The sequence below is a fragment of the Lissotriton vulgaris genome, chromosome 1_1, assembly GCF_964263255.1.
Source record: "Lissotriton vulgaris chromosome 1_1, aLisVul1.2, whole genome shotgun sequence".
NCBI lineage: Eukaryota > Metazoa > Chordata > Amphibia > Caudata > Salamandridae > Lissotriton > Lissotriton vulgaris.
In genome coordinates, this window is record NC_141685.1 from 1,540,063,384 (window position 1) to 1,540,135,472 (window position 72,089).

Consider the following 72,089-nt stretch of genomic DNA (forward strand, 5'->3'; position numbering starts at 1 on the left):
GAGGTAGATCAATATACCCACCGCGAACGTTTGGAAGACTAGATTCATGTGGTGGTAGTTTCTTATTTGCCAATTGATTAGACTGGTGTAAGACAGCTTGTGGCCTGGGTTTGGATGGTGCTACATTCTGGGGGGGACAAACACTGGGGGTCATAGGTTTTAAAATGGTAGCAGCGGTATCACCAACTTTGGTACAGGGTTTAGGTATAGGTTTCGGTCTTGGGGGTGTAAGGGCCGGGGGTTCTGACTCCTGCGCCTGAGGGGTAAAACCCTCACCCTGGGAAAACCTAGCTTCCATTTGTTTAAGACTAAAGCTAGCCAATGTCACTATAGTCCTATCCATTTCTAACAGGTGGTTTTCCATCCGGGAGAGTCTGAGTTCCAGGGGGGTAAGTAACTGTTTTAGTGTGTCCCAGACAGTTTTAAGGAATTCCTCGCCCCCCCTCCTATCCCCCTCCACTACACTCAGCCCACCCTCTATTGACCCTTCCTTACTCTTGTCTGGGAAAGTTACCACCGGGGGATCAAGCACAACACAGCTTAAATCATCGGCGATGTCCTTGCCCAGTGTGATAGTGTTGATTTTGGATATTTCTTCCCCTACCCCAAATGTGCCCAGTGGTCGTCTACTCTTAAAAAACTGAGATCTCGAACTTTTTGCGAGCATAAGTAGATCTAGCGAGACATTTCTTCTTTTGTAAGGCAACTTTTTTGGCATTTACTGCAGTATTGGGCAAGACAATTTTAGAGGGGCAGCCTATACCGGCCACAGGAGTGGGGGGTACAAGCACCTCCAAGGGCTTTAGAGGTGGTAATATTGATTTCAAAGTAGGCTCGGGTAGGGATGTGGTTGGTGGGTTGTGGATATCTGCCAATGTTAGCAAGGGGCGGGGGCCTGACGTACGCTCAGGGGTTAGAGCTAGGGCAAGGTTACCTAAAGATGATTTCTTAGAGGAAGCTAAATTGAGGGAAAGTTTTCTCGCAGCTTCTAATTCTAAGGAAACCCTATGTTGCATTTTACTGATTTCCACATCAATGGCCAGATTGGTCTTTGTGAGGAAATCATCTAGGGTCCCGCTGGGTTTATTAAGCCCCTTAGCAGTTTTGCTGCAACTACCCTGTGTACACATAATGGATATTTAACAAAATAATGTGACACAAGTGAGATTTATCGCAGTACTCAACGGTCCAACCAAGGGGAATGGCCCAGCCCAGACCTCTTAGACCTCGAACGGCCTCAAACGGCCCGCTCTTTGCCCGGTCTTCGCCCCGGTCGCTCCCGCGCGCTTCCGCGCAGCGGATACTCCGCCCAGTAATATAGGTCCTGGACAGAGCAGGGGGCGTGGCCGGCAGGGAGAGCGGCCACAGGTGTAGAACGCAGGGACTCCTGGGCAATGGAGTCCCTGCTAGGCTGCTCGCAGCCCTGCCGATACACGAAGGTGCCCCAAGATGCACAACACTCCTCCCAGCGCCTCACAGGGTCCTCAGGCACAGCGGGACCTGCTCAGCGGGTCCGGCAAGCTGTGGGGTTGTTCCTCCAAAATCCTTCGGTGTCAGGCAGCAAAGAGAGCTTCCCAGCAACGCTCAGTCTAATCCGGTAACAAGGTGTCCCGCTGGGTGGAAAAAGCGAAGCACTTTTCAATGATAGTCAGGGGGCGTGGCCGGCAGGGAGAGCGGCCACCGGTGTAGAACGCAGGGACTCCTGGGCAATGGAGTCCCTGCTAGGCTGCTCGCAGCCCTGACGATACACGAAGGTGCCCCAAGATGCACAACACCCCTCCCAGCGCCTCACAGGGTCCTCAGGCGCAGCGGGACCTGCGCAGCGGGTCCGGCAAGCTGTGGGGTTGTTCCTCCAAAATCCTTCGGTGTCAGGCAGCAAAGAGAGCTTCCCAGCAACGCTCAGTCTAATCCGGTAACAAGGTGTCCCCTTGCATATGATGAGTGAGTACATGTATGAGTGTCTATATAGAACTATTGGTGAATGAGTGGATATGTATTCAGATGTTGGAATTACTGAATAGGTTGTTGTAACTGGTATTGGTATCTCCATTTTTTTGAAAATTGTAGTTTCTATTTTTGAATGTGTATATCAAAGGTTATATTATGGTGAGAGGAGGTCTGCCACTCTTTCACAAGGATGATGTCATCAGTGATTTCATTTAAGATGTCATCAGTGATGTCATGAGTGATGTCACTGACCATGTCATGAGTGAAGTAATATGTGACGTCATCAGCCGTGCATTGCGGGCGCGCAAGTTGTAGTTAGCTGAACTAACTATAACGGGGGAATTTCAATTGTTTTGTATGAGTGAAATGTCCAGCTAACTCTAACATGTGTGAAGCCTATGTTTTTTTCAGTGAATATATATATATATAGCTATGCAATACAAACATTCAAATATTAGTTTTACATTAAGTTATTATTTTTGATATTCTAAATTATTATAAACAATATATTTATATTTGTAGTAATACATTTAAATATTACAAAGTGTTATATACTGTAAAATAAATAGATAGATAGATTGATAGATAGATGGATAGATAGATAGATACATAGATAGATATTATCATCCTAAAAAATACAAACAATTGAATAAGAATAAAAATGTAAATTATTGTAGACAATAAATAAAATATTCTAAATTTTAAAATCCAAACACATTAACATAAATACTATAAACATTAAAATACATTTAAAAATAATATAAAATGTAAAAATGAAAATACTGGCATAAGAACTATGTGACCAATATAATGAAAACTATTGGAGACTAAAAATAATAAATATACTATTACCACTCTAGTTTTTAATACAACAATATGGACTTCAGAGTGGTTACATTTCTACTCCAGTCACCACAATAGTAGGGAAAGCGTTGGACTTCAGAGGGTGACATTTACTATTCCCACCCCAGTTTAAGCAACAGTAGGGAAAGTGTTGGACTTGTGAGGGATAACATTTACTATTCCCACTCCAAACAGTGCAGCAGTAGGGAAATTGTTAACTGTGAAAAGTTTAATTTTGCTATTCCTCCTTCAGTCAAGGTAAGAGTTTAGAAAATACTTCACTTGAAACACATTACATATATGAGTAACCCTATGAATGTAGACAACATCTTAAAATGTTAATAAAACAATATAAAATTACGTATTACATAATATATAAATATATATCTATTAAAAAATCTGAAAACGATCAATCCTTTTAAGTAATTACTATTCTATAAAGACATTCTCAATTAATAAATAATTGTTATTCAATTATTAAGTATTTACTTTCCACCCTCTAGCCTACAAACCCAGCAGCCCACACCTAAAATACAACAGAAAAAATTATTCCATACCTTACATAATTAAAATAAATTAAATAGTTAACTAACAATTAATAATTTATTTTTGAATACTTATTATGGAACTATCTTCCCACCCAAGACCCCAACAAACTTAGCATACCACAAATAAAATAAAATGAAACTACGTAAGCAAATATAAGTATTCCACAATTTGCATATTCATAAACAATTCATTCATTAACAAATATTAACTAATAGTTAATTGTAATGTAATTAACTTCCCACCCTATAGCCCTAAAACCTAGCCTTCTGCTGTTGAAATATGAGTAAAATGAATCAGTATTCCATAATCTACATAGTTAAAAATTGATTGAATAAATTAAAATTCATAATTGTTAATTAATTATTACTTTGCTTCCCACCCTACCCCCCTACAAACCTAGAAGAACACAACTAAAATATAGGTACAACAAATATTACATGAATTGCATAATTAAAAATCTAAAATATAATTAATTAATTATTAATCAATTGTTAATTACTACTTAACATACCACCCTATAGAGCTGAAAACCTAACAGCTCATAAATACCATAGAACGGAAAAAATCAGAGTTACATCAATTGCATATTAAATATCAATCATATAAATAAATATAATGTAATAAATAATTCTAAATCATGTATTACCTAATAAACTTTCCACCCTGTCCCCCTACAAACCCAACAACCTGTTACAACACTTTTAGTTACTATTCGCAAATCAACTTAAAATTACAATCTATATTTTAGAAAACAATTTATATAAAACAATAGTAACATAGAAAATTAATGTCAACTAAACCACATTAAAATAATTTATAAACAATATTTTTAACCACCATATTAGTGAAAATGATATTAAAAATATCAATAATGTTTACAACATTACTTACCTCTAAGATCAATACTCTTGTCAGTACTGTTTTTGCATCACAATATTTGTGTGTAGCGAAATGTTTTAAATTATATTTTATGCAAATACCTCCCTGCGGTGTATCGGTTTGTTTGGATTCCTGAAGTAACAAGGTCATAGGGCATGGACACGGCCAGTGGATTCCCAAGATCCATTTCCAGAGAGTTGTTTGTTCTAATCTAGAAGATAATATTTCTTTTCTGGCTGGGAGCTGCCCTGTTTCTCCCTAAATTCACCCTGGTGGGACTCTCTGTCTCGGGTGCACTGTGACCACAACTGCTCACAGGGGAAGGCGTGGTCATTGTGCTTATAGCGCTGCCTCTCTGCTCACAGCACGGATCACGCACAGGCCAAGGGCAGGCCCGTCCTGCACAAATCAGCGACAGGACAAGGTGGGGCTATTCCCCATGGCGTGTCCTTTGGGAGAAGGGTGTTTTGCTTTCCTAGCACTGTTCTGCCTATCTCAAAATTCATCAGGTTGTCCTGATTCTGATGGATGCTGCTCCTCCTCTGTCACGGACCTGGCTTGTGGCTTACTGAGTAAGTAATTATGTATGGCCTGTGCATTCAGACTCTTTTCAAGCCTGTTATATTTGGCCCACTGGTCCACCATGAGGGATTTGTTTTGGAAAATATTGTTGCAGGGGCATTTAAACTTGTTGCTTGTCCTTGTGGGATTGCTATTCTCTGGGGAGCAGAAAAGAGGGAGGTACTGAGGAGCTATGTTCTTTTTCATAAAGACCTTTCTTTTGTGGTCATATTTCCAAACCACAAAGGGATTCAGTATCTTGCGTGACATCAATAAGGCAGTCCATGCATCTCGTCCCAAACGCCGTTCTCCGTGAAGCTCGAGTACGAGAACATTTTGGAACGAGACCATGAGACTCACGAGCTCAAGATTTGTGGACAAAATAGGATCCTTCTGATGCATGGACTGCCTTGTTGGGGCCACACAAGATACTGAATCCCTTTGGGGGTTGGAAATATCACCACAAAAGAAAGGTCTTTATCAAAAAAGACATAGCCTTGAGAAAGTCATGGGTCGATTTCACTTTGTTAGCGACAAAACACGTGTTGGCTGTCTGATAAAGAAAGAAAATAAGAATTGAAATAACTTGTGCATAATTTGTGCTTACATCTTGCACTTAATGTATTGTTGATATACCTATGACGTGTGCTGAAGATTTCTTTGTATATTTTGTTGGCTTTGGCCGCTATTTTGGGGAGGTTGGTGGTTCGCCTCACCTTACAGAACCATCTTCCAAATAAGTGGTTTTATGTACAAATACATGTGTTATTCTCGTCAATATACCTAAGCATTGTACCACTGTTCATTAGTAGTTGAGGTACTGAGGGGGCCACCAAAAAGTTCATAAACAAGAGAAAGAGAAAGGTACTTCCCGCCAAGGCACCTTCCCCCCCATTGCCACTTGTGCTTTCTCCATTGAAGGATTTATAAATTGGGCAGTGGTGGTGGCTTTGAAAGAAATAGAGCTGGCGGAAAGAAGGCTCTTCAAATCGAGGAATAGATCCCTTTACCCGCCCTCATTCACTCCTTTGCAGCATGGCCTTTTCTGTGTCCATTATGCTGAATGAACCAGGTGATTTGACAAGTAAGAGTGAGGGTCAGCGGGGAGCATGAGGGGGACCATACCGAGGAACCCACCTCTTTCTCTTCCTTGGCGAGCCCCAGATGAAAGCGGAAGAGGCTGGTGCCTGCTGCCTCTCAGGGTAGCTACCAGGGTAGTTCCCATGTTAATGTGGCTGTCCAAACTAATTTTAATCCATCTTGCTCGGGTGGGGACCACCTACTCCCCAAGAAACTTTATCTGAGTTCAAGGCTATATTAAATGCCAAGTTGGACCCACTCATTTCTAGGCTCATCCACACTGAGTTTTAGGTTTCTGAAAACCTGGCCCTCACCAACCCTGTGAGGGTATCACAGCAAGGGCAGAACCTCCAAACTGCTTTGGTGAATTCTGTTAACCTGGCTCATCTTCCCAGTCCCTTGGACTGGTAGGACTCCTCCTGTAACAAGTACCTCCTTGAGTGTTCCCAAACCCTCGAGCTCCAAAGAGAAACCCCTGTGGCTCCCCTATCTCAAGCAAGAGGGTCAGCCACATGCTCCTGTGTCATCTTCTCCTTTCAACGCTGGGGCCGTAGTTAACTTTCCTCGGGTGGCAACTCACAGTGTAGTGGGTCAAGGGAATGTCCCAAATCGCACCACCCCAGAATTCTCTCAGGAGCTAAAGAACAAGGTGGTACATTGGTTCAACTTGCATTCCCATATTGTTTGAGGGATATCTGAGTAATGGCCCGGAGAGTCCGTTGGGTGGGCAAGGACATTAGGAGGTGGGTTTGGGATTGCAGTGGTACATTTTGTGGAGATGCCCTGCTTACAGCAATGCCACCATTTTAGCCAACAGACATCGACATGAATGCATCTCTGGCATCACATGGAAGGGCCAAAATAGGTTATCCACACAGGATCAAGTAAAAAAACAGAGGTAGCGATTCCAAATCCAACTAGGACTATAGTTGCTACTATGCTTTCTTTTCCTCAGAGTGTGACTATAGGCACAGACCCTGCATAGTGACGATAGTAAGTTAAATACTTTATCACCCCCAACCATCATTTTTTAAGGGACATGCAAATATGGCATTGTATTTCACTTCAAGAGTCTGGTGCATTCACCTAATGGGACATCCTACCAAACTCACAACATAACCCCTTATGGTTCTCTGTCAAACACACAACTAATGAGTTTGTGATCACAGTTTGTTCACAATCACAGGAGAGGTCCCACCCTCTGATTGAGCTCTGACGACTCGGTCTCGAAGTATGCCTGTTGTTAAGAATTATGATAACAAGCAAACACGAATGATTGTTTTTCTAACACGCATTTGCAGAGCAAGGGGGGAAAATGAATGAGTGTGCACAAGTGAGGCATGCAAATGCGTCGCCTACATGTTCATTGACCGTGTTTAGTCGGATAGTCGTTAATGAATTACAAAAGCACTGACCATAAAAAATACCTCTTGTGGCATTCAAGAATGATTGTATTAAGTGTGCTGTGTGTGAGTAAATCCCTAGGCAATCAATAACAGTGGCAAAACAAGTAATATCAAATGACAGTAAACACTAAAGGTGAACAAAAGGAATTAAAATAATCAAAGTTTTAATATAACCAATTAAAAATACTACAAATACATACCATTTTCATGAACATATAAAGTGGACATAGTAATTAAATAACATACATTTCATTCCTAATAATACATTTTGAAAATACAATTCATTAAATTAATAAAAAATCACACTTTGGCAAGTGTAATTCGACGCGCGTTTCGGCGTGACAACGCCTTCTTCAGGAGCCACCGAAATGTGTTGATATTGTTATTAGAAGAATATCTTAAACACTATATGTTAGGGGGACGATCAATTTATTAGATGCTCAGCTGATAACTGGGTCATCACGTCATAGACATTCCATCCAGGAAGACATCAGAGGGCTATAGGACACTATCTAGATAGAGAGCCCGCACAAGTATATGGTATAGGACAAATAGAATCCCGGAGCCAGCTTCAATAGAGACAGGCTTGAGAATGAAAAGCACAACCCGTGATGGCCGGAAATTTTCTTTTTTACTTGAAAAGCCTGATAATTGGCAGTCGCAAAACAGATGCCTTTCAGAGCGCAATGTGAAAGGTGAGAATAATGGGGAAGGGTCCAAGTGTCTCTGATAAACACGCCGTCAGTCGATCGGACACTTAAAGTATCGTAGATAGTAAGAGCAGGATAATGCCCTAGAGAAAACGGCGGGATAGCGTCCGGGGGGATAGCGTCCGTGTCCGCCGTGCAGTCAGGATGACGAAAAAAAGGTCTTAAGTGTGCTACCATTTGAGGTATATGTGACACTGCATGTGTGTACCATACCCAGAGCTGCATCATCCAAAAACAGAAATTGTGACAAACAATTATGATGTCTTGTCCAACTTCTTTCTGGTACATCGCTTTGGGTGAGACACAGTATCAGCCCCAAATTTCTTTGCACACCTTAGCGCAGGTGCACATTCCCCTCTGTGCCCCCCTTTATTCAGGCCCATCACTTTTTGGTCCTGAAGAAAGCTGTCTAAACTAATCCAATTGGATGAAAAGTACATCTAATTCATGGTGTGCAATGCCATTTTCATCTCCCTCACATCTACATTTTGTTTCCAATCCTGCCCCAGGAACCCATTATTAAATTTCTCCTGGCTAGGAGGGGTACCCTGAAGCCAGATTTAACTCAATCATTTCACAAATTGAGACAAAAAGAAAAATCCTGCTCCGCGATATTCAGGCATCGAAGCACACCCTGGATGTACTCTCGCCGTAGGAGAGAACCTGATGATGAAGCATGCCACCAACTAGGTTGGTGGGTGATGGTTCTTAAAAAGAAAAATGAATGTTTCTTTCTCACGGATGATTATTAATTCAGTATTGATTTCTCATTGTGTTTGCTTAATAAAAATGTCAACAACAATTTGATCACTGCGTATATTTTGTCTGCTTTACCCTAGTGGTAGTTATCTGATTTATCTGGTAGAATCACCCTTTCTTTCGGTTACTTTTATAAGCCCAAGTAGGTTGATTGCCCCTCTTAACTCAATCAGCATGGTTGAGGGTTTTCCTGGCAGCCACCATTTGGATGGTCGGTAATCCCCCCTTGAGCACCTCAAACAGATTTACCCCATTGAGTAGTCGTTATTCATGTGACTGACCAGTTGCCCTGGGCTCTTCTCCCCACCTCCTGTTTTGCTACACTCTCAGAGGTCACCCCAGAGCTCTGCAATGGTTTGATCTTTTTATCTTGGAACTTCATGGGACTTTCTCCTACGTTTACTGATCCTTTTTGGCAGCAATTTTTCCCATCAGATAATATGCCTTCATGAAACGTGGGAGGTAAAGAACACCTTCTTCCTGGAAGGCTATAGAACCTATTTTATCTCTGCAGTGCCTGCGGTGGCATGGAGGGCCTGTGGGGGGTTGATTACTTTTCTAACAGTACAACTGAGCGGGTATATGCATGACATACTTTGGGAAGGTCAGATGTTGCAGGGGTTCTAGATCTCAGTAGTGGGTACCCCCAATAGACCAAGTCAATTTGTATAATGCCAGGTGCCAGGTTGTAGCAGGATGGGGTCTCCAGTCTTTCACTTCTTAACCCTGTCCTGTACGGCCAGTGGTAGACCAGTACAAGTACAGACGTTTTGTGCATGTGAGGGATTTTAATTATCACCTATTTGATTGCCCCCTAGCATGTGTTGCCCCAAAGCCAAAATGCACACATTTAGAGGGCCTCCCTTTCGTCCATTCAAAGGAGGGGATTGAGTTTGGTGCTAGTTTGGCTTCCCAGATTCTTGTTTTTGCCTGGGACAAACTCATAAACTCTCTAAACCCCTGCATTTTTCCCCACTTTCAAGGGGATGGGTTGGATATTGAATATTAGGGACACCTTCTAACCACCTTGCAGCACAGCGCGCCGTGAGGGGAACGGCTTTGAGCCCTCACACCAGTGGCCAAGGGGCATCTCGGTCGGCACGGGAGCAGCGGGAACCACATCCCCCAGCTGCCCCGGCCGGCGCAGGACCAGTGACGCCACAACAGCGCCCGGAGACGCTACAAAGTGTGAGGGGAGCCTCCCGCCCGCGGGACGCGCGCGGGCGGCGCCGGGCTGAGCCCGGGCAGCGGGCGGGCCATCTGTGGTCTTCCGTGGATGATAGGGGACGGGACGGGCTTCCCCCTAACATGCCGATATGGGTAAGCGAAAAAATCTGTGCCATGGGTCTATTCAATCACAGAAGGCCAAAATCCCACGCAAGTCAGACACTATTATTTCCTATCTGACTTCAGCTGTTGGAGCTATTACTAAAGAGATTGCCCAAGCGGAAAAAGAACTTGGATTTTCATCAACCCCCCTACAATAGCAAGCGCCTGGCATAATAGGAGATACACAAGAAAGTACGCCTGTAACATTGGAAACACAGCCTGACACCCCCCTCGTTTCCATCCCAGAGAATGATATAGGTGAAACCACTAACACAGGGCTATCTGGTAGGGGGCAGGGTATTGTGTTGGTACAGTCTATAACAGAGGCCCCTCCTAACAAACAAACCTATGGGCCCAAATCCCCCAAAAAGTGTCAACAAAAAACTAAACACCTAACTAATATTACAGCGACATTGGAGGAGGACTTGGTAGACAGACTAAGTAAAATAATTGAAGGACTTATAAACCTACATATGGAACCAATACTAACTAACATAGCCAAGGACATTGTCGACATCCTTAATACATGTGTGGCTGGTTTGTTAAAAAAATGTAATCTCATTGATTCTGTTATGCAGGAACAGCGGGCCCTTCTAAACCAAAACTTAGCTGTATTACCTCTCCCTGACGGGGGCCCTACCATAACCACTGCCATCACTGCTTTGAGCGAAAATTATTGCTCAACATCAGGCACAAGGGTGCTAGATGGGACACCATGTGTAAGGCCAGTTGGGGCAAACCCACCTGATATGACCGCCACCAAAAATGGATCCACATCGAGTGGGGATAGAAAGAGGAATACAGGGTTTATACAGTGTACAACCAAGTTACACCTCCCACCCCAAGCTGCCCATTTGTAGCAGTGTTGGTGGGGGTTCCGTCCTTGCAAACCAACACGAGAGAGAGACCAAGTGATTTGTTGGAAAGAACTAGAAATTGGTGCCAACAATATTGCAGTGGGGAGGAGGACATTGCTTCTGACATAATTACAGCAAGAAGAGTGGGCTGGGTTGGTACAAGGGAGAAAACAACAAAGGGAGATTGTGTAGTGATTAATTTTAAAACTCCAAGGGAGAAAAGGACAAAGGGAGATTGTGTAGTGATTAATTTTTAAAACTTACTCTGTAGCTGATCGGCTCTTCTGGGATGGGTCTGCTTTATTACATCCGGGTATCCGTCCTCTCCCCCCTGGATACTTTTATCCACCTTCTCATCATAGACCCAGAAGGCCTCAACCAACCGTGCCCCGACCAGAGAGAGGGTCAAAAACATCAAACACACAAACCTCACTGAATATCCACCACGACCCAAGTGAAAGAACACTATCGAAGGAATGCACCCACAGTATGGAGACATCTAACCCCTTGGGTTGTACCTTGACTAATCGTTTTGCTCCACTATCGAATCTTTCAGAAATCGATTGACTGGATAATTCAGGCACACTGCTGACTGAGCCCGTAACACGTCATCCCACATGCAAGATGTTAAGTTGGAACATTGCTGGCCTAAAGGCCAAAATGGGGGATCAGATATGGAGGGAATATATTTCAGGTTTTGACATCATATCCCTACAAGAAACCTGGGATCCTGATAATTCTTTCTCAATGGACGGTTTCTGCCATTTTTTCGTTCCTGCCAGGAAAGGCAATGCAGGTAGAGCCAAGGGTGGACTACTGTTATTTTTCTCATTGGACCTTAAAGGCTCTTTTAAACAGCTCGATACAGGTAGCCAGAACTCTTTAGCAGTAGAACTCGCTGTGTCCGACGCACTCAAGTTGTTATTTATAAACTTTTATAATACTGCTGAAACTGAAAATAATTTTGATTTGTTAGATCAATTTATTAATAGTTATAGTGGGAAGTCAAATTCTTTTGAGATACTGTTTATGGGGGACCTACATATCCACCCCTGTATGAACCAGTGTGGGAGTGAGGATTATGAGGGCCCTCAGTTTTCTGCATTATCCCACTTTGAACACACTAAAGAGGGGGAAAATCTGGAATGTTTCCTAGCTAACTGGAACCTTTACGAATCAAGTTGCGGGCTGGGAGAAATTAGGAACCCCACTTTTAAGGGGAAGGACAGGGGTACAACTATTGATTATGCTTTTGTTACATCTTATTTGTTACGTTTTGTTTTACATTATAATATGGAGGTCTCAACCTTTAGCGACCACAATCCTGTGCTATTGGAGCTGGCAACGGGAGAATCCCTGTCATTTAGGGTCTCACAATCTAGAGTCCAAAATTATATTGCCCTTAAAGATCAGGGAGAAGATTAAAATGGACGAAAGTGGTACCTGATACCTTTTTAGCGGACCTGTTGGATGCAACCAGGGCAGAGATAACAATATGTTTAAATAATGAGGCAAATGGTAGTGATATTGTTAATGCCTATAATGTTATCTGCTTGCATGTAAAAGACAATCTAACTGCCAAGGGGAAATTAAAAACTGGGCCAGGTGAGAGGTGGTTCGATAAAATTGCTCAGATGCCCATGCTGCTCTACTTAAAGCACTCAAAGCTATTCTTAGGGATAAGGGTTTAGTAACCAAGGGCCAGATGTAGGTAGGCCGTTACCGATCGGTAAAGGCCGAAATTCCCGGTTTTGGGCCCTTACCGATCGGTAAACAGCCATCGAGATGTAGGGCAATGAAAAAACTCAAAATCGGAGCGAAAACCGATTCGGAATGAGTACCGAATGGGAAAGAATCCGATACGTACATACCGAAAATCGGATATGTAACGAATCGGTAATACACCGAATCGGATGCAAATACCGATTCGGTCCACGTTCCGAATCGGTAGTGACACCGAATCGGAAATTATCCGAATCGGTCCTCGTACCGAATCGGTAGTGACACCGAATCGGAAATTATCCGATTCGGTCCACGTACCGAATCGGTAGTGACACCGAATCGGAAATTATCCGATTCGGTCCTCGTACCGAATCGGTACTGACACCGAATCGGAAATTAACCGATTCGGTCCATGTACCGAATCGGTAGATGAACCTAATCGGACATAAGCCGAATCGGAGAACCTACCGATTCGGTAGAATCACCGATCGGGAAATTCCCCGATTCGGACAGATGGGGAGATGTAGGGAGGCACAGAAACACCGATTTCGGCTCAAAATCGGTAGAAATCACTCGGTATTTACCATGGATTACAATCAGGTGGTAACCAACTCCAACCCATAAAAACAGCCCCAAAATGCATTGCAACTTGCAGGATGGCAGCTTTTTATGTCATTGCGAGGCGGCTACGGCTACAGCAGGAAGGACAGAGGGAATGGCTAAGAAATGAACAGGTCTACAGACAGAGGATAACCCTGTTCATGCTCACTGAGGCTGAGATCCTACAGAGATACAGGCTGGACTCTGACACCATACTTGAGCTCATCAGGGACCTCAAACCATTGTTGGACCACCCCACCCCAAGGGCACACGCCATCCCAGCACACGTCCAGGTGCTATGCAGCCTACACCTGCTGGCTTCTGGCAGCTATCAAAGTGGAGTTGCAGCGGCAGGAGGAGTGACCCAGAGCAGCCTGTCAAGGTTCTTCCACACATTCCTTGACGCCATGATAGACAGGATGGACCAATACATCTCGTTCCCTGCAACCCACGCAGAACTGCTACAAACCAAAGCTGACTTCTACCAGATGGCACAATTTCCCCAAATCATTGGCTGCATAGATGGCACGCACATTCCGATATGCCCACCAGCGGACACAGAATACATATACCGCAATCGGAAATCTACACACACCATCAACGTGCAGGTGATCTGCAATGCGAAGTGCACCATCACAGACCTGGTAGCAAAATTTCCAGGGAGTACCCATGACTCCTATATTTTCCAACAGAGCGGCATCTATGCACGGCTGATGGCTGGCGAATTTGGTGAAGGATACCTCCTAGGTGAGACACATCATCAGACCCCCATAACACACAGTAGCTAGGTGGAATACATGTATGCATGTGTGTAATGTTACCCCTTTCTCTTCCAGGCGACAGTGCATATGCCCTCCGCTCATTCATACTCACCCGCTACCTCAACCCCTCCACACCCAGCCAAAGGAGGTATAACCGGGCCCACATACGCACAAGGAATGTTGTCGAACGGACCTTTGGCATCTGGAAAAGTAGATTCAGATGCCTGCACAAGAGTGGAGGTGCAAGGCAGTATACCCCCATCACCTGCTGCAAGATCATAGCTGTATGTGCAATGTTACACAACCTTGCGGTGAAGAAGGGCACTGAGGTGGAGTTGTCTGACTACGAGGACCATGACGACGACGAAGCTGTGCCACTGACACAGCCATCTGGGGTGTGTACGCCAAGTGATGGCAGATACAGACGTGAGGAGATTACAGAAAACTATTTCTGAGTGAGTACAGATGCAAAGACAGCTAAATGGTTGTTGTGAAAAAACAATTTTTAATACTGTTGCAACACAGTTACTGCACTGATGTGCAACAACAAAAAAGGTGTAATGGCAAAGAAAACAAAAGTCCAAGGTCCAGGTTGCCTCACCCGCCCTTGCAAGGCTATTTCTTTGACCGCGTGGCAGCCCCACTGGGGTGTCCCTCAGCCCCCTCAGAATGACCAGCGGCATCTGCGGAGCGCCTGGTGCTCCTGCGTGGCTCTGACGCAGCGCTGGCCGGGCTGCTGCGGCTGCTGCTGTCCCCAGCATCCCCCAGGTCCAGGGCAGGATTTGCGGCAGTGTTAGAGATGATCATGGCCTCCATTGCCGTGGTGATGCGGGCCATTCCCCTTGTTAACTCCGCCGTATTTTGTGTGAGGCTAGACTCCATGTTGGCACTGCGCTGGCAGAGTTGTGCCGTTGCAGCTGCAAGGCGGCTCATGGAGCGGTTCAGCACCCGGGCATCCCGCCTGCGCACCAGCTCATGCTCCTCCTGTCTGCCACATAATTGGGTTATGGCAGTGGTTAGCCTGCCTAAACCTGCTGCTACCTCCTTGTTTGAATCCACGAAGGCCTGAAATCCTTTTACCATTTCCCCCATCTGCAGGTTGTGCTGCAGGAGCTGGCGTTGGCATGCCATCATGGATTTCGCCTGCAGCCTTTGTATCTTTACCATCTTTCCTTCGAGGCCCAGGAAGACACTGCCCTCCGGTGCTGGTGCTGCAGTGGTGGGGATGGCACGGCGCCGGGCACTGCTGCTGCCGGCCTGCTGAGTGGGCTGGGGTGCCACTGGTGGGGGTGTGGTGCTGGCCGGGGCCTGAGCCCCTGCTCCCAGGACAGGTTGTACTGGTGCCACAGCCATGGTCGTGGCAGGAGCTGGTGTAGGTGGAAGGAGGTCCCTTGTCGGGGAGTTCTCTGGGGAGAACTGCAAGGGGGGTGTGCTCGGCATTTGTGGGGAGTGCAGTGCTTCAAAGTCTATCACCAGGTCTCCCTCCATACCAAGCCCTATGGTGTTTTCGTCCTCCTCCTCCTCGGCAGCCCTGGCTGGTGCTCGGCCCTGCGAGTGCAGTGTCAGATGGTGCTGCTGCCTCTGTTGACATTGTTTGTCCGCCTGATGGTGCCCCTAGGTACAAAGAAGCATTTGTAAATTGAGTGCCGATGTATTACAGTCAGTACAATTAAAGCATTCCACATGTCCTTGCATCTCCTTAGAATGTGTTCCACTGTTTCCTGTCTTGTGATTCTGCACTGCCATAGTTTGCTAACTTCTGCTGACTACATGTACCATGATGCTTGTCTCTTGTATGTTGGTTACAGTACTGTGCTGGGGTTTGCCTATGCATTGTGTCTAATGGGGAGGTGTCTGGTAGGGTGTGTCATGATGCGCATGCTTCTTACCTGTAGCTGTAGCTCTGGCTGAGCTGTCCAGGGTCCCAATTCCGGTTACACTCTCCCTCTCAATGGTGGTGGAGACCATTTCCTCGAGGTCTGTGAGGGGTGGCGCCGGGTTCCTGCCTCCACCAGTGCCTCCAGCCTGCCTCTGGATCTCTGCCATCTTCCGTTTTGTGAGGCTGCGGATGTCATAGAATCGCTTCTTCAGCTCATCCAGGGACCTGGGGGTGACACCCACAGCATTCACCTTTTGGGCGATTTCGCTCCAGATCCTTCTCTTGGTGCTGTCTGGCACATTGAGGGACAGCTTTCCAAATAGCTGCCGGTGCACCCTCACCACCTCCTCAACCAACACCTGCAGCTCGGTGGTGCTGAACTTAGGCTTCCTCTTCTGGGAGGACTTCTGGCTCTCACTCTGGTTTGCCATCTTGTTCAGAACAGTTCACAACCTCCTACTCCCACTGCTGCTAACTGTGAGTGTTCAGCTCAGGCTGGCCGGTACTTTCCGATTCGGTCCGTGCCGATTCGGAACGTACCGATTCACATTACCGATGCCGACCGAATCGGTATTATTTCGCAGTTTGTTTGCTACATCTCGTTTTCCGATTTCAGAATACCGATTCGGCCCGCCTCGGTATTTTGAAATCGGAAAATCCCTTTTACCTACATCGGGCCCCAAATGTAGACTGGCATATAAGTTGGCGATGAATGATAGAAAGCGGGAATTAAGGGATGAAGCAAGGCACAAATTGTTGACACCCGATGTTCTGAGAGACGGTAGTAAATTTTGGGCTACAGTCAACCAACCTCTCTTTGCAAATTCAGATAATGTTTCCATGGACTGTAACATCACAGATGAGGCCTGGATTACAAATTTTGTGGAGATTTATAGCCTGCCCCTCAACTGTCAAAATATTGAGGCCCAATTCCCTGAAAACACCTTTTCACCGTTGACTTTTGAAACCGCTGAGGTTGCGAAAGCCATCGAGGAAATGTCCAAAAACAAGGCGCCTGGACCAGACGGGGTCCCAGCCGATTTATTCAAAGCTGCCCCTAGCCTGTGGTCTAAAATTTTAGTAAAGATAGTATCCCACAATCATGGCTAACGTCAACCATCATCCCGATCTATAAAAAAGGATCTAGGCAGGACCCCTCCTGGTATAGACCAATTTCTTTGATAGATTCTTCTGTAAAGGTCCTGGGAAGGGTGGTCCTGCATAGATTAAGTGATTGGCTGATGGAGAAAGGGGTCCTTTCTAATATGCAATATGGTTTTAGGTCAAATAGAGGAACCATTGACCAATGTTTAAACCTGCATTTATTGATCAGCAAGTATACTGTGGCTAAGGAGGGCAACTTATATATGGGGTTCATGGACCTATCCTCAGCATTCGACCTAGTTAATAGGTCGAAGCTTTGGATGGGTCTCCTTGAGCTAGGTCTGGACCCTCCCCTAGTGTACTTTATGGCGAACCTCCATACAAACCTATCTGTAAAAGTAAGAGTGAGTATGGATGGGCGATGTACTAGGCCATTCAGATCTGAAAGAGGGGTAAGACAGGGGTGCATCTTGGCGCCTCTGTTGTTTACACTTTACATCAATGCCCTGGAGGCTGAGCTGGGGGGGGTCTCTCAGGATATTCCGCGTATAGGGGAGCAGGAAATACCTGTTCTCCTGTACGCGGATGATGCCGTACTTATGGCCCGCACTGGGGTGAGTCTCCAAAAACTGCTGAACGCCTTTGGCACCTTTATGAGTAACCTTGATCTTAAGGTTAATGCCAAAAAATCACAGGTTCTAATTGTAGGGAAGGGCAGAAATAAGGGGAAACTAAAAACTTTTTACTGTAATAACGAAGTGGTATGTAGGGTCCCTTCCTTTCCCTACTTGGGGGTATTGTTCGATGAAAAGGGTACCTGGGGTCCACAAAACACAAGTCGTAGTGTGGTTTTTAGTAGAAGTGTTTCGGGCCTTATGAGTTTTGCCAAAAAAATGGGAGGTAGACCGGTTGAAGCCATCATTAAGGTCTATAAAGCAAAATGCTTGGCAGTGGCCTCCTACGGATGCCAAATATGGGGTTATACCACACCCAAAAAAATCCAATTGGTAGAAAATAAATTTCTGAGGGGGCTCCTTTCAGTCCCACAGTCTACTCCCACTTTTACAACACATACTGAAGTGGGGATCGGATATATTTCAGACCATATCCAAATGGCACCCCTTCTGTATTGGCAAAAAATCTGGCTTAATAAAGAAATTACTCTAAACCACTCCATTATCAAAGACTGTTTGCACTTAGAGCGGGCTGATAAAATTGTATGGCTGAATTATATCAAAAACGGTCTGCAAAAAATAGGACCTTCAGCCATGTTTTATTCTCCCGAATTAATAACTAAAAAAGATATACTTCCAACAAAGAAGGCCCTAAGGGACCATTTCTCATTAGATCGGGAGGAGACGGAGCTAAGAAAACCCCTTGTAAGACTAAACTATGGGCTGGTTAGTTGCCCAGGACCGGAACCATATTTAATAGTGGTGAATAATCGACACCACAGATTTCTTCTGACAAGATTCCGCCTAAACCTGATCCATTACTCTTTAGGAGCTTTCCGTACCAGGTGCGCACCTGACAAGGCGGATCCCTGCCCTTGTGATTGCTTTTCATTACAAGATACACTCCATTTTGTTATGTTTTGCACTCATTATGATTCATGTAGACGGAAATATTTGTTACCACTCCTGAAGAAGGCGGGCTTCATTCAGGTGAGGCCCGCTCTAATATACCTAATGCAATTGAGTAACCCTTATACTATGTTCTGTGTGGCTAGTTTTCTGACGGCAGCCATTCGCATAAGGAAAAATACCACCAGTCTACCGCAGATCCAAAGTTGTTTTGAGTAAAGTTTCTCTTGAGTAAACATGTATCCTACTTGTGCAGTAAGGCTGTAGTATAAATAGTTTTTAAAAGGTATACATTTTGAAAAATTTTAATGTCGGAAATTTATTTATTTATTTATTTTTTTAAATATGTATTGTACTTTTAATAATGAAGGAAAAAATGTATTGTATTGTACCTCGTTAATTAGATTGAAACTTTTTTGTATAATTGTACCATGTCTTTTATGATATTAATTTTATCGAATAAAGAATTTTTGACTGACTGACTGACTGATTATTAGCTCTCCTCCACGGTTCCAACTCATTTCCAAATTATATATTATGTTTAGTTTGTTTAGTTATTATAATCCCCTGTTCCTGATCTTCTTACTGTCCCTAGCCAGCCACAGGGGGGATTGACATTTGTTTGAAAGAGGTTCTTCTTATCCTTTGTTTTTTAATCTTACATTCCGGACCCCTGAATAAAATTCACTTTCTGGGTACCATGGAGGTAATTTTAACTTACCATCACACTTTCTAAGCCCGCATGCACAACTGTGGTGTCCCTCCCAAAAGATTTTAGAGAAAGAGCCCTCTCACAGGGCCCTTGGAGGACAGAAGCACCACCCCACGAGGAGCAAATGCCCGATGATGTACCATGACACTTGCAAGGGTGTGTGAGGGCATTATTACTAAAAGGAGAAATTCTGCCACCTTCATCTAGATCCAACCGTAATTAAGAGAAAAAAATACCATACTTTAGTATCTTTAGTTATCCAACCAGAATACGTTGTCTTTTGTCTCATAGGAACAGTGACCCCTTAGTGGTAACTAAGTGATTCCTTGGGCACATCAGTCCTGGACCTCTCACTTCCAATTAGCTCCCTGTCCCCCCCTCTCTACATTGTGTTGTATCACTTTTATTTCCCAAGTCTACTCACTTTCCGCTGGCCTGCCCATTTTGATTTAATCCAGACTATTTTAGGTCCAATCTGCTTCTTGCCCAATTCAACCCTCTGATCTTGTCTGCTCACTTACTCATACCTCCTTTCCCCTCAGTTTGTGACCTTTAAGATTGAGAACCCTTGAAAAAGATAGGAGGAAACACATGTCCTGGCTGTCACATGACTTGATGGCCAAGTGCTTTATTCATAGTCAGGTAAACTGTGCATTATTCAGATCAGCTCTGCAAAGTACCATGCATCAGGTGTTAGACTAATACATTTCAGTGCTGGTGTGTGCATCAATGCACTAAAATGCATAAGTCACACAATTAGGACACTGTGGGGATCATATGCTGTTAAATAATACAACCCCAGGCGAGTTTTAGCACATGTTGTGCAGTGCTGCTCTGTTTGCCCTGAGCCAGTCAGCTTTTTAGCCTGCTGTTCTGGGCTCAGTGGTTGCTATGGTGACTGAGCCTCTTCTGGAGTCTTGATGTTGATACATTGTTTCTGGGAAGAAACAATAAATCTGTTCCCTGACAGCCTCTCACTCTAGGAGACAGCCGTAGATCTGGCACTGGGTGGGGTGGCTCATTCGGAATGAGAGAGAGAGAGAGAGAGAGAGAGAGAGAGAGAGAGAGAGAATGGGATTAACATAAACAACAGCAAGCACCAAACCCAGGCTCATGTGGATCTGGTGCCTTCTGTTGCTTTCCAACACGCCACTCTACGTCACTGGTGAAGGCTACAGCTTCAGTATGCTACTGTTAACATCTGAACCATGGACATTGACTCACTGGTCAGTGCTGGCAGCTGGCGGGCACAGTGCAGGAGGTTTATTGGCACCTGGGAGAGGAGTCCTTGGCTCTCCCTGCTCTTTAGTCTTCCGCCCTCCCCCTAGTTAGGTCTCACATAGGGCAGTGCATGCGCTGACTCTCCAAGGCCTCAAGTAATTATCATGCTGGGTGAAACTCCGCCCACTGCTGGGAAATTTCTGTTGCCGCTTGCCATTAGTTAAGCGCTGACATCAACAGCACTGCCACTGAGCCGCCCACGTTCAACTCGACCGGTCATTACACCGGCCTGTCCCATTGAGCGCTCTCTTATGCCTTATCCTGGCCTCAATGACGCTCTCTTCCAATCCATTCCATGTAGAACCCTGCATCGCTGTGGGTTCAAAGTGATCGGCAACGCTCCCCGCTTTAAGACCATCGCGCCTTTGGGTGCTTTCCTTATCGGGACGCTAACCTACTTACTGAGTCCGGACCCGAGGCCTACAGGCCATCTGATGGTAATTGAGGCTTATTTATGTTAGGCATGTATAAATATGTCCTGACGATGATTCGTGAATTCTAAATGCGAATCGAAACGCCGTCGACTATTATATGCACCTTATACTCTTTAAGAATCATTTTTTCTGTCTAAAAATGTAAAGGTGCCAATATTGTTCTGTCCTTCATTACAAACTGTGAATACAACAGTGTAACAGAACGTTTAGCTTTTGCCTAAAAGCCCTTTGTTTGTTTTCTTTGTCCATACTGTATGTCTGTATAGTTGGGTACAGGCTTGTGCCCCGTCTTGCATATTGTGAGTATTTCTTGTAATACATTCCTTATTAAGTAAATACTAGACCTCTGTCCGGCTGGACACGTCAAACTAATATAGTAACGATTTCGTCTATATTTATTGACCCTAATCCCATACTTGTAAGGGACCGCTGTTGTCCTAAAGTATTAGTTTAACGTTTGCATAGCTGTTGTTATATGGCATTTTAGTGGCTGTTGATGTGATACTGACTTCTGTTCAGTCCGGAAGCAGCAGCGCCAAACTACTGTTTAGGTCCGCTTGTATGTTTAATGTGTTGCTGAGGAGAACTTTTTTATACGATGCTTTCAGACCCCTCCCTCCTCCCAACAGCATGGTGAAGCGCCTTTATTTATTTACATCGCTGGCGTTGTCAGACCCCTCCCGCCTCCCAACACAGCATGCAGAAGCGCCTTTATTTATTTAAGATCAGCAGTGCCTTCAGATCCCCCCGTTCTGTGTGTCAGCCCTGGCTGAGACAGCTTCCCAGGCACACACACAGACAGTTTTTGAGCTCCCAGCCACATCCGAGTACTTCACAGGATCAGCAGTGCCTTCAGACCCCTTTTGCCTCCCAACACAGCATATCGAAGCGCATTTATTTATTTAAGATCAGTAGTGCCTTCAGACCCTTCCTGTCTCCTGCCTTTTCGGACTGGTTTGACCTACTAAATCGGTGATTAAGTATCCCCTCATGCTGAATTGTTTTTTATGTGGGTACAGGTTCACTATCTCGAGTATTTTGTTACTTGCCCTGGAATCCAGGGCCCTTATTTATGAGGCCTTGCGTCAGTTTTGCGCCGCCGGTGCGTCACAAAAAGTGACCCACCAGCGGCATACAAAATGCGCCTTGTTGCACCATATTTAAAAAGTGACGCATCTAGGTAGATGCGTCACTTTTTACACCCCTGCGCCACATTATACCTGCGTCAGGTATAATGTATGCAGGGGGGGCGTTCCCCCGCCAAAAGCCTCGTAATAGTGACGCAGTGAAATCTTTGAGATTTCACTGTGTCACTTTTAGGATGCTGTTGCGTCAAAATCTTGCGCCTGCCTCACAGCAGGCGTAAGACTGACGCAAGCCCTTTGACATGGGGCTTTCCCCATGTGAACGGACGCATTGCTGGAGTTGCGTCACTTTTGTGACACACTCCAGCAATGCGTCACTTTTGCGCTTACAGATGCATCAGTAATACTGACGTATCTGTAAGTCCTTGCGACATGATGCGTCATACATTAAATACGACGCATCATTGGTGTCGCAAGGAGTGCGCAGTGAAAAGTGACGCATCGCTGTTTTCACGCAGCGATGCGTCACTTTTCATAAATGAGACCCCAGAAATTTTGCAGCCTGTTTCGGGAAGTGCATGATCGCAGGGATACTGGGAGGATAAGAAGTGAGACCCTCCTGGGGATCTGCAAAGCCTTCTACAGTATGTTTACAAAGGTTTGCATAGCACTTCAGTGCCACGCGAAGGGCTTCCTGCAAGTTGTTGCGATATCGGCCGTTTGTGCTAGTAGCGTCTATTACACAGCCTTTAGTGTTGGTAGTGTGTTATAACCTGCCCCGAAAACTTTCAGAAACACACCCGTGTGTGAGCGCAACATACAAACTGGGCCTTATTTATGAAGGACTTGCGCCACTTTTACGTGACTTTTAAAATGGGAAAAAGACACGCACCGGTGGCGCAAGGCCTTCATAAATAAGGCCCAGTAGTTCTGTAGATGCGTCCTTTTTGTGCGTAATGCGGTCTCTGACATAGCCACTGAAGATTCGAACATGCATCTTGAAACACAGCTCACTGTATTCTCTACAAATTACATTTCTGAAAATCGGAGATGTCATAGTGCATTTACAGGCCTTTTAAGGTGTAATGTGCATTTTGGATTAAGATATTTACACCCAGCTGGATTATTTATTAAGACTTAGCATTCTCGCTTTAAAGATGGCATGTTACCTAAAATCCCGCCGACATTCAGAACCACATACGTATGTGAACAGAAGATACAAAAAAATTGTTCTGCAATCGCTCGCTTTTTTTGTGTGTCATGGTGTGTCTGACACTGCCGCTAAATATTTAAACACACATCTTAAAAACAGTTCACTGCAATTTCAATAAATCAGAAGTGGAAATTATGCAGCCCGATTTCTAAACGCAGGCGGTGCAACAGGAACCTACATGAAAGGCTTCCTCCATTAAAAAATCTTTCAGTGACTTTGTGCAATATGTGCAAAGTCGTCCATCATACAAGTAATGCATTACAACCATTTACTCGTGGCGCTTGTATAAAAACAAAAATAATCGTAAATATTAGTGATGTTTAGGATAAGTTTATTTGTTTACTATACTATCAGAACAACACCATGCACACACAGTCTTTACAAACTGGGCTGTGCTTGGCTTAGGCAGCGAGTGGTTACAAGAAATTATTATTTACAGCGCCTATAGTTCTAACTCCTGTGCATGCGAGACCTATTGTATTTCCAATGCTTGTTTTTACTGGCCTTAGCCCACCTCAACTGCGTAGCCTGCCTGCTGCCACTGAAGCCCAATGCCCCCTTGTCCAGCCAGCCCAAATTAATTGGAAGACAATCTCAAGACAAGTGCTCAGCCTGGCACATACACAATCCCCAGGCACTTCTGGACTGCAAGTCAAGTTAGGCAATTCACACACGCTCTCTCTCTCTCTGCACTGAATTGCTCTTGTCTGATCTATGCAGATATGAGCATTCACCTACTAGGCCCCCTTCCAATTAGTTACACTGATAACCAGAGGCATATTTTTAAAATATTTCAGATGCACAATTCCACACATGTGTGGTACATACAGCCAAGTTGCCAGGCTTGCAATCAGAAAGCTTCTGTTTTCTGATATGTAAAAAAAAGATATTTTAGAAATGCATTATGAAAACGGAAAGATGATTAAAGGACCACTTCTCTCTCCCTTGAATTAACATCCTACTTGTACCTTAGAGTTCATCTTCAATGTTTATAAAGGGTGTGCGCTTTTAATTGTGAGAAAATGTAACTCTTTAGTGTCACACATTTGGGCACTTAATGTCACTCATAACTGCCCTAAAATCATTGAAATGTCACACATAAGTGAGCTTAAAACTTGGGAGCTATTAGTGCCCTTCCATTTCTGGTGCTTTGCAGCAGTTTTAAGATCTTCTTAGAGTTTCCCCGTTCCTCAGATGGGTGTAATTTCTGATATTAAAATGCTTCCACAATCTTCATCGCTTGATTTTGCTTGCGAGACATTGTCGCTAAAAGTCGTTGAATGTCACTCATAATTACATTAAAATTAAGAAAATGTCACACTTAAGCAATCTGAAAATTTGACAGCTATGTCAGATGGCAATTGAGTGAATAAACATTCTTTGTCTCTTATTCACTTTCTAACACAGGTCTCTAATTCCGCTGTCCGTATGCACATTTACATTTCAGATACAGTCTTTTCTGTTTGATCAAAAAACAAACAAATAAACCCTACCGGCCTTCTCAAACAATGTACAATTATGTAACCTGTGCTAAGGTCAAAAGAGGTGGCTTACCTTTCTTGATTCTGCTCTGTTTGCTCACTTGTTGAACACAAAACGCCTTGTCAAATCGACAATGTTGAAGCACCTCAACACAGGAAGTAATTTAAATACGCGCCTAATTCAATTGAGCGCATTCGGTGTTCTTATGCTTGTTGTTGCTTTTGGGCGCGCCCGCCTCACTTTAACAAACACAGCATTTCCGGAAATCAATATGAACAAATTGTAAACTTCTATAAAGGAAGCTTCAGGTTATTTTGTTTTCTGCTCATATGTAATATGAATGGAGCTGGGAACGAGCATCCGTGTTCAGGCTGTACATCTTTCATTTTTCAAGGTGACTGTTCATGGACGGGAGCTATTGATAATAACACCAATTAGTTATCCCATTCTTCTGACACAACATTTACATATTTCCGGCAGAAACGTAATGAATATGACATTTTGAGTCTCAAAGTCCTCTCAAAAGTGCCACAATATTACAATTCGTGTCAAAATAAAGTGTGCAGTATGAGATGAAGTGACAGACTCCGTAGAAATTCTGCCGCTAATTAGAGGAGGAATGCTTTGAAGAACAAGGCATGTTCAGCATCACGTTTTTGATTAATTTGATTTTAGCTGCTAACAGTAAGCAAACTGTGAACAATTATTTAATTTTCTGTCCTTTTCCTACTTGTTCAAACAGTCACCGACCGTTCAAATGTATACATCCTTTTCATGGAATTAGGAAAATGGTGCCTTAAATGAGTAAGAGCCACCTGAAATGGCACTATGGGCAGCTAGCAGCTATGGGTAGGCTACCACAATTGGTAGATTGTCAAACATTTTGCGCTGGGTTAGTGTCCCAAAAGGGACGCTAACCAGCACAAAATGTTTTTTTTCCAATTTATTATCCAGTGCAAAACTTGCTTTGCATTGGAAAGCACCCTACAATTAATGGAAAGCAGCGCAGAGCATTGCTTTGAGCTACTTAACGCCAAGGGGGCGTTACGTGGGTGGTACCAGGGTGTTCCCATGCAACCACCCATGCCTTTTGATGCAAAACTCTATCTACAAACAAATGTAGACAGAGTTTAGCGTTAACAGGTAATTCCATTCTGAAAGGAGCCGTTAAGAGGAGAAATGTTTCCATTTCTCCTTTTTTTTCCTACTTTGCATTCATGCTGCACTGTGCAGCACACATTCAAAGTGGGACAAGTGTTTGAACTTGTCTAGGAATAGTATTTTCTTCAGGAAGGGTATCCTTTCTGTACAAAACCTATGCTAGACTCAGGCTCGCAACTGGTGTGTGTCTGGCGCACGGCAGCCAAAATCAGCACCAGCGCTAGGGAGAGGGAAGGAGAGAGCCATAGCTCTTTAGATATGGTGCTCTCCTCCCTCCCCGTTGTGCAATGCATCATTTTTGGCTGCTGTGCTGCGTTGTGTTACTTCTTTGAAAATCTGCCAAATGCATATATGTATAAGTTAACAATTCTGAGTTTTTGAATGGACTGAAATGTGATTTTGGATTTTCAGGACATTATAGTTGTAAATTTTGGAATTTCAACATACTGGTCACACTGCTCCTTATAGCACCAACTCCTAGCTAGTATAATGTTATTTTTTTAATAGAAAATATCACATTCAACAATACTGCAACGTCAATAGTACTCGTGTATGTTTTATGTATATCCTGCCTATGTAAAAAAAATACAATAAAAATATATATTAAAAAAAATCTGGTTATTGATTTGAGAGGAGGTGACACCTACCACTACTTAAACAAAATCTGGTTACGTCAAAAGCAGTTATGACAGAATCTCTGCTCGAACCCAGGTAGCTATAGCACGAGCAGCAGGCAATCTCCAGTGAAGTATGAATTCTGTTCAAGCACGGCCAACAATTTTATAGTTAAAAAACACAACACAAATACAATATAACATTCTCAAACCAGTTTAGACAAATATTTAAAACTGAATAAAAAACACCATCATCATTCAAACAAATTAAGCAGAAGATATGCTTGGACAAAGTTAGCGCTTTATACATTTTTTATTCATTCATTCATTCATTCATTCACATGAATTGTCGAAGTTTTAAGGCAACTGCACACAGAAAAAGATACACTCTGACTGAAAGACTGAGCAATGGAGTTGTAGTTGGAAAAACCAAGCGGATTGTCCTAGTAAAAGTTTTTACATTTGTACTTAGGTCCATCGAACCACCAAACTTGTGGTGAAGGTGAGGTGGCAGTTGGGAACCGCCTCACCAGCGGTCTGACCTCCATAGTACAGGGTCAGAGCCTTTTGGGACTGCCACAACTGCCAGGGATCGGCGATCCCTGGTGTTGGCACAATGGTCAGGGGAAGCAAAATGCACGGCGGTGCCGTTGTATCACCATCAGCGGTACAAAAGGGGGTGGTAATGGTAATGTACCGCTTTTGGCCGCCATAAGTGTATGGCTGGGTTGAATCACCATCATGCATATGATGAGTTTATCCACCACCAGCGTTTTCATGGAAATGAGCCTGCCTTGAAAAGGCTGGCAGTAGGGAACCGAAGGGGGCCCAACAGTTACATGTGAGTGCATGCAGGGGGGCACATGTTTTGCCCCCCTGTGTGCGAAACATGTTCGCCCTGCATGCATGCACCCCTGTTCCTGCATTCCATTAACTGCTCAATCCATGCCATGCAGGAACATGCATTGGCGGTTTCGCAGTGGTGCACTTGTAAGGCTCACTCATCAGCCTTTAAACTGTGTTGCAGCGGGACCATCACCCCTCCCCCCTGTCATACCACGAATTAACTCGCAATCTGGTGGGCGCGCGGTAATCATGTTTGGCAGTGTGCAAGCGTGGCTGTGGCATGATGGCCCACTCCCACATTGCCAAAATTGTGATCGGGACCTAAGTCACTAAAATGCAAGTCAAAATCTTCCTGAAGTCAAAGGCAAAAGCTGGTACTGTCAATTGTCCCTTGAAATCAGACTCAAGCTCCAAGTAGAGAAAAGTTTGATTTCATGGTCAACTTGAGTGCTTGGCTGCTCATAAATATTTGTCTCCTAACCCTGATGCTAGATTTTCCACTACGGTTTTCGTTACCTTTTAGGAATCTTCCAGCAGTTTAGCAGCGGTAAAGCATTAAGGGGCATAATCACAAGGAGCTATCGCCAAATTAACAACACTTTAGCGCAGCCAAAGTCATGATAAATTTACCCCACCATTCACAAGCTGGTGCCAACAGCCCACAGCACCAGTTTACCTGTGATAGCAGCCGCAAAAAAGATCACCAGAGAGGACCCCCGCAACTATCGCTAATGAGATGCAGAGTAGGCGTTCCCATGCCAAAACCTGTGACACCACCACACCTCAACATTCCCAACGACCAGACAGATCGGCGATAAGAACACAAAACACCCGATAAGGTGCATTAGCAGCAGGAATTTTACACCTGCTCTGACCTTGTGCAAAGTTGGACCACAGCCTGCAGCAGAAAAAGGAGCACAACTCACAGCCAAACCTGAAAACAGAAAGATGCCATGGAGCAACTGAACATGCAGTATGGACACCCAAGAGGGCCACAACACCCACCAACACCACACCCAGGCCCTCAAAAGCTCCCCGGGCCACCCCCAACCCCGGACCAAAGAACTGCACACCAACACCACGAATCCCAAACCAAATATTCTGCCTGATGTCGTACGAACAGGAACATCAACATACATGCACGGCCAGGAAATGGAGATTCAGTCACACAGCATTGCAATCACCAACAAAAAAAACACCATAGAAACAAATGCCAAAACAATCATTCGGATGAGAGCTAGCGGGTTCTAACTGGACAATCTATAGGACACAACCTGGATCACTAAACCCAGGAGAAGAAGGAGTGCCATGCTCCCAACAAAGGAAAGAGATGGCGAGGGAGAGAGACAGAGTGAAATTGCACAAGCAGTGCAATGCCTTTCACGGCACCTGGCTCCTCATGCTATCATGTGTGTATGCATCGCCACCTGTACACCATGAGCCCAAGGCCGTGTCCCAATCTCAGCACCAAAGACTCATCACATTCCGAAAAAGCAAGTAGAAGACAGACAAACATCAGGAATGAAAGCTCCATTGTCCCAATGGAGAATGTGGGAGGACACCTGCACCTCTGACCTTGGTCGAGAACGCGCCTTGAACACCATGAAAGATGCCATGGCAGATGTGGACGACTCCCACGCCACGCAAAGTGCAAATAAACTATCTGACACAGCCTCACCGCACACACAGAAACCCCTGTCGGAGCACATATCCCAACAACTTGTTGCATCATGGGGATTGCTCACATATCCCAACACAACAGAGGACACATCTGCTATCGTCCGCACTCTGGATGCATGTGCATTGCACAAGGCGTGTGTACACACACCTGTGCAAGGTGATGCAAGTCCATGGTCGGAGCAACACAGCTTCATTTGGCAATGTTGCTAATTCGGACACACTGCTGGGGGAGAGTACACACATTGCGATGTAGCATGACATGTGAACCTGTTGGACCCTTTCACCTGAATACTGTCAGCAGAGCAGACAATCGGAGCACTCCGGTGGCAGAGCACTATGCTGATCCCATGGGCAGTGAGTCATGCCCCCTCATACGGGGCAATGGTCAGGCCCCACACAACACCTGACTCAAGGTGGGCTGGGAGCGTTGCCATCCGTGATGATTGCTGTACATTTTTACACCACCTTTCCCTGAACCTCGATATGTACCAATGCTGCGTGTATGTGCCTTAAGCATGTCCCTGACTGTTGTGGCCGTTGCCTCGTCCACACTCACACGCACATCCCAATAAAGTATATGCCACCCAAATGGTGTCTAACTGTGAGGTGTGTTGATTTGAATGTTAGAACTGGGGGTCTCTAGTTGGCAGAGGTAGGCACCACTGTCCAAATAGGGACCCTTGCTTCTAGTCAGGGTAAGGAGGAAACACTCTTTAGATAACCCTTGCTCACCCCCAAGGTAGCTTGGCATGAGCAGTCAGGCTTAGCAAAGGTAATGTGTAAAGTATCTGTACCAACACTCACAGTAACACAGTGAAAACACCACAAACTGACTCCACAACAGTTTAGAAAAATGAAGGTATTTAATGTAAACTACACAAGACCAAAACAACAAAAATCCAACATACACAGTTCAAGAATATGGTTTCAAATGAGTTCTTAAGGTTGCGTTAAAATAATCTACAGTTGCGTCACGTTTTAGCCAACAGTACCTTTAGATGCAAAAAAAGTTCCCAGTGAAAGCTGTAGCGTTGAAAAACAAGCAATGCGTCACTCCCGAGACCCTGGGGAGGCGATGCAACAACTCCGCTGGATGTAGCGGGTGTGTTGCGGTGACTCCGGTCTGTAGGGGGAGGGATGCGGTACCTTGCGTGGATTCCGGTGCACAGGTTTTGGTGGAAGCGGCTCGCAAAAGGTACGATGCACCAATCTTCGGGGCGGCGACGATCTCCGGTGCGGCGACTATGCGCGGCTCAGCTGCGATCTTCTCCTCTCGCCGCCCCTCGATGCGATGGCTCTGTGACAACTCTTGCAGCAAGGTGATGCAGTCCACAAGCAGCGGTGCTACAATCTCACTCAGTGACTACATGCTCTGTGACGATACTCGCAGCAATGGCAATCTTCCCGCACCAAACTGGTGCGTCCAGCAAACGAAGGAGGCGACAACTCTGGCAGACCCTGTCATCAGGTAGCTCACCCCCCAGCCGCCACACGGTCCTCCAGTGACGCTGTCCTCGCTGTCGCCTGCCCCTGCCGCTGCCTCGTGAGTTACCCTGCTGCTCGCTGTTCTTTCCTGGTTACTGTTTGTTCTGTAAAACCCTTGATTGTCCTTGTACCCCCTTTTTTTGCCTCTGTGCCCCTGCTGCTCGGTTCTTTCCTGGTTACTGTTTGTTCCTGTGAGCCCTTGATTGTCCTTGTACCCCCTTTGCCTTCTGTGCCCCCTGTGCCCCTGCTGTTCGCTGTTCTCTCCTGGTTACTGTTTGTTCTGAAAAACCCTTGATTGTCCTTGTACCCCCTTTGGCCTTCTGTGCCCCCTTGTGCCCTGTTTTGCCTTCCGGGTCCAGTCCCCCTCTCCCTCGGTACCTTCCGTGCCTTCTCCCCGCGGCTGCATCCCTGCGGCCCGTCGTTCCCATGTGCTGCCCTACTCTTGCCTCCCAGCTGCCCCTCACTCCCACTGCCCCTCATATGGAGGTCGCGAGGCGGTGAAAAGAGCAACCTTTGACCCTGTCCTCAGGTAGGTCACCCCCCAGCCACCACACGGTCCTCCGGTGACGCTGCCCCGCTGTCGCCTGCCCCTGCCGCTGCAGCGTGAGTCACCCTTCTGCTCGCTGTTCTTTCCTGGTTACTGTTTGTTCTGTAAAACCCTTGATTTTCTTTGTACCCCCTTTTTTGCCTCTGTGCCCCTGCTGCTGGCTGTTCTTTCCTGGTTACTGTTTGCTCCTGTGAGCCCTTGATTGACCTTGTACCCCCGTTGCCTTCTGTGCCCCCTGTGCCTCTGCTGCTCGCTGTTCACTCCTGGTTACTGTTTGTTCTGAAAAACCCTTGTTTGTCCTTGTACCCCCTTTTGCCTTCTGTGCACCTTTTGCCCCGTTTCACCTCCCGTGTCCAGTCCCCCACTTCCCGGGCCCCTCCGTGCCTTCTCCCTGCTGCTGCGTCCCTGTGGCCCCACCCCTGCAATTCCCATTTGCCGCCCCACTCCCGCCTCACAGCTGCCCCTCCCTCTCACTGCCCCTCGTATGGAGGCCGCGCGGAGGTGAAGGGAGCGACCTTTGACCCTGTCCTCAGGTAGGTCACCCCCCAGCCGCCACATGGTACTCTGGTGATGCTGCCCCCACTGTCGCCTGCCCCAGACGCTGCCGCGTGAGTCACCCTGCTGCTCGCTGTTCTTTCATGGTTACTGTTTGTTCTGTAAAACCCTTGATTGTCCTTGTACCCCCTTTTTTGCATCTGTGCCCTTGCTGCTCGCTGTTCTTTCCTGGTCACTGTTTGTTCCTATGAGCCCTTGATTGTCCTTGTACCCCCGTTGCCTTCTGTGCCCCCTGTGCCCCTGCTGCTCGCTGTTCTCTCCTGGTTACTGTTTGTTCTGAAAAACCCTTGATTGTCCTTGTACCCCCTTTTTTCTTCTGTGCCACCTTTTGCCTCGTTTCGCCTCCCATGTCCAGTCCCCCACTTCCCGGGCCCCTCCGTGCCTTTTCCTCGCTGCTGCGTCCCTGCGACCCCGTCCCTGCCATTCCCATTTGCCGCCCCACTCCCGCCTCCCAGCTGCCCCTCCCTCTCACTGCCCCTCATATGGAGGCCGCGTGGCGGTAAAGGGAGCGACCTTTGACCCTGTCCTCAGGTAGGTCGCCCCCCAGCCGCCACACGGTCCTCTGGTGACGCTGCCCCCTCTGTCGCCTGCCCCTGACGCTGCCGCGTGAGTCACCCTGCTGCTCGCTGTTCTTTCCTGGTTACTGTTTGCTCTGTAAAACCCTTGATTGTCCTTGTTTGCCTCTGTGCCCCTGCTGCTCGCTGTTATTTCCTGGTTACTGTTTGTTCCTGTGAGCCCTTGATTGTCCTTGTACCCCCTTTGCCTTCTGTGCCCCCTGTGCCCCTGCTGCTCGCTGTTCTCTCTGTGGTTACTGTTTGTTCTGAAAAACCCTTGATTGTCCTTGTACCCCCTTTGCCTTCTGTGCTCCCTTGTGCCCCCTTTCGCCTCCCGTGTCCAGTCCCCCGCTCCTCCAGTCCCCTCCATGCCTTCTCCCTGCTGCTGCGTCCCTGTGGCCCTGCCTCCTGCTGTTCCCATTTGCCGCCCCACTCCTGCCTCCCAGCTGCCCCTCCCTCCCACTGCCCCTCATATGGAGGCGGCGCAGCGGACGCGCGCCGCTGGCGTGCCAAAGGCAAGCCCGTCTGCGCCCATCTGGAGTCAGGGAACCCGACTGAGATACGACTTCTCTGCCCTCAACGCACTCAACACCGGACGTCAACCCACCTGCTACAGATCAACCCCGAAGCGAATCCAAGAACCCTTCACCTACCCCGCCTGCAAATTCATCTGCCTCCGAACCTGCAGACCTCCCACCAGACCTAACATCAACATCAACCACCTCAAGTGCATCCTCCTCAACACCCACTCCATCCACAAGCACGCCATCGAACTCTGGGACCTCCTCGACACAACAGCACCAGACGTCGCATTCCTCACCGAGACCTGGATGAACGCCTCCTTGGCCCCAGACATCGCCATAGCCATCCCAGACGGCTACAAGATCACCCGGAAGGACCGCGTCAACCAAACCGGAGGAGGAATTGCCATCATCGACAGGAACACCATCAACATCACGACCAACGCCGAAGACACACTCTCTGCAGCCGAACACCTTTACTTCTAGATTCACACCGACCCCAAGACCACCCTTAGAGGAGCGCTCATCTACAGACCCCCGGGCCCGCGCACACAATTCAGCGAAACCATCGCCGACTTCATCAGCCCGCATGCCCTAGCCTCACCAGAATACATCCTCCTAAGGGACCTGAACTTCCACCTGGAGAAAAACAACGACACCAACACCACCACCCCGCTCGACAACCTCGCCAATCTCGGACTTGAGCAACTGGTGAACACCCCCACCCACCTAGCTGGCCACACACTTGACCCATTCTTCTCCGCCAGCAAACACGTCTCCTTCAGCCACTCCACAGGGCTACACTGGACCGACCACAGATGCATCCACTTCACCTTCAAAAAGACTAAATCCCACCTACGCACACAACAAATCCCCCGCAGATGCTGGAGCAAAATCACCACAGACCAGTTCGTCTCATCACTAAGCCAGAACCCGCCAGCCGACACCGCGGACACCAAAAACGCAGCCTGCAACCTCACACAATGGATCACCAAATGCGCAGACGACCTCGCTCCACTGAAGAACCCCCCAGGGGAGTCCCGCAACAGGAAATCCTCATGGTTCACCAACGCTCTCAAAAACTCAAAGAAATCCTGCCGAACCCTCGAAAAAAACTGGCGCCACGATCAGACTACCGAAAACATGACTGCCCTCAAGAACGCCACTCGCGAACACCACCAGCTGATCCGCACCACCAAAAGGGCATCGTTCAAAGAGCGGCTAGACAGCAACACCCACAACAGAAAGGAACTCTTCAGCATCGTCAAAGAGCTCTCCAATCCAAGCGCCAGCAACAACGACATCACACCATCACAAGACCTCTGCAACTCCCTTGCCTCGTTCTTCCACCGCAAAATCACAGACATACACGACAGCTTCGGACCCCAGACTCCGCCTCCAGCCACCAAACCACCGACCCCCACCACTACCCTCAGTGCCTGTACCTCCATCAGCAGCGTAGACACCACCTTCGCCATAAGCACCATCCACTCTGGCTCCCTCTCTGACCCTTGCCCCCACCACATCTTCAACAAAGCCGACATCATCATCGCACCCCACTTCCGGAACATCATAAACAACTCCTTCACGTCAGCCACCTTCCCTGAGAGGTGGAAGAACGCAGAAATAAATGCCCTTCTGAAGAAACCCACAGCGGACCCAAAGACCTCAAGAACTTCCGCCCCATCTCTCTCCTTCCATTCCCAGCTAAAGTCATCGAGAAAACTGTCATTAAACAGCTGACTGCTTTTCTCGAGGCAAACAACTCGCTTGACCCATCCCAGTCCAGATTTCGAGCCAACCACTGCACCGAGACCGCTCTCATCGCAGCCACCAACGACATCCGGACCCTGATGGACAAAGGAGAAACAACCGCTCTCATCCTCCTAGACCTCTCGGTGGCCTTCGACACCGTATGCCACCGCACCCTGATAACCCGCCTCCTCAACACAGGGATCCAAAGAAAGGCCCTGGACTGGATCACCAATTTTCTCTCCGACAGAACCCAGATGGTCTGCCTACCTCTTTTCCGCTCAATGGCCACCGAGATCATCTGCGGCATACCCCAAGGCTCCTCGCTCAGCCCAACCCTCTTCAATATATACATGAGCCCCCTCGCCGCCATCGCACGCAAACACTACATCAACATCATCTCCTACGCCGACAACACCCAACTGATACTCTCCCTCAAAAAAGACCCAGCCACCGCCAAAACCAACCTCCAGGAAGAAATGAAAGACGTCGAAGAATGGATGAAACTCAGTCACCTGAAGTTGAACTCAGACAAGACGGAGGTCCTCATCCTCGGACAATCCCCTTCCGCCTGGGACGACTCCTGGTGGCCCACAGTGCTGGGTTCCACACCAAAACCCACGGACCACGCACGCAAACTGGGATTCATCCTGGACTCCTCCCTCACAATGACCAAGCAAGTAAACGCCGTCTCATCATCTTGCTTCAACACCCTGCGCATCTTTCGGTGGATCCCCACCTAAACCAGAAAAACCGTCACCCAGGCCCTCGTCACCAGCCGACTGGACTACGGAAACGCCCTATTTGCAGGAACCACAGCCAAACTTCAGAAACAACTGCAGCGCATACAGAACGCCTCCGCACGACTCATCCTCGACATCCCCCGCCACAGCCACATATCCACCCACCTGAGAGACCTGCACTGGCTCCCCGTCAGCAAGAAGATCACGTTCAGGCTCCTCACCCACGCAGAAAAAGCGCTCCACGCCAATGGCCCCAAATACCTCAACAACCGCCTCTCGTACTACACCCCCACCCACCAGCCTCGCCCTCGTCACCGTCCCACGGATCCACAGAACCACCCTCAGAGGAAGATTGTTCTCCTACCTGGTAGCCAAAACATGGAACTCCCTCCCCGCACACCTACGACTGACCGAGGACCATCTCACCTTCAGGAAACACCTCAGGACATGGCTTTTCGAGCAGCGACACCCCCCCTCCCTCCAGCGCCCTGAGACCCTTACAGTTGAATAGCGCGCTCTATAAATGTACTGATTGTTTGATTGACTGATTGATTGAACAGCCGCTGCGACGATCTTGGCATTGGTAGCAGCAGGAATTTCCTCGCACTGATGGGGATGCGCTCCACAAGCGAGTGATGCGTTAAAACTTGCAGAAAGTCTTTAAAATCTTGGTTTCCAGCTTCCCAACACAGGTACAGCTTCCAGAGGCACCACAACTGGCCCAAGCACTCTAGGAAGGACAGAACTCTCTCAGCAGAGTTCAGGGAAGCTGGGGGTGAAGTCCTTTTGTTCCTGGGACTTCTTAACAGGGAGCTAGCTCTTCGTCATACCCTTGAAGATTCCTTCAAGCAAAGGGATACAGCACAAAGCAAAGTCCTTCCCCTCTCCTTGGCAGCAAAGAAACTGCAGGTCAGTTCAGCAAAGCAACAGCAGGACAGTCTTCCTTCTTCAGTCTTCCAGTTTTCTCCTTGGAAGAGGTTCCTTCTTGATTCCAGAATGATCTAAAGTTCAGTGGTCTGGGGTCCTGTACTTATAACCCAAAAGGTCTGTGTTCCCTTTGTGCAGGAGGCCTCTGAGCCCGGTCCAAACCAGTTCTGGAGCACCCTGATTACATGACTCCTTCTTTCGCTTCACAGTGCAGAGCAGAAACATCAGACGCCCCACAGGAGGTGGAGCCAGCATTGAGGAGGAAAAGCACAGCCCTGGAGCACTTTGTTGACATGATTCCTTCTCTTCTTTCACAGTGCAGGGCAGAGACATCAGACGTACCACAGGGGGTGGAGCCAGCACGGTGGGGGGCAGGCACAGTTCTATTCAGGTCCCAGGTGCAAGTCCTCCCTCCTATCTAGATGCAGATCTCTCTATTCACCACTGGGCGGACTCATTCTGTCTTCTGGAATCCCCCAGCCCTGTCACTCACAAACCAGACAGTCAATTCACAAACAGCCAAGGCACACAGAAAGGTCACACAAGAGAACAGCCACTTTCAAAAAGTGCTATACTCAAACACAGGATTTAAAAAAACACCTTTCCTAAAAGATGTGTTATTAAATTCTGAGTTCAGGGATACAAGACTTTTATGTCCTATCTTGCTCCTATGGGAAGACATGCAGGTAACTACTGTAGCCAGCATTCACAATGATAGTCTATGGGCAAGATAGCCTTACAATAGTCAAAAACGGAAATGGCTGTAATTCACTACCAGAGCATGTCACCTGCACTAGTACATGCTCTACCTTTCACATACACTGCACCCTGCCCAAGGGGGATACCTTGGGCCTTCCTTAGGGGTGACCAATGTGTACAGAAAGAGAAGGGCGAGGCGTGGTCAGTGGGGACACTGGTCAGGTTGACATGGCAGTTCACAGACTGCACACAGGCACTGCAGTGGCAGGCCTGAGACACCATTTTAGGACTACTCATGTGGGTGGCACAATCAGTGCTGCAGGCCAACTAGTAGCATTTGTATCACCAGCCCTGGCACACTCAGTGCACTTTACTAGGGACTTCTTGGTGAGACAAATATGCCAATCATGGAGAACCAATTACAATAAAAATATACACAGAGAGCATATGCACTTTAGCACTGGTCAGCAGTGGTAAAGTGCCAAGAGTCCTATTGCCAACAACCACAGGTCAGGACAAATAAGGGAGAAAGAAGCGAAAAGTTTGGGGATAACCCTGCAAAAAGGGCCATTTCCCAAAATTGTCCACTCGTGTGCCACAATGAGCATCGTCCCTAGACAGGGAGGAACTGACTGGGGGTGGGTCCCTTTTGCAAGCTAAACCTCTGTGAGCCAGACATTGTTTTGGGAAAGGTGCTGACTGACATGTGCACTGATGTGACTTCAGCAATGTGAGTATGGTGTCCAACCTCTGACCATGTGGAGGAATGTCATATATCATAACAGAATGTGTCCACACAGATGTGTGTAAGTAGGTATGGGTCATGAAGTTCTCCTGTCTCATGTGTAGTAGGACACCACTCCTGACCTGCTACCGATTATGTCACTCCTACACATAGCCCTATTCAACACATGGACGTGTGCCTACGTTGGGGGTTTGTGAGATTTGTGTTGATGTGCAATGGGGCCACAGCTAGTATTCACCTTCCCAGTCATAGAATTTGCCATTTGACTCAGGGATACATATAGATGTCAGTTACCATGGTGTACCTTCATGTGCAATCATTGTCCCTATATGCAGCCATTCATCTATACGTTAGTGAACATAGTAATGGCACATCTGTGTGATTTTGAATGTTTAATTCACATACAGATGATTGACAGAGCTGGAGCTGTACATGGCCATCCAAGCCCACATTATCTGGAAGCCCAGTGGTGGGCAAACCATAGTCCTTTGGGGATTGAGAAGTGATTAGGAAGTGGGAGGGTGTAGTCCGCAGCAGGATTGGTGTGTAATTGGCCAGTAGTGATGAAATTGAAGTCCGTGTCGGGGTCCGGGTGCATGTCGCTGAGTATTCTGGGGGTCAGTAGGAGGTGTTTCCCAGGGCATGATGCATAGGTCATCACCAGTCAGGGATAGGGCATATGGTGGTAATAGATGCACTTGCTTCCTTCCTCACACAGTAAGTCCCATCCCCTTTTTACTCCCCTGATACAGGTTCTGAGCCCAGTGTGTCCGGTGTGTGTGGCTGGGTGATGCCTGCATCACTGTGTGCCACTGACACAACAGACAGCAATGGTGATAGGGCAGCATTACTGTGTGCCACGGACATATTAGTGGCCAGAGCTGTGTGTTGATGTTCCTGCTGCAGTCATCTGGAAGTGGCTCAGTGGCAGCAATGACAAGATTAAGCACTGCAGGGCATTGAAGTTCCCAGTTACTACTTGCTGGTGTCCAGCAGTGACAGACATACTTCCAGCCTGCATCTGCTCCATGGTCTCCATTGGCCTCCGCATCTGTGCCAACTCTGTGCTGTGATCGCTGGTGCCTGTCTGAGCAGAGAGTTCTTGTAGTAGATTCATGGCCCCAGGTAGGTCAGCTAAGGTCTGTGGCAGAGCATGGTGCATGCAGTGGGTATCCGATAGGGACTGTACGTGGTCCCGGATGGGGCACAGGCACTCATGTATGGCATTGAGTTTGGCTGTCACGAGTTTGAAACCCACCTCCGCTGTTCAGCCAACTCCAGCTGGCAACCCCACACATGTTGTTGGAACTCCATGCATTGATCAGGGGTGCTGGGAGACAGGTGTGGTGCTGTGTGTTTCCTGCTGTGTGGTCTGTGCAGGTGGTGGGCTCACCTCAGGGCATCTGGCCTGCCCTGCTCTTGGGGATAGGGTGCAGAGGCTTTCCATTATTCTTTGGAGGGTGTCTTTACATATGTGCAGGTTGTCCTCTTTGTCATCATTGAAGTGAAGTGTGGTGTGCCCTGCATCAGGTGTTGTTTGTCCCCCTGCAATGTGAAAGGTGAGATGCAGGTTAACAGAGTAAACATGTATTTTGGATTTTTGCAGATGTTTACATTCAGACTGCATGCAAATATACATTGTCCCAGTTTTGGTGGAGCTTGCTATTTGATGGCAGTCAGTGTGTTTTTCGACTACATGATGGTTGTGTGGTAGTACCAGTGCCTTTTTACCACACAGTGTCAGGCAATGCCAGATGTGAGTGGACAGTTACTTCACACGCATGGGCCCTATTGTGAGCCGTGGCCTATGCTGTTGGTGTTCCACTTTGTACCACATTGCCGTCATAGCTGATGTTCTGTGATTGCTATGTGAGTGTGCTGCATTGTTGGAGAGTTGCCCTACCAGCTCAGAAATCGTGTGTCCTTCCCCCTTTGAAGTGGTGTGCCTTTGAATGATGTGCTTTTCGAACCCTGATTTGTGTTCGACTTGACTCATATGTGCTCTTGGACAGATTTTGAGGCCTGGTGCATTGATCGTCTGCTGCATGTATTGTACAACAAATGGTCCTCGACATAATTTCACTGGTAAAAAGAATCATAACATTTGATCAATCTTATCAACTCCACGATCAGACTTAATCTATAGTCTTTCTAGCACGGATGATGTTAGCCCACAACCTCAAAGAACATTTACAGTATGTGCCAATAAATCAATAAATTCGAAAAAAGAAGGGGTTCAGCTCAAGCAATTAATTTAATATCTCATGTATTAACAAATGGAAATCAATATTCCTATATACATATATTTACACAAATCCTAAGACGAAATACATTTTTTACTCTAAAACAAGAAAAAAGAAGAGAGAACGTGCACAGAGAAAGATAAAGCGTGTGCTCAAGTGAATGATCAAGAGGATCAGGAGAAACAGTGTGAATAGTTTATATACAGGGAAACATTGAGCCTGTCCTAGGTATAGCTTGTAAAAAATACTTCTTTTTTACTCGCTGAGTGCTATCTATAATTCCTTGGTCCTTAAATTGCCCCGTTGGCAATAGGATTACCAGGGAGAAGGGGATGGAAGGTGGACTGGGGACAGGGGTGACTAGGTACAGGCTCCCAAAGGGGAATGTCGTCGACGTTTCGACCCAAATCAAGAGTGGGCGGTTCAAGTCCTCAACAGCGGGTCTTCATCAGGACGGAGTGACAGGGGAATCTCTCAAAGTGCACGTCAATTAAAACCATTTGTGTGGCACCTGTAATGATAAATGAATAGTGGGGCTAAGTATCACTGTATGTTTTTAATTTTGTCCACTGGTGACCTATGTGAAAAAGCACTCACCCTCCCGTGGTGCCTTGATGCGTCCAAGTACGACAACCAGTCCGCACTTGTATTATGCAAGTGTCCAAAATGTATACTGTAAAATATAACGGAAAGGTAGCCATTAGTGCTACATCGTTTCTGGTCAGCTATGAGTTACTACTTTTCATAGAGAAAGTCATTGATATTACAAGGTTTGGCTATTTACTGGGGGGAGTTGTATTTCAAATGCCAACATTGGCTATAAACTCTATATCCAGGATCTATTTTCACAAGCCCCAGTCTTATTATGATATTTTTCAAAAATCACTGAAATACATAGTGGCTGTCGTTGTAATGGTCACTTACCCAATGCGTTAGTCACTGGAGTGCTTATTACAAAGTTGTATAGTGTTGATCCAGCACGTCTGTTGCCTCGCGCTGTAAAGAAGAAAAGACACAGAGTCTCTTCGTTAGCGCGCTCCCCGTGTTGCTTAGTCCGAGAGAGATTTAGAAATAGTGTACATTCTCATAGCTTGGCATACCTCGAGAAATCAATCAAAGCCGAGGTATCTGGTAATTTCGCTCCGTATCGCGTTGTGCAGCCTTCCGTCTTGCACCGCGTTTTGGAATGCGGAAGCAGAGACGGGCCCTGCGCGATAGTATACGTATCTAGGCAACCGGCGTGCCTACGTCATGGCGTCCCGCGCAACCAGGCAACAGGCGCGCCTACGTCATGGCGTCTTGCCGGTTGCTAGGATATCGGCAATGAATCACCTATGATGACGGGACTGGACATAAATGCCGGTACTACGTCCTGTTTGCCGGTGAAACTTCGATTTTGCACAGAATGCATGCGTTTGTGTAAATGGGCAGTTCAAAAGATGAAATTAAATATTATAAGAGGGTTACTATCACACGATAGTTCGATAAACATTGATGGAATTAACGCAATGTCATGGGTGAGGCCGGAATGCTACAAGTTGCAGCCTGAAGGTCCCTATAAAGGTATAGGTGCCCGCATCAGTGTTCATTAAAGGAATCAGAAAGACAGAGTACTGTGACCAATATGACAGGTACATAATAATTTCACCTATCTGTCAAATACATGATGTAAAACAAAACAGTCAATATTTGGACATATATGAACAATTGTAATACATATATAATGCATAGATTTAAAATATATCATCTACATGATGCATAAATGTGTAGTACTCTTGTAGACTCAGTGTCGCCCAATATACGGACTCATAGGTTTAACTGTGTAGTTAGAGAATACATCAAGGTAAAGCTACATGATTACTTAAGTACATTCAGCCATTATATAGTGTTGCCATCTGTCTTGTTATTTCCTCATATTCATTGAGGCCCTTGTTGACAGTATCGAAAGTGTGCATCCATTTACATTCCCGAACACTTAGACAGTTAGAGAAATTACCTCCTCTTATGTTTACAGTCACCTTCTCTAACACCCACCATCTCAAACTCTCGGGTGAGTGATCGAATTTTGTGAAGTGTTCAACTAGCGGTGCTCCTTGGACTTTACAGCGGATCCTGCTGCAGTGCTGGAGGATTCTGTTTTTTACTTTTTGGACAGTTTGACCAATATACCAAAAATCGCAGGGGCATACAATCACATATATAACTCCTGATGAGTTACAGTTGGTGTCTTGTTTCATTACATGTGTGTAGTTGTTATGAGTGCATGATTTTAATTCTTCCGCTAGTTGGCATGCTTTGCACGACCCACATCTGTGGTGGCCCAACACTGGTGGCGTGTTCCATAACGTGGACTGTGCATCCCTGGATACACTTGGTAGCAATGATTGAACCACATGGTCCCTCACACTTCTTCCCTTTTTAAAGGCAAACATAGGTGGGGTCGTGATCCCCACATCCTCGGCCACCAAGTGCCAATGTGTGTTTATAATTTTCTTGATTTCCGTACTATATATGTATATAGGAATATTGATTTCCATTTGTTAATGCATGAGATATTAAATTAATTGCTTGAGCTGAACCCCTTCTTTTTTCGAATTTATTGATTTATTGGCACATACTGTAAATGTTCTTTGAGGTTGTGGGCTAACATCATCCGTGCTAGAAAGACTATAGATTAAGTCTGATCGTGGAGTTGATAAGATTGATCAAATGTTATGATTCTTTTTACCAGTGAAATTATGTCGAGGACCATTTGTTGTCTATACTGATGAATACCCAGGTCCTTTGACTATATTGGGTCTACCCCTGTTCTATAACAGCATGTATTGTACGGCATGGGTTGTGTGTGCACGTGGACATATCAGAGTGTGACGTGCTCCTTTACTGATGTGATCCGCACTGGGCTACCTTCATGTCGATACGTGGGCCATCTCATATTTTTGGGCAGCAGCCATGCTATAGGGCATGCAGTGTTACTTGCATACTCAGTGTGGGTCACAGAGCTGCTGCTTTGCTGGATTCAGCACATGTGCATGGGTCGACTGTGGTATGGGTGATATGGAGGGGGGCCCCTTTGTGCACATTGCGGACGGGGGCTTACTTGGAGTTTCTATGTGTGCTGCAGTGTGCCAAGGCTGTGAGTGGCATGTTCCACGATCATAGTGGGTGTGCAGTTTGCTACACATTCTGGTGCATGTGTGCCATTGTGCCCATCTCTCCCCGTCCCCCTGTCCCTGGTCGTTACTCACCCTGTTGCAGTTGGGTCAGGTCGTATCATGCTGTGTCCAGGCCCTGAATTCCTTCCACCATCTCCACACTGCTAACTGTAGCCACCATTTCCTCCAGGTCATCCAGCTCCTCCTGTAACACAGGGCTCCCACCTCCAGTCACACTTGTTGCCTTCCTGTTTGTGGAGAGCTTATCCTTGGTTTGGCTGTGCACTTCATACCAGCGCCTCTTGACCTCCTCCAGTGACCTCCTCGACACTCCCACTGCATTGACGGTGACGATGGTCTGCCATATTTCTGTTTGGATTGCCAGTGCTGCCGAACAGTTGTTGATGGTATCCTATGACCTCCGTGACGATGATCCGGTCTTCCTGCAGACTGAACCCCTTTTCCTCTTCCTCTTCTCCTTGCCCTTCCCCGAACATGGGATTCAATGCTGGTCCTCCATGGGGCTAATGGGGTTCGGCTTGTCCTCTGCACTCGGTACTGGTGCATCCATGGTGCTATGCAGTTATAATTGGTTCATATATTTTTTTCTTTCTTTTATAGTGCATTTTCCCGCATTACATGTGGGTTTTGCAGGTCTGTGGCTAGTTTTCTCTGATTATTGTCTCGCGATTTGCCTCATCGCATGTTTTTTTGCATTCGCGTATCACATTTTTGCGGCATGCATTGATTTTCATGCGGACCATTGCCGTGTTATCTGATGCCTATTGCATGCTACCACCTTGTTGTGAATTCCACATTGACACAGGGTTATTTTCCTGTGATGGGCTGCGATGTTGAAAGTTGTGTTACGCTACTCTTGCTGTAGTTATCACACGTTCTTGTGAATATACTCCTTAGAGTTCCTATATCTAGCAGAATCAGAAAAAAAAGAGGGTATTACAACTCAGTATTCTCAGACAAACAATCACAAGATACTTACAAAGGAATCAAGAAAGCATCAGTGGGTAAAACAGGGCAAGGAACAGAAAAATATTTTTTTTAAAACCTTGAATATTTTCTAAAAAGAAGCCAATGAAAATGTATACGCTTCAAAACTAAAGGCCAAATTTACTAACTTTTGGAACAGCACAGCAGCGCGACCAAAGTTGCTGCCATGTGTAGCATCAAAGAGAGACAGAATAACGGTACTATATCGACTAAGATGTGACTCTATTATTTTCTACCCAGTGCTGGCTCACTTTAGGCCGCCAGACAACAATGCACACAATGCGTTCTTTCAATCATATGTTTTGAACTGTAAGGGTACCTCTGCAGTACAAAAACTATGTTTTCATAAAGTTAAAACCTTTCACACTTTGTATGTGAGCTGTAGAGTGCACAACACATGCAAAGTTGGAAAAGTGTGCATACTTTTAAAAACGTGCGCTACATGTTACATCTGCTTCACAGAGGCATAATTTCTAGGCTGAAATTCCTGTTTCTAAATGTTAGCGAATAAGAATTTGTGTCAAAGCTCGTTGTTGGTAGCCTGGGAATACCTATCTACCTTCCCCTCAACTCAGTAGGGATTCGAGGTACCGACGGACAGAGCGGGGCCTCATTGACCTGAGCGAGTGCCAGGCGAGGTGAGGCCACCCCCAAGCAATATTTGGGAGCGGATTGTTTCTATATACCATGACTTTATTTCCTACCAATATATACACATGTGTCTGGTAGGTTATTGGTCTGGCATGGTACGTATATCTATATACTTTTCCACTGAACTTTCACAGTTGCAGTAGTGTTGTAGTAGGTCCTGAAGAAAGCCTTTTTAGGCTGAAACATGTCGACCAATTGATTCATTTAAGGATGGTAATATTTGCTTTCATCCATTCACACTCTGCTTTTAATCTTGCCACCATGGTGACCGTCTGAATAAAGTTTACTATTAGGCACCATGTTAATCAATTTTATCTCATCACTTTCTAACTAGCACATATTTTTTGAATACTGCAACTTTTTTCACTTCCCACAGCCCTTTACACACTGCTATCTGGCTTTCCATTACTGGTGTATTACACACTAGCAGTTGTCCTCACATTTCCTTCAAGGTGAGACACCTAGTGGATACCAGTTTGGATTCTTAAACCCCAGATGATGAAGTTCCGCCAATGGGTGGGCTGATGGGTTCACTCTCTTTTTCTGCTCTCCCACACTCACAGTCTATACATCTATCCATTTAGTACATAACAGACACTTCTCAGCCACGATAGACCTTTAGCACCCCTTGTGTGTGTTTTCATTAGTTAAATTGGGGTAGGGTGTTTATAGGTCTATAATCTCGTATCCCCCTTAGACCCTTTCCACTTTTGTTGTTTGTTGCAATACCTATCTACCACCCATTGGACACCCCTTGAAGCAAAGTAGCACAAAGTATTGCATAGTGATGCTTTGAATTACTTTCTTAAAGTTTCTAAAGTAAATCATGATTTGGGTTAGGAAATAAATCCTAACACAACACTTTGCATAGGGGCTGTTAATCTAAAATGCATTTAAAAAATCAGTTCTAGGAGTTATATATCAGATATCACACTACCAAAAACAAGACAAGCTTTAGATCCAAGAGAATATGCTTTATCAAGTTGGCTATTAATTCCAGCAGCCCTATAATTTGCTGGATAAAGGTGGAGCCATACTTCTCATGGGATCATCTTTATTCTGCAAAAAAGAGAAATAACAATGTAATAATATTTTGATAATATGATCTTTCTAAAGAATGTGAGAAAAATCTAAACAAATTATTTGACATGGTTCAAGGTGCATCATCCTAAAACTCCTCATATATATTAACTGCTTAATATTCATAATTATCTTTTTAATCCACCCATGTGCCCTTATATGTCTGCTCTGGATTCCATGCAGCAACAATTGGGATGTTATTAGCCAATTTTTGCAACCTATGGTTACATCTATGGAGTCCTTTGTGAAAGATACATCTGTTACCTCACAAGATTCTGAGGAGTGCATATGATGCTCCATGAATGTAGCTCCCCTATGCACCTCAGCACTCTATTCTAAGGGATTGGAGGCAGTAGTGTGGGCACTTCTGAGGCAATTCCCATAGGGGAAAATCTATCAAAAAATTCAAAGAGAGGCCAAGAAAGATTGGGAAACTGAAAAATGGAGGCCCCTGGTAGAGGCCTCCCATCAAAAAATAGCAACGTTTTTGGCCCCTTTTAGCTAGAGACAAATCTGGGGAGGTGGTTCAATCTGACTCCCACCTACAGCCCCAGGTATGGAAAGATTACTATGGTCAGCTTTTTGCAAACTCTGAGTGAAAAATAAGCCCCGCTTTATTCCTTTTTTTTTTTTTTTAAATCATTTTTATTAATGGATATCACAGGCAGGATTAAACAGAACAATCATAATTTTGTTGTACATAATTTCCAATATTTTTAAAGATTATTACAAAAAGCGGTTTACCATAGCTGGTAAATGATAATCAATCCTCAGACAGCCAAAAGAAATATAAAGGGGGTTTACACAAGTAAATACAATCTTGTCTGATTTTGAGTTAAACACAGCTTCAAATCAGGTTAGTTAATGTCGGGTATATAAAACATGTCTCCCCATATTCTCTTTACTTTAATCATTGCTTTCACTCCTCTTTTCCTGGCTAACGATAGCTCCATATGATGTATCTCTTTAACCAAGCACCACCATTCATTCACATTAGGTGCTTGTTCAGCTATCCAAGCTCTAGCCAAAACTAGCCTTGCACATGCCAACACAATAAAAATTAGATCTTGAAAAGGTGTAGGGTTAGTCTGTATACCTAGCAGTATCATTTCAGAAGTTAAAGGTGCATCAATTAGCAATTTCAATCTCAATATCTTCCCTATACTATTCCAAAATGAAGCTAGCGCAGGGCATAGAGCCAACATGTGTTCTAGATCAGCCGCTTGTAAATGGCATTTGGGGCATTTGGTTCGATCGTTAGAGCCATTATTCAAGGACCATTTGCTTATTTGCAGAGGAGTGTAATAAAGTTGGCAAATTGTTTTATATGCTTGCAGTTTTAAGCTCGAAGAATGAACCAGCGTATCAATTTTCTTTAAGGAGTAAGATATTTCTTTTGAAGTGATACCTGTTGGAAAGCAAAGGGCCCATTTCTCTGCTATTTTTGGACACTCGTCTGGTTTAGTTTCGGTAAGGTATTTGTATCCCTCACTAATGGTTACTATTTGGTTTTCTTCTCCCTTGTACAAACATTGCCAAAAATCCGAATCCAGAATCTCTTTCATTTTTAATTTTCTTACCAAAAAATCACGAATTTGTGTGTATTTAAAGTAAGTATGTTCTGGTAATTTGTACAATAACCTTAATGTTTCAAACTCCAAAAAGCCTGAGGAACCATAAAGATCCGCAAGTTTCGATATACCTTGACTCTCCCATATTTTACACCCGGAATCAGAAAAAATACTAGGTAAGCCTGGGTTGTTCCAAAGACTTAGGAGTGGGTGGTAAAATGATAGCTTATTCTGATTCATAAGTATCCTCCAGATGTTAATTATGTCCTTTGCAGTCTTAAACCTCACTCTTTTGAAGTAATTTGGATCATTACTTCTAGCCAAAAACTGCAAGCATTCTGGCCCCAGCATGAATTGATGAAAAAAGTATGGGTTATTGGAATTAAATAAGCTCTGTATCCGCCCCAAAAATGATGCGGTATAATACGATCGGAAATCTGGGAAATTAAGCCCTCCTTTTATAAACGGGAGTTTTAGAGAGGAAAGTGCTCTTCGGTTCTTTTTATAGCCCCAAATGAAGCTGCCCAGTATACCATCTAGTTTTCTGAAAAAGACTGTGTTTATTTTCAAGGGTATACATCTGAATAAGTATAGGAATTTTGGCAAGATATTCATTTTAATAAGGTTGATTCTCCCAATAAGATTTAAAGGTGCCTTATGCCATTTTTTAAGGAGGGCCTCAGTTTCTTTTAATAAAGCATCGTAGTTCAGTAAATTAATTTCCCTTATATTGGATGTTAGCTTGATGCCCAGGTAAGTAGCAGAATAACTTACTCCTACCACAGGTATTATCGGTTTGTAATTAGCTATTATGTGTGTCTTATCTAGGTTTAGCTTATAACCTGAAACTTTTCCGAAGGCTTCTGCCTCTTTTACTATACCTAACATGGATTCGGTCACGTCGCTTGTATAAATTGCCAAATCATTGGCGTATGCTGTTATTTTAAGAGAATTTGCCCCGAATTTAAATGGTTTTATCATCATTTGAAGCTGTATGGCATTGATAAAAGGTTCCATAGAGAGGGCAAATAAAAGGGGTGATAAAGGGCAACCCTGCCGAGTTCCTCTTCTAATGGGGAATTTAGTAGAAAGTAGGCAGTCGTATCCAATTAATGCACTAGGTAAATAATAAAGTGCTTTTATCTTGGTAATAAACTTACTTTTAAACCCCATTGCTTTCAAAACTGACCACAGGTAGTCCCACCCCACTCGGTCAAATGCTTTTTCAGCATCAAGTAGTATAATACCGAGTGGGGTGGAGTTAGCTGCGGCCATGTCAAGCACTGTGATGGCCGTATTTGCATGCTGCGTCGTATCTCTACCTGATACGAAACCATGCTGATGTTTGCTAACCATTCTCGGCATAACGGGGGACAGTCTCAAAGCTAATAATTTGGCAAAGAGCTTGGCATCCGCATTGATCAAAGAGATTGGGCGATAAGATCCACATTCCGTGGGATTTTTATTCTTTTTTAAAAAAAATATAATTTTGGCGGTGTTCCAGGTTGACGGGGCCCCTTCTTCTGTAGCAATCTGATTAATAACTAAACAAAGTATAGGCACAAGCTCTTCCCAGCATAATTTATAAATTTCAATAGGAAGAGTGTCATCTCCGGCGGCCTTTCCAGATGGAAGGGAAAAAATAGCTAATTTTAATTCTTCTTCAGTAAAATCTTTTTCTAACTCTTCCATACAGTTCGGGTCATTCTCCGATTGCCAGTTATTTCTTATATAGTTCTCCACCAAGTCAGTTGAAGGCACATTCTCGGGGGTATACAGCTTAGTATAGTAATCAGCAAATTGTTGCAGTATCTTATCGGGTTGAGTATAAATAGTACCGTCTGTCCCTTTTATACTCTTAATTAGAGAAGTAGCTCGTTCGTCGGCTATTTTATAGGCAAGTATTTTTCCTATTCTGTCGCCACTTTCATACTGTGTAATTTTATATTTGTGTAACTTAGCGGTAACTTTATCTCTTAAGAATTTTTTAGTCTCGCAGCGCAGCGTATTTATTTTAAGTTCAAGTCTGTCTTTATTTAAATTGTTAGGGGCTCCTGCGCTTTCCTTTCTAGTAATCTCGGCCAGGTGTTCTTCTAACCCTCTAATTCCTGAGATTAGGCACTGAATCTCTGCTTTCTGATTAGAATTCTGCTGGATAATATATTGCTGTGCAAATCCTCTGATACTAGCCTTACAACAATCCCAAACTGTAGTTATCTTAGTTGAATCAATGTTAAACTCTAAAAATTCCTTAATATGAACTTTCAATAAGGAAATGAACTTGTTATCAGATAAGAGATGTCTGGGTAAAGAAAAAAGCCTGGGTATTTTCTTGGGAGAGAGTACCTTAAAAATTACCATTATAGGGTTATGGTCCGACGTTACCTTTGGGCAGATCTCCATTTTACTGCCATTAATAATTTGACTTGTTGCCCAGGCCATGTCTATACGGGAATACATTTTATGAGGTATAGAATGGTAAGTCTATCCCGGCAGTGTAGGGTGTAGCTGTCTCCAGATATCTTTTAATTTATGTATACGGGCCAGCTCTAAGATGGATGCTCTAGTCTTGCACATTCGCTGCGAGGGGGTACTCTTAGTTGTGTCTATTGCATAGTTTATAACACAGTTGAAATCCCCCATGATTAGTATCTCTCCCTCCCACCCTAGTAGTTCTATGTTTAAATGGTCAAAGACTGCAGCGTCATCATGATTGGACCCATATACTGCACATATGGTGTATTTAACAGCTGATAGCGTGATTTGAACGATGACCCATCTACCCGCTTTATCAGATGCCACCCTATTAACCTCAACTTTAAATGTTTTTTTCTTTAGTATAGCTACCCCACGTATCGAGGTATTTAAAGATGTACTAGCTATCAACTCATACCCCCCTTGCACCAGCATTTTCCTATCTCGGTATCTTATATGTGTTTCATTTAGCAGTGCCAAGTGAGGGTTGTACATCCTTAACTCTTCAAATACAAGCTGTCTTTTACTCCTATTATTTAACCCTGATACGTTCCATGCAAGGCAATTAACTTGACACATTTCTTAAGTCAAAAATGTTCGAAATAACCGCTTCTAGTAACATATATACCCCCTCTAAAATTATACATTTGTAGCATGAATCATACCTGCCTGTGATATTTTTTTTAATTGACCCCCCTCCCCTCCCGCCACCACCCCTAGGTCTAAGCCTGTTTCCCTCCCCCCACCCTGTACCTACCCGGAAGCCTAACCCTATCTTCTGCTGCCGCTGATAGGGCAGCGAGACAGTGTGGACCCTCCCAGGATCCTCCCCCTCCGCATTCATTCATACAAACTTAAATATCGTATTATCGGAGTAGAGAGCAAAAAAAGAAAAGAAATTATTTCATTTAGTAGTATCAAATTAACATATATAGAGGAAAAAAGGAAGCAGAGAAACTAATCAAGTCTCCTAAATAATAAAGTACAGTACTTCTAGAATTATTAGCAATCGTTTGTTAATGATGCAAGAAATTGTTCGGCCTCTTTGAAATCATTAAAAATGCGGGTGTGGCCTGATTTTATGATTTTGAGCCTAGCAGGTTCTTGTAGATAGACCACCACCCCCTTCGATTTCAAAGGATCTATCAGTTTTCTCAGCTCCCATCGTTTGTCCATTGTGGCCTTGCTCAAGTCAGACTTCGTGAAAAACGTGGTATTATCTACTGTCACTGGAGTATTCGGTCTGGCCTTGATGGATATTGCTTGTCTCAGTAAAAAATTCCCCAGGTAGATCAAGATGGGCCTTGGATATCTACTATCCTTGTTTTTAGTGAACATGGGCAATCTGTGAGCTCTCTGTACTTGGGAGTCCCAATCCCAGTCAGAGAGATCTGGGAAAGCTTTATGCAGTAGTTTGACCATATACGCCCGAGCGTCGGCCCCTTCAGATCCCTCGGGAATTCCAAAAATGCGCAGATTTTGGCGCCGTTGACGATTTTCCAAATCTTCAACTTTATTTTTAAGCGTTACAATATCTTTGTCCTGGCGTTCTGAAGCGACAACCGTAGTAGCCAATGTCTCTTCCACCGTAACAACCCTCTGTTGAATTTCGACTATCTCCTCTGTGACATTATGTAGTTTACCGGTAACTTCCTGCAGACAGCTCTGCATTTTACAATTGTCTTCCCTTAGCTGAGAGAAGTTTTGCAGAACCTCTTGACGGTGCTCCAGAAGAGTCTGCAGAATCAAATCCAATGAAGTACCCGTGGCAGCTGCTGCAGATTCTGGGTGTAATTTTTGGGGGAGAGTGAGTATCGCAGAGGGGCTAGGTGTCATAATGATAGCTTGGGTTGAATCATCACATATTGAGGTTTGAGGAGAAGGTGACTCCACTGTCTCACTTTCTGTTATATCTAGGGTAGAATCCTCATCTTCTATCACTCTTGGCACTGCTGCTAAAAAGACAAGGGGGGTCTTAGTATTGCTCGTGCCCCCCGTAAGGTTATTCCCAGAAAGACGCTTAGCCAAGGTTTTAACACCCCCCTTGGCTTGTATCCACTTACGTAGTGGGCTCTGATCTTTCAAGAGTTTCTCCCTGGCGCTTGTAGATGCTCCGCTTTATTCCCATCGCTCACCAAAGACCCGGAAAAAACATGTTGGCTTTAAAAATTTTAAAGAAGGGGAAGGCCCCTGGCCTCAATGGACTTCCAGGTGACCTTTTCAGTTCGGAGCTGGGTGTTTGGGGCCCGGTCCTGACTGTAGTTTTTAATGCTATCCTTAAGGGTGGTATGCTCCCGCCCACATGGTTGGGTGCAGAAATCATTCCTATCCATAAGAAGGGGGACAAAGGGTTACCAGAGAACTACAGGTGAATTAGCCTAATTGACGTCCCCCAAAATATTTTTGGCAAGGTAATCCTAAATCGAATTCAAGATTGGATGGATGAAGTAAATATTTTGTCGGACCTCCTTGCGGGTTTTAGGGAATCCACAAGCACAACAGACCAGGTCCTCAGGTTTATGTTGGTGATCTGGAAAGAGCTCACATTCAACAGGTGCCACCTGTATGTTGTGTTTGTGGACCTGAAGACAGCCTTTGATTCCATAAATCGGCAGCAGCTGTGGGCCACCCAGAGGGATATGGGGATGATGGTTTACTTGGTTAACATCTTGATCCGTATGCACTATGAACCCTATGCAAAGGTGAGATGGAGCTGTGACGCTGCCCTTTCTGGGAAAATATCTTGACAGAAAGGAGTATGCCAGGGGTGCATCCTGGCACCGACTCTTTTTACCCTTTTTATAAATGGCATTATAGGGGAGCTTTTTAATTGTGGTGGGGACCCCTCAAAATTTGCTGGTCAGCAGATCCCATGTTTATTATTTGCTTATGACACGCTACTTATTGCAAAAACGCAGAATGGCATCCAAAATGTGTTAAATTGATTTGAAAAGGCTTGCCAGAGTAGGGGATTAATGATAAACTGTGGCAAAACAAAATACATGGTTTTCAACCCTTATAATAAAAGCACAGGGCCCTTGTTTTTGGACTCCCAGGCTCTGTAGAAGGTCAAAGCCTTTGAATATTTGAGAATCAGGATAAGTGAGGATGTATCCTGGTCAAACCAGATTAGAAAGAGTACTTTGACCCTTCAACATGTTGATAGAGCACTATTGTGCAAGATCAGAACCTCCCCCTATAGACCACTAGCCCCTATATTATAAAATCACAAGGCAAAGGGCTTTGGAGCTGCCCTCTATGGGGCTGAGCTGTGGGGTCTGGATAATGTAAAAGAGTTGACCAGGGCAAAAATAAGTTTATAAGGGCAATCGTGAACCTCAGGATGCACACCTTTAATACCCCTTAGATCTGATGTAGGGTTAAGGTGCATAGGATATTATGCTATCCTAAGGGCGCTCACCTTATGGTTTAGAATCAGGGTGAGTAGCACGAAGGTACCCCTAAGGTGTGCTATGGGCCAACTCCTTGATTTACATAAAAAATCGGGCGGGTCAAATGGCTCAAACAATTGAGGGATTGGTTCACCAAGCTTAGTATGAGTTATTTATGGGATGATCCAGGGTGTATCCAGAAGGCGACTATTCCGCTCTTTAAAAAAGAGATTCTGGGCTTTTATGGACCATGAATTCTTGATAAATAATTCTAATGTTCCGCTTACAATAAATGTTCTTAATTTTAAATGTGATCTTACCTTCGAACAATTTTTAGACGACATTGAGCCCCTTCAGGCCAGAGCTTTATATTTGCAGTTCAGATATGGGATTTTACCATTGCACACTAGAAGAAGTAATTGGGCCAATGCATCTGTTTCATCTATATGCAGTGGCGTCACTAGGGGGGTGCGGAGGGTGCGGACCGCACCGGGTGACACCAGCACAGGGGTGACACCAATCTGGTTACGCTGTGTTGGCTGCAGGCCAAACTTTGCAGCCTCGCGGCGCCTCTGCCATTAAATGGGCCCTCCAGTACTTTCAGTAGACTTCCTCTCTCGCGCTCTGGTGGACTGTCCTTTGATTACTTTAGGGTATATAATCTCGCCCAGTATCTGCTAAATTTGATTGGTGATGGTTTATAATAGTAGCGGTTTAAGCTCAGTCATGATACTTGCTGTTTGGGAAAGCTAGTCTTATTGTTCGAGACGAGTCCGAGAGGAATCGTGCACGTTGTGCAGTTTGGATTTTGACAATGATTTATAGCCACGGGGAACTGTGGATGTTAGTATTTTGCGGGATCCTGCAGTATTATTGCTTCAAATTGTGTTGGTTTATTCATGGGATCTTTCTTTACACATATACTTGGCTGTTTCATTGCGTGTGCTTTCAAATGGAATCGAAAGGCAAACTGGATGTAAAGCGTGGAGCCCAGCCCGCTCATGGCCAAAACATTCACGTTAAAAGACGCCTCTTGTTAACCAGGTCTAAACCTGTGTTGCTTTTCTGGCAACCTTTTCGCACCGGGGTAGGGGGAGACTGCGAATGACCAGAACACGACTGGTTGTTGTTTGTATCACTGTGTTTCTTTGCGCTATTTGTATTTAGGAGCAAAATGCGCTTGGATCGAAAATGTATGCAAGGATGCGTTTCTCACTAACGCATAGCACTAAATTACATTTTTGTGTATTTTTGCTAAACTCTGGATTTGTCTTTTACTGTGTCCAGAGGCAACAGTGACGTGTTGTTTACTTCAGTCTAAAGGTCTATTAGACTTCTGTAGTATTTTGGAGCAAGCAGTATCTCGGATTTCTAACTGCAGTATTTTCGTGCAGATTCAAAGATGTTAGTGACTGGTTATTAGCTGCTTGTGTGTAACAGGATCTTGGGCCTTGAAAAATAAGTCACTAGACCTGCAGGTGTAGTGACTCAAATGATCTACTCCACCCGATTATAATGCTATTGACCCATTAATTGGCTTACATTTATGCAATTCAGGGCAAATATTTTAATTCGGTGAGCCGCTTTTTCTTTTTTATCACGAATGAGAGCACTTTCAAATGCGGGAGGGAATTCAGCTTGTCAGCTGTACACAACACTTTTGATATATTTTGAAATATTTATGCTATTTACAAGCTATTTAAACGTCAGTTTGTTTCTAACAGATCTTACAGCCATTTGTTTCATAATGATTGTCAGATCACTTGACAAAAACCTCTTCACTGTAATGAGAGAAAAGTAAACTCAGTTTTCCAAGCGAAGCTTTCTGTTTTATTGTTCTCTCCTCCTCAACTACACTGCATATGTATTTCCCATGCTGTATTTTTTCCCAGTGGTGTGCTTCCTTACTGCCGGCCTACTATGTAATGTAATGTCTTTCTGTTTTTTGCTGTATGTATGTAAAGCGCTCTAATACCAAGGGGTCAAGCTAGCGCTATATAAAACTTTTAAAATAAAATAAAAGCTGCCTACCAGCGCCCTGACATTCACACACAGTCTAGTCTCTTTGCGCTGTACACAGTACTTTTCAGGTTCCCTGCGCCAAGCTGCATAGTTGAAGTTGCACTCTAGTCAGTGGTGACAGAGTAGCGATAGTGTCACTCATAGTCGTTGAAATGTCACTCAATTACACTGAAATTATGAACAAGTCATACATAAGCAATTTAAAACCTAGGCCATGCATGGAGCTGAAAAAGCTTGTTCTGTTCAAATAAAAAAACATACAGCAACACGTCTTTGCTCAGCTGTGACAGAACTGCATGAAAGACTCAACGAGGCATCAGTAAACCACCAAGGACTGGAGAGACACGCTAAATTCAAGTAGTGAAACGCGCCACGCAATTTAACAACCCTTCTGCCCCCTCCCTTCCCCAGAATCACTGTTAAGAGTGGACTCTGCAGCCAATCAGCACTTCGGTATGCGGCACAACGAGTTTAGGTTGGCTGAGGTGAAAGGGATAATTCAATCCCAGATCACTTTACACATTACGAGTCTCACTCACTCCTAGAATATGTTTAGCCATATAACTGGCTCTCTGTCGACCCGGAAGTAGTGACAATACGGACACATATTATTTAATGTTAAAAAATCAAAAATGGACAGCAAATTGCCTTCACGAGCGGGCCTTGTAAAGTAAAGTTACGAGCAGCTGAACCGGCATTTTACATCAGCGGAGCAAAGCAATTCTGTAATGGTGTGCTTTAGCCGAACACTGCTGAGGGATGTACCGTCTGTTTCCATGGAATTCATTCCACTGCAAAATGTAGTTTTGCCCACCTTGTGCGTTTGCAGTACTGCCCGATCGGCCAAGCCAGGTAGGGGAGTACTGTAAGGAAAAGGCCTTGGGGGCTTGTGCGGGAGCCCCGGGGGCACCAAAGAGTCCTGCTTTTTGGTCTCTTCCTCTGCTGTTGGTGTAGGGGAAGAAGAGACTGTATATACCAATGCCCGGAACTGTGGAGGGGAACTCAGATGCAAGGAGGTGAGAGCAGAGGAGGACAACACGAAGGAGGACGCGGTAGCAGGAAGACCACCAGGAAGGCGTGCCGGACAAGGTGGCTTTGGCTCTGTCACAGACGAGGTCCATGGGGGTAAGTCATGAGGGGGTGACACCATGAGTTATTCGCACTGGGTGACACCAACCCTAGTGACGCCACTGTCTATATGCCCTGTGTGTTTGGATAAACCAGAGACCATAGAACATTTTCTCTATTCCTGTACTGCATATAATGATTATCGGAAAAAATGGATCATCCCTGTGTGTCGCATTTTATCTTGCATTCGCCCCTCTGATGCCATTAGGATATTTAAGTTTGATAATACCAGGTGGCTTGTATTTGCACTAACAAGGTATCTTTTAGTACATGTATAACAGCATTTATTGAAATGAACTGTCATTACTTCTTAACTGTAATTTCTCTTATTTGGAACATGACGTTTTTATCAAATTTATTTCTTTGTTTTTGATATATTGTATTATGATGTTTTTTATTCTTGTAAATGATCCATTTTTCTCTTGATCGAATACATTACTACTAGCCTCTTCAATCTTTTTATTGGAGCACTTGCATATCATGCTTTACAATATGCTTTTTAAGAATTATGATGATTTAATCTCACAGCTCAGAGAAACATCTCTGGGTTTAAAAAAGTACCCACATGAAAAAATGCATTTATGTTCAAATATGAGCATGAACATATGTTATATAAATACAACTGCTCCTCCTTATTAGAAATATATCTAGATAAATAAATTATATATTTCGGTTGTGAACGAAAGGGGATTTAGTTATGCATATCATGGAATTGAACAAAACATTTTATAACATTAAATTCAAGTCTACATTAATAATGCCATAATTGAGTTTTGGAGAATCAGTCAAAAAAATGTTGGATGGTTAATCAACTGATTCACAGAACCCACCAACATCATCAGCATGTTACATTGTCAATCATTTAATCCACAGCAACTCACACTCCAATATTCACAACAAATACTAATTAAACACATAAGTACCAATTTTAAAAATGTTAACATTTAAAATGTAATTTATGCAAAACGTTTCTAAATAGAGACTAAGCACCAGAAACTTTTCATAAAGTGCTAAAGAGAATTGAGCATTTTATGGTTGGAAAAGCAGAAAAAAACAAATTGAACAGATGTTGTCAACAAGTATTCCCTAGAAAACAGGAACAGCCAAAAAATCTTTCTGAAACAAAGAAAGGTTACAGAAGCTGACAATGAGCCTCTCGTTGTGGTTAATTTACTAGGAGATGGAAGATTGTGCAATCATTTTATTAAAAAATTCAACAAATGGCTCTAGCACTGCAAGAAAAATAAAAACAAGAATAACAGAATACAAATGTACAATATTAACTAAAAAATTAAGTCTGAAAGGCCTTACCATTTTTTGAATAAAGGCCATAATGTTACTCAATTCAGATTCTACGTTGTGGAATTACTTCACTAAATAAAACACAGAGGAAAAATATCTAATATGTTGTACAAAGCAAACACCCTTGCACTTCACCATCCCAGTTCAGACCCAGCCATATCAAGTCAGTCTTGACCCTGTTTCTGCTGGGAACAGTGCAGTCAAAAGTATGTTCGATTGATTCAGCATTCCGTCAATCATCTGTTCTTTTTGCATTGTCACCCTAAGGGGAAAGGGCATGCCCAGAAGTGGTTCCCATGCTCGCTACGCTACCAGATTCAAGCTAAACTGGCTGATGAGGGGTAAAACCCCCAAACTGGTCCTAGGATGCTTGTTTCTGGTCCACGGAGGACGTGGTCTGGCAGACTGATTTGCATATGGCTGGGTCTAATCTGGAATGGCGTGATGCGCAAAAGCAATGATGGATTTAACCCAGATCTGTGACTGGGGGTGAATGTTCGATTGATTCAGCATTCCATCCACCATCTGCTCTTTTTGCATTTGTCGACCTATTAGGTTGGCACAATGAGAAATGTTTTTGATAAAAAAAATGTAACAACATTAATTACATTTGACTAAATGTTAAAATAGAACTGACAATATACCGCTACTTTTACCTACTTTTCTATTTCTGAGTCATTTTTCCTCTCTGATGTGAGCAGAAAGAGATATTTTGTTACTTCGAAATTTATCCCAACTATCTATTTTTGGCAGTCCTTGATGGGACCATTGTCCACCAACTTTGCACTAGTAAAAATTATTGTGAAAAACCATATATCAATTTGTCCATAAAAGGATGGGAGCTGAGAGGACAGTATTTGACATTATCTTGGTGAGGTTGACAATACTTATTGTTCACATTTAAAAGGGCACTTACTAATATCCATATACACTGAGGAGTCTGTGTCCAGTTGCAGAACACTGCTATGATGACAGGTTTGTTCCAGCCAAAAGGTGTTTTGAATTAGTAACTGTTTTGAGCATGGTATTTTGCAATTGAACAGGGACAGAATTTTTCCTTATGTCAGCTACATGGGATGTTTGTAACACCAAATCAATGCCACAGAAATAAAAAAGGTAACAGCTGTACTAGCATATTCTCTAACAGCATTTTCAGGCTATCGATTGCACCATCGCACTAGGACAGCGGAGTGCAGATTAAAATACTCATTTGTATTTCTTGTTTTTAATGTTTATTAGCAACTTAATTTGATGGTCCAGTCGGATTTTTAATAAATATTTAGGAAAGAAAACATTTGGAAAATTATTGTTTTCACTGCCTGAAGCTACTGGGGTCTGATTTACATAGATTTCCATCAGCTGTCAGTTGAGTGCTTAACCTTAATGAGGCATGGAAACTGTGACCAGACCTTGGACAATGGCCTGGAAATAGAGAGGTATTTTGCTCCCCGGCTTGGAAGACCAGTTGCAGTGGGCATAGGAACCAAATGAACTTCAAAGCATTTGGCCAGTCACAAGTAAATTTCAGTTGACACCTAGAAAGACCCAGCCTTAGTCTCCATAGTCAGGATGTTACCAAACTAAGTAAAAATAAAGGTATAGCCAGAACAGGTTTCAGTGACCCCAGAGGAGGGGGATGCTCATTAACCGGGCCACACGTCTGGTTGGGCATGCGCCCTTTGCACTAGGGGAGGGGTGGTTACCCATCTTGGGTTTTGGAAATAAAGTGCACTGAGGGATTGTTTGCAATAGGGCAAACAGCAGCTGCTTCAAAAGGGTGTATGATTGCCACTGGGAAAGTTCTTCCTCTTGTTTAAGGACTGTTACATCTGGCATATTTAGCGTGGTTTCCACTGACATTTTGCCTCTAACGCCTGTATTTTTGACTGTGTGCTGGATTTAGCTTTAGCTGGTTTAGATCCTTTGAACACTTTGCCACTGCTGACCAGTGCCAAAGTGAATTTTAATTCTGATAGGTTCTCCATGATTGGTATATTTGATTTACTGGTAAGTCCCTAGTAAGGTGCACTGTGTTTGCCAGGGTCTGTAAATCAAATACTACTAGTGGGCCTGCAGCACTGATTGTGCCAACAACATAAATAGCCTTTCAAATATTTCTCAGACTGCTACTTCAGTGCCTGGGTGTGCAGTTTTTAACTGCCATTTAACCTGGCATGTACATCCATTTACCAGGCCCAAACCATCCCTTTTCCTACATGTAAGGTGCCTCAAAGGTAGTCCCAAGGTACTTCTATTGGTAGGGTGCTGTGTATGTGAAAGGTAGGACATGTACTGTTGTGTTTTACATGTCCTGGTAGTGAAATACTGTGTATTTCCTTGTTTACCTGTTGAAAGGCTGTCTTTCCCATTGGTGATCATTGGAGATGCTTGTAACATTTTACAAGAGTAATTTTTACTTGGGACAAGATAGGAAAATGGAGTTTGGGTTGCATGAACTCTGAATTTAAAAAGCCATCTTTTAGTGAAACAGGTTTGTAACTATGTGTTTGATAATGAAACTCTTAGAAAGTGTGCATTTTCTTGTTTCACAATGTTGTGCCTCTGTGTGCCTGTAGAATCAATGTCTAGATTTGAGCTGACTGGGGCTGGTTTGTGCATTCAATCTAGATACTCACACAACAGCAGCTGATGTGTGTCCTATATAGGCAGATGACCCATCCTGGGCCAAAGTGGAGGTAGGAGCTGTCACTAGCACCAGGATAGGTTGTGGCTGCCCTTCGCAATGCTGTCTCCACCTCTTGTTTTGTGCCAGGACAGGACAGAACTGGTTCTTGTGTACAAGAGAGACTTTTCTTTGTGCTGACTTCAAAGGAAAAAGTAGTATAAGTATTGGGGCTTTGGCACCAGGATTTTAGAACAATTCTTGACCAAGAGGAACTTCTTCCAAGGAGGAGCTGTGAGGTGTACTGACCCTTTGTGTGTTGCTTTGCTTGGTTGGCCTTCAGTTGCTTCTTATGCCTTAAAGAGGACAAAAAACTGAACTTTGCTGTGAAATCTGCTTGAGAAGATTCTCCAAGGGCTTGATGTAGAGCTTGCTTCCTGTTAAGAAGTCTCAGGGACACAAAGACTTCACCTACAGCAACTTTGCCCTACACTGCTGGGAGGTCTGACCTGCCTTGCGGTGCCTAATCTAGTGTCTGGGCCCTTAGAAGTTGTTTTGCTGACTTTCCTAATGAAAATGTATGCATCACCCTTCAAACACTGGTTTTTCCTCCGAAACATGCAGTGCAGTGGACAAACACATCCAACTCAGGTGCATCTGAATAGATAATGCAGCGCACCCTGTGCACTAAGTTTGACACCCACAGACTGGAGCCATCTGGAAATTGACACATTGCTTCTACTTACAGTCTGGATTCCACGCTACACTTCTCCTGCATGCAGCAAAACTGATGCATTGCCTCCCTGCTGACTTACGAATCGACGCATTGCTGTATTTTCTTTCGCCTCGCTCACCTGCCACTGCTTTGTTTGGTGAATTTTGACACATCCTAAGGTACTTTGTGAAAGACACCCCCATCCATAGTTTTCCATGGACAGAATTGCTAAATCCTTTTAAGAGTGATATTTTGATAAATGTATGTTGGATTTTTGTAGTTTTAGTCTTGTTTGGTTTAGATAACGATACTTTATTTTTCTAAACTAGTGTGGTGTCCTTTTGTAGGGTTTATACTATGTTACTGTGTGTTTGGGTACAACTGCTTTACACATTGCCTCTGAGATAAGCCTTTCTGCTTGTGCCAAGCTACCAAGGGGGTAGACAGGGGTTATCTAGGTGTGTAACTTTCTTATCCTGACTAGAAAAAAGGGTCCCTACTTGGAGAGGGTACATACCTCTGCCAACTAGAGACCCCTATTTCTAACAGGGATAAACCGAATATCACCCCATTTCATCAGCTGGTTCCACCCATACATGTGGCACCCTTTTTCCTGACCAATAGCAACTTCACCTGGACTGGATCTGCTGGTAACACAGTGAGAGTTTCTAAGTGCATTCCTGTAAGGTCCTGGGGGCTTTAGTATACTCCTATGGTTATTTGGGCACTGTTAGAAACCAGGTCTGGTTTGCAGTGTCCCCCCACTTTTTGTCCCCCATTTTGACTTTCTGACCCTGATTGTGCCCTGGGCTCTGCTAATGAGATCTGTGGGCTGTGCTCTGAATACAGGTACATGGATATTAGGTATAATTACAACTGGTTCTGACAACCTACCTGTAGTCCCTAGTATTTGGTTGGGCATATAGGTGTAGAGGTGTAGAGGCCCAGTATATTTAATGTACTTTAATGTGACCTACTCTGGTGCCTGCTTTCATTTTAAAAGCCAGCCCTTATTTGCTTGTAAACTAAAATGATATGCCAATTTGACTTTGGAATTAAAGGTACTTCCAAAGTCTCAAACTACCTTATTTTTACATTTAAGTCACACCTAACATCTCATCTAGGTGCCTCAGGGATAGAGTGCCTTACAACTTTAAGCAGGGAAATGATAACATATGTTTAACATGCCCTGGGGAGGGAAAAATGCCATATTCGTTTTTGCCTATTGTAGCACAATGGCTTCATAGGCTAACACAGCAATATATTATTACAATGTAACTATTGAAAGAAAGGAGCTAAAAATATATTTCAAAGTATCAAAATGAAAGGATAAATCCAACAACTTGCCACTGCTTTATTATAACTAGGGCTCCTGGTTTTATGGTATATATTTTTTTGCCATTTCAGTCTGTATTTATCCATATTTATCTTTGGGGCATTTTTTTTTTTTCAAAACCACTTTATTCGATTAGTTAAAATTATAAAAGTATGCTACACATTTATAAAACAGTTAAAACATTTAAAAATCAATTAATACAGTATTAAACATGGCAAAAGTTAAAACACAGTTTAAAAGGGTAATTACATGATTTCATATCCATTTGAACCCAACAGTACACTAATCAAATACATAAGCAGAAATTGATTATCTTTCAACATTTAAAAATCCAATCTTAATCTCAATCTCTTACTTCTTACAGATGCAGCCAGAAAACTGGTGGTACAATACATAGTTACAGGAGAATTCATCATCTGTAAATATAACATTGCGGGCTTGTACTGAGTAAATCTCATCTCCTTCAGTAATTGTTTTAAATATTGATTCCGGGGTTCACAATAAAAGGAGCAGAAAAACAGGAAATGTGCAGTGTCCTGGGTGGAAAGACCATCACATTTGCATGGGGTCGACTCCTCAAGCCTACACCAGTCTTTCTTGTCCCAAAGGACCATATAAATTTGGTTGAAACGGAACTTGGTCAGTAGCCATCTATGGAAGAAATTTGTAACCACTGACAAATAAGGAGCCAGCTCAAGGGATGCAGTTATCATTACATGCACCCTCACAGATGGTTTGCATGGCTCGACCGTTTCATGCTCGGCAACACAAAGCCTAATAAAATTAGTCTTCACCCACATTAGGTCTGCTTTACACAGGGATTCTGGACTGTCGAAGATTTCAGGGCGTCCTAGCTTCACAGCCAAGTACTCTACATAGGACAGCCACTTGATATCCCTCCTGTGGTCTAGTTTAAGACAATCTTTTATGATCTTGTGGTTAAGGCTAAGGTTCGGATTTAGCCAGAGCTTGATCCACATCAGAAGCGGGGCTAGATTTATTGTGTCTAAAATGTAACCAAGACCTAGCTCAAGGTGTAGGGAATAAGTTGCAGTTGACTGAGGTAGGCCCAGCAACGACCGTAGGAATTTATTCTCCTCTATTTGGATGCAGTCAGATTTTACAAAACCCCAAATTGCAGCCCCATATCTAGCAATAGCGGCAGTCTTGGCTTTATAAATGGCCAAGATAGCCTCTATGGGTTTTCCCCCTAATCTCTTTGCGAACCCCAAAATTGCGGAGGCTGAACTTCTCACCGCGTTTGCTTTAGATGTTAACTGCGGTGTCCAAGTACCCCTTTGGTCAAAGATTACACCCAAGTAGGTGAAAACCTTAACACTAGAGATAACCTCGCAGTCACAGAAGAAGGCTTTTTCTTTATTTTTAGAGCAGCCTACTGACATTGCATGGGATTTACTGCTATTGATCACCAGGTCAAGACTGGACATGAAGTTTCCAAAAGAATAAAGTAGCTTTTGCAGGGCAATTGGGGTCCTGGCTATTAACACCGCATCATCGGAATAGAGGAGCACCGGGATTGGTGCACCCCCCATGCACGGGATATCCTGAGTGGCAGCTGTTAAGTCATCCTCCAATTAATTCACGTATAACGTGAATAACATTGGGGCCAGGATGCAGCCCTGGCGGACCCCTCTACTTGATCTAAAACTTGCCGTACATTTCCCCTCTGTTGTCATTCTGATGCAAGTTTTCAGGTCATTATGGAGCTCTGCTAGGAAATGTACCAAGGAGCAATCAAGACCCAACTTCAGGAGCATAGTCCATAGCCTTGATCTATTGACTAGGTCAAAGGCTGTGGATAGGTCCATGAAGCCTAAAAATATCGATCCCCCTTTTGCCCTCGTGTATTTGGAAATTATAAGATGAAGATTAAGACATTGGTCCTCTGTACTCCTCCCCGACCTGAAGCCATATTGTGCCTCGGACAGAAAATTATTCCCTTTGGCCCAAGATGCTATTCTCGCCAGGACAACCTTTCCTAGAATTTTAACTGAGGAGTCCAGCAGTGATATGGGTCTATAGCATCTAGGGTCTCCCCTCTGACCTTTTTTGAACACTGGGATTATAGTAGCTGAGGACCAGGAATTAGGGAATCCTACTGCTGCTGATGCATTAAAGACTTTGGTTAAAATGTTAGCCTAGTACAACTGGTTAGCCTTGAACATATCAGCTGGGACCCCATCAAGGCCCGGTGCCTTTCGGCCCGCAGTGTCCTCTATTGCCCTGATCACTTCAGTTATATCAAAACTAACAGGCGCCAAGGGGAGATCGGACGCAGGGACTACAAAGGGTTCCTGCTCCATGTTGCTACCGTAGATTTTTTCGAAATGGCTAAGCCAATCTACCTCGGATATGTTAAGTTCCAGCACAGTATTTTGGTCACAGGAGAACAGGGGGGTATTGATAATTGACCAAAACTTAGCGCTGTTTTTTAAGGTGGCTTTATCCATGAGCTCGGCCTAGGCATCACTCTTTAATTCATTTTTACGAGTTTCAATTGCCCTAGTATAGTCCTTTCTAAGCTGCACTACAAGGGCTTTGTCCCTCGGACGAGTATTAAGTGCTTTTTTAAGGAGGTTATGGGCTTTACTACAGTTGTTATCAAACCAGCCCGTCACCGGTTTGTTTTTACCTCCATGGCCTTTAGCTGTTAAATTTAGGGCCACTGTCCGACAGATACCTTCAAAGTAAGATAAAACATCCTCGCTCCTAGAGTGGGGATTGGCACAAACATTCAAATCTTCAGCAGCCGTAGATGTTAAGTTTAGGAAAATGTCATCAGGAACTACCTTTCCCCATTTGATCCTTCTTCTGTAACTTTCTTATCCTGACTAGAAAAAAGGATCCCTACTTGGAGAGGGTGCATACCTCTGCCAACTAGAGACCCCTATTTCTAACAGGGATAAACCGAATATCACCCCATTTCATCAGCTGTTCCACCCATACATGTGGCACCATTTTTCCTGACCATTAGCAACTTCACCTGGACTGGATCTGCTGGTAACACAGTGAGAGTTTCTAAGTGCATTCCTGTAAGGTCCTGGGGGCTTTAGTATACTCCTATGGTTATTTGGGCACTGTTAGAAACCAGGTCTGGTTTGCAGTGTCCCCCCACTTTTTGTCCCCCATTTTGACTTTCTGACCCTGAGTGTGCCCTGGGCTCTGCTAATGAGATCTGTGGCCTGTGCTCTGAATACAGGTACATGGATATTAGGTATAATTACAACTGGTTCTGACAACCTACCTGTAGTCCCTAGTATTTGGTTGGGCATATAGGTGTAGAGGTGTAGAGGCCCAGTATATTTAATGTACTTTAATGTGACCTACTGTGGTGCCTGCTTTCATTTTAAAAGCCAGCACTTATTTGCTTGTAAACTTAAATGATATGCCAATTTGACATTGGAATTAAAGGTGCTTCCAAAGTCTCAAACTACCTTATTTTTACATTTAAGTCACACCTAACATCTCATCTAGGTGCCTCAGGGATAGAGTGCCTTACAACTTTAAGCAGGGAAATGATAACATATGTTTTACATGCCCTGGGGAGGGAAAAATGCCATATTCGTTTTTGCCTATTGTAGCACAATGGCTTCATAGGCTAACACAGCAATATATTATTAAAATGTAACTATTGAAAGAAAGGAGCTAAAAATATATTTCAAAGTATCAAAATGAAAGGATAAATCCAACAACTTGCCACTGCTTTATTATAACTAGGGCTCCTGGTTTTATGGTATTTAATTTTTTTGCCATTTCAGTCTGTATTTATCCATATTTATCTTTGGGGCATTTTATCTGTATTTATCCACATTTATTTTTGCAGCAATCAAAAGGCAGTGCTACAGCTAGTATTTTTCCACATTTAAATGGACAATGTATACAGTTTCCCTTTCATTTCTCTTTAATATGGGGGATGTGTGAAAAGCTACAGACATTTCTTTTAGATTTAAAACAGACCTCACCTATGAAAGATGGGCAGGTGTCACAGTGATTATTTGCAGTAAAATAAATAAGCTGCTGGTGTTGTGCACTCAGGTGGATTGTTCTTGCAGCCACATGTTGTTGCAGATTTAAATAGCACAAACTTGTCATGGTGGTCTTTGAGCGCTTTACCTTTCTGCACACATTTCATATAAGGGCACATTCATTTTTGCCAGTCACGGGGAGATTACATGACAGTACACAGTACACTGCACTGCAAGAGCAACCCATCCACCAACACATAAAGATTCCAGCCCCACCCACGATTGGCTCGGGGGCACGGCAGCAGGTCAAAAAATAGCCTATTAGAAGGAATCTCCAGCAAATCACAAGCCCTGCAGCCAGCGGTGCAGCTAGAGCCAAATTTAGTGGGGGATGGGGGGCTGGGAAAAATTTTGGTGGGGGGGGGGCTGACTCTCCCAGCAATAGTTAGATTGGAGATACAGAGGCTCTAGAAGTGGTGACAAAACAACAAAGCCTCGTTAACAAGTTAGAAGTCTTTTGAAGACCTGTGAATTACTTGGGTGTGGCTGTGCCCGGGAAGCTGACTCAGCTCAGCAACCATACACGAGGGGGGCCTGTCTGCAGCTGAGGGACATGGCAAGTCACCTCGGCTGGAGCACTGCAGCACACACAATTTACTAGTATTTAACCACATCTACATATGAATACAGACAAAGGATAAATAGTTTTCCGTCTGTATTTATGTGTAAATATCCATTTAAACGGAAAACCGGGAGCCCTAACTAACACTTAAAAGAAGTTATAGAACTTTCTTTTCTGTAAGCCAAAATCCAGCCTTCCAGGAGCCCTGCTCTGACTGGTCAGCCTCTGCCATGCTGAGCCTAGCTGTCTTAATGAGGTGTAAAGTGGACTGACTGGAGACAAAATATTTCTTGTGGGAGGAGAAATGAAAGCTGAAGACTGAATGGCAGGATGTGGAAGGTGTAGTCAAACTGTTTCTCAAAGAGGGAATAAGAGTTTAGAGTAGCACAGGCTCCCCACCACATCCTGCACCCCCAGCCAGATTGGACCCCCTGTAATTCGATTAGCAGTGGGGCTGGAAGGGGAGTGTTAGGGAGACTTAGCCACACCAGTTGCATTGCTTAGCCAGATCTTAACCTCCAGGAGAGTTTCTCCATTTTGGATTTCGGAAGAATAGCGCTTTCTGGGTCAAGAATATGCCACACTTTGGAGGAAGTGGTCATACCTGACGGTGGCACCCTGCATCCAATTAATAAGGGGTGCACCTCTGCTTGTCCCCCAGTAACACTGGATAAAAACAGAAGAACTGCGTAGCAACTCAGATCCCTGCCTGTAAAACTGAAGAGAATAAAATCTGCCTTGCTGGAACCCCTGTCTGCACCCCAAGAGGACTGCACTCATAAGGACTGCATCTGCTGCACACTTTGGATCTACAGCCCTAAGAACTTTGCCTTGCTTCAAAATGATTGAGGAGAGACTCCCTGAAAGCAACAGGTACAAAAGAGCTACAAGAGATCCCTGTCTGAAACTACAAGAAGAAGAATTACTTCCCTGCTGGAACCCTGGCCTACATCAAGAGGACTGCACTCTGCATGACTGTACGTGCTGGAAACTTCGGAACTACAGTGCTTACGACGTTATCTTGCTTTTGAAAGTGGAAGTAGTGGACTTCATGAAAGCAACAGGTTAAAAGAGCTCATCTGCACCATCTCCACCAAGAAGTCCCCAGCGTGGAATGTGTCCAGTGGACTTTTGAAGATTTGGTCAGGTGCATTGTGGAAAACGTATTCCCAGCATACCAAGGATCATCCCAGAGATTCTAGACCCCTGGATTGGTTTTGTGGACACTTTGAACCCCCAAGGAGACCTTCTAGAAGGATATCCAGAAGTTTGGAGAAGTTTCCAGAACTTTTGCCAAAAAGCTCCTTAAGGTGACCTACCCGTAGATGAGAGTCAAACTGCTATCATCAAACTGTGACCCAGTCTGAATTTCTGGTTCATCCTGTTGAAAGCTCTGGAGCTTCAACCATTGACAAGACTTCCAAAAGTTGACAAGGGTCGCGTGCTTATCCAAGTTGCCACTGTCAAATGCAGCCTGACGAGGAGCCTCGCTCGACGTTAAGGGAAAAAGCTCCAGAAAAACGGCGAAGTGCAAAGGTACAATTTTGACTGAGGCCTCCGCTAAGTGTATCCAACCAGTGCTCCAGGGCACTAGGCCTCAAACTTTAACTTTGTCCCTGTCAAGCATGACCAGATGTCCCACAGTGGTGCTTTGGGCTTTTTAGCACTAGAAACTGGTTATTCTTTTAATATTCACATCTCTGGTTTCCTTCATTGGATTGTTGTCATTTTGGTGTATATTTGTTCATAAAAATATAACATATTTATATAAATTAGTATTGGAGTTTTAATGAGTATTGTGACTTACTTATTTAATGTACGGATGGTTTTGAACGCTTTACACATCTGACTCATAAGTTAAGCCTGCTTGCTCTTTGCCAGCTACCAAAGGTTGAGTAAAAGAATAATTTATTGAAACCTTGACAGAATGTTGTTTGTGTTTGTGGCCTTATTACTAATGGTAGGTCCCTTCTTATCATTACTAATAGACCACTTTCCAACAGGCACCACAAAAAAAGTGTTTAAATCTTTGAAAGCTTTCCGTTCAGAGCTCCAGGACTTGCTGCAAAAAGTACCCACCCACCAGTTCCATAGCAGTTCCACATTGTCAGATTGGATACCAGCTTTGCCCTGCTCAAAGATCCATGCAAAAAAAAGGACTAAGGGGGCCGATTTATAATATGGCGGTCCAGCTGTCTTACCCCAGGCTATGGAGTAGATTACTCCATCACCCTGGAAGAGGTCACAAAAAACTAATTTTGGAATTTCCATCCGGCTGGTAGACATTTCATGCCTTGACAGGAACCTCTTTCAAACATGACAGAGCCCTACTTCAAGGCTGTACGTTTGAACAACAAGTTGCCCTACCACGACTTCCCTAGCAACGAGGCTGTAACCTCGACTCCGTCTAAACCACGATTTTTTTTTCACGCATTTATTTACCATGATGTTTCATGGTAAAGTAATGCGTGTTACAAAAAAATGCTTTCCAACTAGTACGCTGATCCCCCCACTCCTTAAATACCGATTCCCCCCACCCTGAAAATAAACACGATCACCCACACACAAGCCATGTCTGTATGTACTGTAATCGTGACACGTGATGCTACATTTCAGGTGTGTGCTAGCGCATCACCGGTCACTAGGTCAACCTACCACAGCATCACCTCCCCCACTTCCTTGTGTCTGATTACTTACCTGGAGCTTCAACTGTTTAGAGCCCACATTATAAAGTTCATGTTATGATGTTAAAGTTTGATCATGCAGAATGCTAGCTTGCCGTCTAGTGGTCATTTTCTTTTTCATGTATCTTGATCACATAATGAGCTTGGAGTTCGGGTGAACTGAAAATCACAAATAATAGAGTGGAATTGCAGTGAGTTCACACTATTTCAGCTCTTTAAGTTGTACTACACCTGAAAACAAATGTGTCAGTGTTGTGTGTAAATTAAGATCAGTGCTTATAATTTCTGTTATGGAATTAGTGGTGTGAGAATGACGAATGCACAGATAAATAGTTGGCACTCAGATGCGCAACTAGAGTGAAATTTCGGGGGGGGGATAATTCTTCTTTAAACTGTGCTTGTGTAATAGGTGATAATTGGTATTCTGACCCATGGAGCCGAATGCGAACGTCTGATTTGTTGCATGGCAGCCTAACAGCAGGGTTTAGGCCAGAATCGCAGAATGACATTGTTGAAGAATGCACCGGAGTGACATTTCAGACCTGCCTTCCCTTCTACAGCAGAGTCAGGAAGGACATGCTAGTCCTATAAAGGAGCACACCCGGTCTACAAAAAACCTAGACAGAATCAGCCTTAACCACGCACATGTTGTTCGGGCAAGTCTTTGTTTCGGCTTGTGTGAATCTGGAACTCGTTGTTTCAGAGTCGTTGCTCAGGATGTTTCCCCTACTTCAAAGTTACATTTATTTTATTTTCTAAAGCAAAACCCCAAATCAGGATTTTTGGGGGGAATAAAAAAAAAACAATGTCCCGCTCACTATGGGAGGTATCTCCCATGGTGGGAGGGGCATTTTGCAGTTTTCTGGTCTCTTACCGCCAGGGATTTCCTGGCAGTGACGGGCAATGAAAACTGGCCTGCATGTTTGCCCATCTAATTTATGTGAGGGGATATATGTGTCAACCTCCTACAGCAATTACTTCATCATGTTACTGGAGGGATGTAACCACAGCAGATACAGAGTAGTCTTTGCAGTTGTTACACTATAGACCCTCATTCAAATTGAGCGAGTGGACCATCATGTTGGTGGAAAGGGTACTCCATCATCAATGCAATGGAGATCCCTTTCTCTCAATATATAAATTGGCCCCATTCTTCACTGGGACTTTGAAAACGTACATAGGGAAGTCTCAAAAAGCTCCAGAGCACCTGAAGGACCAACCTGCTTCAGGTATCTAACCTTCTCTCCCACAGCATCGGCTACAGACCTACTTTTACCTCCTGAAAAGTGACAAAGTCCCATTCTGCATCGGGACCTCCAAAAAATGTCATTGTTTTCTATAAAAAGTGCTGCTTATTGACTTTTTAGAACTTTTTGACTTCTGACTTGGTGTATCGGGTCTGGGTTCCATCGCAGTCAGCCTAAATATGCACCATGGTACTCTTCTAGTAAGACCATTGACTCTTGATTTTTCATGGTGTTTTTTCCACCTAAATCTTTAAAATCTTTGAATACCCTTATTGCATATTTGTCATTTTGATTTCAATTTGCCTAATATATTTTTTGCTATTTTATTTACATTGGATTCTGATTTCTATCATAGAGTGTCAGGGATGAACAGATTTCAGCTAAAGTCTCGTTCTCTGCCCCCACTTATAGGATTAAGAAGGTTCCTACAGGGTTTTGCCCCCTCCTTAGCTGGAGACAAAGATTCGCCAAGGGGTTTGGCAAAAGAGTATAGTCAAACTCCTCAAATACACTTACGAGCGCTCAGTCAGTTAGTGTTCTAGTTTTTCTTGTCTTTCTCGCTTTGGCAGCCATTTTTATGCACGAGCATACTGAATGCTGCGCACTTCAACTGTGAATTATTGGAAGACGGACGTTTTGCCTTGAGTTCCAGTCAGGAGCAATTTCAGAGATACAGAGTTTCTTCGACCCATTCCCCGACAATTCCTTTTCAATTTCACAGTTTGTATTCCTAAGACGGTGTGTTTGAGAATATACAGAATTAGTCAGGTACCGTTTCATTCTGACTTCTCTTCCCGGGCTTCCTTGCCTGAATCTTGCCTTGGAGCCGGGTAAGAGTTTGTTGAGCCTTTTGACGTACCTAATGCTGTTTACTCTCTACAGTAACTTTTCGGCACTGTTGAATTGTCAAATTTGAAGCTTGTGCCTACCGGAATGGACATTACCGGAATCCTTCTTTTTTCAGTTGTGCGAGCCGATATTGTTTTGTCAGCATAATTTTCTCTTCATTTGCATGAGCTTCATTTTTTGCCGCATTTGAATTCCTATTAGCGCTTGCTGCTAGAACTGTGCTTAGTGAAATACCCAAAAGACTTGCATACTCATGTAACCTGTTGGTGTACTAATTATTCGACGCTGAGCAGCCAGGACAGAGTGACTCAACTCAGAAAGAATTAGTTCTCTAAGTAGATAAAAATATATACATATTTTTGCTTACCACCTTACATAAGTCTTCAGTTCCAGTT